At 41.9% G+C, this 72,089-nt stretch overlaps 1 protein-coding gene across 5 annotated transcripts; it reads left to right on the top strand.

Moving 5' to 3' along the window:
* The first annotated feature begins 14,722 nt into the window (after positions 1-14,722).
* Positions 14,723-70,335, top strand: TAMM41 (TAM41 mitochondrial translocator assembly and maintenance homolog). Of its 5 annotated transcripts, none has more exons than XM_063115012.1 (8): positions 14,723-15,084; positions 17,420-17,602; positions 22,298-22,390; positions 30,075-30,225; positions 41,170-41,315; positions 58,652-58,757; positions 60,243-60,305; positions 70,200-70,335. In XM_063115012.1, exons 1-8 carry the CDS (start codon positions 14,953-14,955, stop codon positions 70,274-70,276), a joined length of 951 nt encoding a protein of 316 aa, XP_062971082.1. In that variant the 5' UTR covers positions 14,723-14,952; the 3' UTR covers positions 70,277-70,335. The 5 variants fall into 5 exon arrangements, with proteins under 5 accessions (XP_062971082.1, XP_062971081.1, XP_062971084.1 ...); XM_063115011.1 differs by having other exon boundaries at positions 58,592-58,757; XM_063115014.1 differs by lacking the exon at positions 17,420-17,602 and having other exon boundaries at positions 58,592-58,757.
* Positions 70,336-72,089: the final 1,754 nt, after the last annotated feature.

Here is a 72,089-nt window from a genome sequence, read left to right as displayed (position 1 = left end):
TCTGGTATTTCCATTTTTTACTAACTCATTGATCTTAGGCAAAATACTTCACTCCTCTGAGCTTTAGTTTCCTCCTTTCTAAAGTTAGAGAAAGTAATGAATTCCGTTCAGAGCTGTGATGAGGAACCAATGAGAAAATACATGGGAAATTTTCTGAGGTCCCTCTCAGTATTAGTTTCCTTCTTTCTCGAAGATTCATGTTTTGATTCTGTTAGTTACTAACAGTGGGCTGGTTACTTAGCCCTTTTCAACCCAGTTTCCTCATCTGTTAAATGAGGATAATGCAGTCAGCCTTTCACATATCCATAGGTTTCATAACCATGAATTCTGCAACTGTGGATTCAGCCAATGGCAGATCAAAAATATTCAGGAAAGGGCCAGCCCGTGGCTCACTTGGGAGAGTGCGGTGCTGATAACACCAAGGCCATGGGTTCGGATCCTATATAGGGATGGCCGGTTAGCTCACTGGCTGAGCGTGGTGCTGACAACACCAAGTCAAGGGTTGAGATCCCCTTACCAGTCATCTTTTTTAAAAAAATTAAAAAAAAAAAAAATTCAGGAAAAAAAAATGGATGGTTGTGTCTGTACTGAAAACAGACTTTTTCTTGTCATTATTATTTAAACAATACAGTATAACAGCTATTACAAAGTATTTACGTTGTATTAGGTATCATAAGTAATCTAGAGGCGGGGTAGCTCAGTTAGTTAGAGGTGATGCTGACACCAAGGTGCAGGGTTTGGTTCCTGTTCTAGCCAGCCGCCAAAAAAAAAAAGTATATGGAAGGTTGTATGCAAATACTGTGCCATTTTATATCAGGGACTTGAGCATCTTCAGATTTTGGTATCCATAGGGGGTCCTAGAACCAACCCCCTGCAAATACCAAGCGACCACTGTACTTCTTTTCATGTTCATACTGATGTCGTGAACACAGAGATGAGCTGCCCAGATGCCATTTCGAGAAGGGACTTGTTGCCCCAGCTGTCAGCTCCTGCAAGCTCTGCTTCAGGGCATGCCCTCACCCAAATGCTGATTACAGTGGGGATGGATCTGAGGACTCCCCGTTTTAGCCCACTGCAGTGCAGCTCTCATGGGGTTGGCCAAGGCTTTGCCATGTCTGCATCACGATTCATTCTCTCCTTCTGCCCAGTCCGTCTTCTTCCCTCTCTCTTCCACAGCCACCGATTCCTGATAAATATTCTACACGCCAAACTCCATCTCAGCAACTGCTTATGGAGAACCCAATCTGTGACAGCTGGCGTCAGGAGGAGTCTGAGAAAACAAGCAATAGATGAGGGTTTGGAGCTAGTCACTTACCAATGGAGACTATTGCTAATGATAGCTGGAGCACAGACAGCCCCTGGCACAAGGTCATCACGGTCCAATTGTGACAACATTTGCCTGAGGGAAACTGGGATGGTGAATACTGGTGGAGGAGAAGCAGGTGCTGATATGAGGTAGCGGGACTTTGAGAAGACCAGGCAAGCACTAACTATAAGGACAATGGGTTGGATGGAGTATATTTCCTAAGGCTGCCAGAACAAATTACCACAAACTTGGCAGCTTAAAACTGAAATCTATTCTTTCACAGTTCTGGAGCCCAGAAATCTAAAATCAAGATGTCAACAGGGTTGGTTCCTTCTGGAGGTTCTGAAGAGAATCTATTCCAGGCCTCTCTCCTCATGGCTGCTGGCAACGCTTGAGGCTTCAAACCACACCTCTGCCTCTGTCTTCACGTGGTTTTCTTCTCTCTGTGCCTGTGTCTCAAATCTCCTTCCCTTGCTTTTATAAGGACACCAGTTTTTGTATTTAGGGCACATCCTAAGCCCAAATCTCATCTCAAGATCCTGAAATATATCTGCAAAGATCCTATTTCCAACTGAGGGGTTTTTTTGTTTGTTTGTTTTGTTTTTATTGTCATCATTTTGGTGGCTGGTCGAAATGAGGATCTGAACCCTTGATCTTGGCCAAGTGAGGTTTTGAGTAGACATATCTTTTGAGGGCCACAATTCAACCCATACTGATGGTGATTGCATAATGCCATTGATGCTGTAGAGAAATTATGAAAAGCTGCTGAATCAATAGGCAATTGAAAGCCATGTGTGGAAGCCAGAGGACCTTCTGATAACTTGCAAAGAGGCTCTCATCTCTTGTGACAGGAGAGCAGGGAGCCGAGGACCAGGCCTAGGACCTATTAGTCAGTGTCCAAGCTCCAGAGAAGATTAAGTGCTCAATCAAGCCAGATCTGTATGCCAATATTAGGGCCTGGCTGGGTAAAAAATGGGCCCTGACACTTGTGTTGGGGACATCTGGTCCAAAACTCTTGAAGAAACTCTGAGCCACCCCTCCCTATGAGCACATCCCTCCCTATTAAGAGCCAGAACTACCCTCTGTGCCTGAAAACAATGGAGAGACTTCTCCCTAACACGATGACAGGTGCACCCCTCAGGATCTGCCTCCCACCCACCTTTCTGGCCACTAGGTCTATAACTAGGTGACATGTTGGGCCTGGTAAGAAAGGGAAGGGATTACAACCCCCAAAAGCTGTGAGACCTGGAACGCATGTTTCTGCAGGAGCCAGGGGGACACATGAAGAACTGGATTCTGAGGAGGCTTGATAAAGGGGGCTTTTATGATCAAGAACATAAGAGTGGATTCAGAAGAGTTTATTGATTTCTGAGCATATTCCCAAGATACAGGAATTAATACCCTGGCAAAGAACACCAGGAGGTGGTGCAAACTCTACCACAGGATGGTTTCTGAAAGCACAGGGTAAGCAATGACCCATGCTAAGTGATGTTGCTATTGTCACGGAAGACCATGGAATAAGGGATTAAAATGCTCAAAGAAGTGGATCTGTGTTAGGGTTCTCCAGAGAAACAAAAGCAATAAGATATGTGTGTAGATAGATAGAATTATTATAAGGGATTGGCTCATGTAATTATGGAAGCTGGCAAGTCCTAAAATTTGAGGTCAGCAAGCTAGAGACCCAGAAGAGCTGTAGTGCCCATCCAAAAGTCAGCAGCTCAAGACCCAGGAAGAGCTGATATTTCAGTTTAAGTCTGAAGACAGGACAAAAAGACCAACCAGAGGGAAGGTCTGGAGAATATAGCATATACCAAGGCCATGAAGGATGGGCTGGTGAGAGGGACACTAGCATCACTAAAAATCCAGCGATAGCTCTCCTCTGTAGCCAGGACTGACAGGGAGAGAGGGTGGTAAGAACTAGGCTCACCAAAAGCAGTGGAGATGATAGGACCCCAAAACAATAGAGGCCAGCTGGTGACACTTAACTGCTAGAAGCCAGGTGGATGCAATTAGCATAATAAACAACAAGGTTGGAGTGGTAGCCAAGGGGGCCTGACCCACAGAGCTGGTTAATAGTGCACAACGTCCTAGGGCAAAATAGATGGGCAGCTTGTACCATCAGAGGAAATTAAAGAAGTATGATCTCAAGGCTGTCCAAAAAAAAAAAAAAAAAGCACTATCCCTTGCCCAATTTCAGACCTGAGCCAGTTTTTGGACCTAGAATTCACCAACTAAAAAGGAGGCTAGGTCCCCAGAAGAAAGGACTGTTGCAACTGCAGCCAGCATACACACTAATGTTTCCCCTTGGTCTCTCCCTAAAGGGACTTGCGGCCATTTACTCCAGTAACTGTTCTCTGGGGAAAGGTGAATAGACAAATATTTTGAGGACTGCTGGACACAGGGTCTGAGCTGATATTGTTAACTGGAGACCGGAAGTATCAACACCCCTTCCCCCATTAGAGTGGGGAGATATGGGGACAAGGGAATAAATGGAGTCCTGACTCCAGAGACCAGGAAAATGACTTAGTCTGCTTTCAGAAGTCCTTCAGGATCCAATTTCTGCTTCATCTCACCACTTGTTCCACAGAACTGAGCTATTTGCACTTCCTTAATGCTTCAAGTGAGGAAAATGGAGACAAATATTCGGTTGAGCATGGCTCAGCCTGTCTGTTGTAAAAATGTTAATTGCGCATACGCGCCCAGGTGTTCCTTGGTTATCTGACTCGCGCCCATGTGTTCCTTGGTTAATCTCACTCTAGGATAAAGTATAACTGCGCTGATCCACTAGGCTGGGGGCTCAGCTCGCATCTGAATAAAGCATGTCAACCTTGCCAACAGCTCCCAGGATCTTTTTCCAATTACCTAGCTCGTGACCTGCATATAAGAGGTCGGCGACCCAGTCTGCAGAGAATGGGTTTGAAGAGTCTGTGGCCCAGCCCGACACTTCATCTCCATTCTCATGCACTCTTTCTCTCTCATCTCTTTTCTCTCTCCCATTTCACCATCCTCTCTTCTTCTTTCCCATCACACCTTAAATCCCTCCCTCCCTGAACTCTCTCGCTGTTTCCCATCTCTCCTGTCCCCAGGCTGTCTCTGTTCTTCCCCTCTTTCTATGTCCCTCATCCCTCAGTCTCACTCTGCGTCTCACACACACCCTCACCCATCCCAGGCTCTGTCCAAGCTTATTCACTAGTCTTGAATATTCCCTCTCTGCCTCCTTCTCCTAACTAGCTTCTATTTGTGCTTCAAACTCCCTCAGGAGTCACCTGTGAGAATCAGGGAAGCCTTCCTCTTCCTCTCTGAGCTTGTCTCAACCACAACGTAAACTAGACTCTATTAAATAATCAAGACCCCCCCCCAAACTGATCTACATATTCAATGCAATCTCTATCAAAATTCAAGCTGGCTTCTTAGCAGATATTGAAAGGTTGATCTGAAAATTCACGTAGAAATTCAAGTGACCCAGAATCGACAAAGCTATAGTAATAAAGACAGTGCGGTACTGGCATGAGGATGGACATATAGATCGACGGGATAGAATTGGCAGTCTAGAAATAAACCCTCACTTCTAAGGCCAATTGATCTTTGACATGGTGCCAGGATAAAGAACAAACAGGGCCAGCTGGTTAGCTCAGCTGGCTAGAGTGTGGTGCTGGTAACACCAAGGTCAAGGGTTCAGATCCTCATGCTGGCCAGCTGCTTAAAAAACAAAACAAAAATGAACGAATAGTCTTTTCAACAAATGGTGCTGGACAACTGGATATCCACATGTAGAGGAACAAAGATGGACTCTACCTCACAATATACAAAAATTAACACAAAATGGATCAAAGACCAAAATGTGAGAGCTAAAACTATAAAACTTTTAGTTGAAAATTTTGGGTTAAATTAAAAGCCCTTTCCCATCAGGGAAATGCAAATCAAAACCACAGTGAAATACCACTCCACACCCACTAAAATGTCGATCATCAAAAAGCAAGTATGGTGTTTCCTCAAAAAATTAAACATAGAATTACCATATGACCCAGAAACTCTACTTCTGGGTATATACTCAAAAGATTTGACAGCAGGAACTCAAAAAGATATTTGTACACCTATATTCATAACAGCATTAATTCACTATAGCCAAAGGATGGAAACAACCCAAATGTCCATTGACTAGTGAATGGATAAACAAAATGTGGTCTATCCATACAATGGAATATTATTCAGCCTTAACAAGGAAGGAAATTCTGATACATGCTACAGCATGGCTGAGTCTTGGGAAGATTATGCTAAATAAGCCAGCCACAAAAGGAAAAATACTGGATGATTCCACTTACATGTGTACCTAGAATACTCAAATTCATAGAGACAAAAAGTAGAATGGTGGCCACCAGGACCTAGGGAGAGATGGGATGGGGAGTTAGTGTTTAATGGATACAGAGTTTCAGTTTGGGAAGATAAAGTTCTGGAGATGGTTGGTGGTGACTGTTGCACAACCACGTGAACATACTTAATGCAACTGAACTGTACACTTAAAAATAGTTAAAATGGTAAATTTTATGTTATATTTTATAAGAATTGTATTGCTAGGGCTAGGGCTGATGGACCCTTCAAGTTCGTTGTACTGTCTGGGTCACAAACCCTTCACATGCAGGTCCACAAGCTAGGTAATAGGAAAAGATCCTGGGAGCCACAGGTAAAAAAATTAATAGGCTTTATTCAGAGCTAGGAGCAGCTGCCCTAGTGGCCTCCCAGAGCATCCCAAGAAGTGCCATGTATCAGAGCCACTAGTCCTTTATACTTAGGTCGATATCCCAGGACACCTGGGTGCCCATACACAATTACATTAGATAGTAACCAAGGAACACCTGGGTACACGTGGCTATTTACAGCAAAGGCTTGGCAAGATTCTGAACATCTGAGGGGCCCTGACCATTTTCCTATATTTTCCCTACAAAAGAATGTTTATAGTTATCTAAACTTATCAGGTCATAAAAAAAAGATAGCATGATGGTCATTAAAGGTCAAACACTTTGAAAGTCACTGGTACTAAATATGGAGGTGCTAGGGAGGCCCCCCACCCCCCTTACCTCAGTGGCTTCATCAGGAGGATGAAGATGGATAGGACTAGATTAAGTCCAACTCCCAGGTTGGAGTCTTGGAACCCCTGTGGATGCCAAATGTAATAAAAAATAAATTTAAAACAGGACCCTCTGATTACTTTCAATATTTCCAATTAAAATCTTATAAAATAATTCTCTTACCTTCCAAAAGCCTTCATCAGAACAATAAAAAAACAGCAGGCTTCTCTCCTGTTGATTGGAATTATAGGCTTGAGGGCAGACTCACAGATTATTAGTTATAATTTTTATAGAGGAGGGAAGGACGGGTTCCAGCCCCTTACATAATAGCTGCTTGTGCTGTCAGGGAGAAGACTATCACCACGTGGGCCAAGCGGAGGGGAGTGGTTGGAGCGTGCGCCACAGCCCCTGCAGCTGGAGAGGGAACAGACATCACATCTGGATGGGCACCGCTACCTGTGGCAGCCAAAAACACTATCACAGTTGAAGCAGTAGTGCCTTCAGGTTCTACAACAACCAGAGATGAGTTCTGCAGCTGGAAGAGGAGATTCGGAGGAATGTGATGCTCACCACACGACAACTGAGACCAGAGAGCTATTCCTGACCCTGGCAATTCACTACATTAGTGGTTCTCAAATTTTAGCAAGTATCAGAATCACCTGGAGGGCTTGTTAGAGCACAGGAACTAGAACAAAAACAATTTTGAAAAAGATGAATAAAATTCAATGAATCACACTACCCAGTTTTAAGATATAACCTCACAACTTATACAGAAATTAATTCAAAATGGATCATAGATCTGATGTAAAACCTAAAATTATAACTCTTTAAGAAGAACATATAGCAGAAAAATCTTTGTGATCTAGGGTTAGGCTAAGAGTTCTGAGACATGACACCAAAAGCAAGACTCTTAAAATAAAAATGTATCGCCTATTGATCAATTGGACCTAATGAAAATTAAAAACTTTTGCTCTGTGATGGACATTGTCAAGAGAATGAAAAGATAAGCTACTGAGTGGGAGAAAGTATTCACAGATCACATATCCAACAAAGAAGTTTATGTATCCAGAATATATAAAGAACTCTCAAAACTCAACAGCAAGAAAACAATCCAATGACAACAAAAAATGAGCTGAAGATTTGAACACTTCACCAAAGTGGATACACAGATGGCGAAAAAGCACATAAAAAGATGTTTGCCATAATTAAGAAAATGCAAATTAAAACCACAATGAAATACTCCTACACACCTATCAGAGTGGCTGAATAAAAGATGCTGACAAAGGCAAGTCCTGATGAGGCTGCACAGCAATAGAACTCCCATTTGCTGCTGGTGGAAATGCAAAATGGTAGAGCCATTCTGGAAGATGATGACGGTTTCTTCTAGAGTTAAACATGTACCATATGATCATGCAGTTCCACTCCAGGGATTTACTCTAGAAAAATGAAATCTTACGTTTACAAAAACACCTGCACCCAAATGTTTATAGAAGCTTTATTTGCAATTGCCAAAAATTGGAAACAACCCAGATGTCCTTCAAAGGGTGAATGGACAAAACAAGTGGCTCGGCAATGCAATGGAACATCACCAGGCAAAAAAGGGCAGAAACTGTCGGTGCACCCACTGACTCAGATGAATCTGAGGTGTGAAACTGGGTGAGAGAAGCCCGATTTGAAAGGTTACAGGTTACATTCCATATAACGTTCCACTGATACGATATTCTTGAAGAGGCACAGTTGTAGTGACAAGATCAGTGTTTGCCAGTGTAGGGGAGAGGGAGAGGCACATGACTACAAAAGGACAGCATGGGGGCCTAGGGGGTGAGGAACACCCTGATTGTAATGGTATTTACACAAAATCTATACTTGTGTTAAAGTTTACAGAACTATGCACCAACAAAAAGTCAATGTTACTGCATGATGATTTGAAAAATAAAATTAGAAAATATCATAATAACAGTACTTTCCTTATGTGGCTTTGGTGTTTCATAAATAGAAGCTACTAAAAAAGAAATGTTTGTGCCCGAGCTGTAGTATGCCTGTCAATCACTTCTACCCACAAAGAGGCTCAGGTGATGCTCAAAGTAGTGAGACCAGATGAAACGGTCACATACTCAGACCCTGGAGGTCTGGAGAGTGTCATTTTAAAATTCTAGGTATTGTCAGTTCTGGGTCTGAACAAAATGTCTATGCTTTTGATCCTCAGAACCAAAAGCTTCCCAATTTCTCACTTAAGTTGTGGGATCCTTTGGTGCCCTCAGGCAAAAGAGGTCTAGGTAAGTTAGTCTTGATTGGTTTGGGACGCTGAGATGATTCTGTGACAACAGGGAGTTCTTGGCACCAGTGTTTCCTTAATTGATGCCCCTAGAACATTAATCCCGGAAGATGTTGAGAGAGGAGCCGGGAGACAGAGAGGGACAGAAGGAGATAGGAGGAAACCTAGTCTGGGAAATTGGAAAATGCTCCATTGTTCTCATTTTCTCTTGGAGATTTGCAGTGCATATTAATATATTAATGCTCTGAGAAATCCCACAGCAAAGACATCTACTTGCCTCTATTTAATCCAAGATTTACCAAACTTAATTGACGATAGAATTTTTTTCTCAACACCAAATAATAATAGTTCAATAAAACCCACTTTGTGACACACTGCTTTACCTCGACCCCAGACTGCAGACTTTGGTGGCTGGAGAAAGACTTGGTATACAACAATTAATTCTTTGTCTCTAACTAGTTTCTTCACCAACTCTGTTTCTCCTAAAATTCAGGGCCAGTTTTACAAAGAGGTAAAGTAGGAAGCTAAGAATCTGCTTGAATTTCAGGGACAATAGATAATAATAGCAAACAGATACATAGTACTCACTACCTGTCAGGTGTTGTTCCAAGCACATTATGTATGTCAACCAGTTTAGTCATCATGACAACATTGTGAGGTAGGTACTATTATTATCCCCATTTTATACATATAGAAACTGAGGCCCGGAGCCACTTGCCCATGGTCACACAGATAATAAGTGGCCAAGTGAGAGTGGGATTCCTTCTCTGCTCCCTGAAATTATTTATTCACCATTATTCATTCATTTCTTTGGTACTACAAGATCCATGGTCCTTCAGAACTCCACTGGAAAACTTAACATCCTCCCAAAGAGAGAATTCTAAGACCCACTATAGAGGCTGTTTGTTTTACCTAGAAATTTTTCACCACTCTTTACTACCTTGTGAAGGTCTAGCCCAAATGTCACTCCCTCTGAAAAGCTTTTTCAGAAACGCTGAAAAGCAAATAATCCCTGCTGTGTTACCACAGCTGTGGTGTAGAGCTTGTCTATACTATTAATATTGGATTGTAATTACTTTGTATACATGTTAATTTATTTCACCAGACTATGAAATTCTCAAATGTAGAAACTGTTTCAGCCATTGTACTAGACTTTCAAGGATAGAAAAATGCATAAGATACGGTCCCTGACTTCAAAGAGCCCCTATGCCATTTATAACTGTTTTTGAGGAACACATGATATTTAAGACAAGGGCTAGAAAGCTATCAGCATAGGGTTAGGTAGGCACAGAGGAAAGAACAATTTGGTATTTGAGCTAGGACTAAAGGAGGAGAAAGATTTCAATGGGAGAATGAATGAGTGAATGAGTCCCTTGGTGAGATGAACAACTTGCATTACTTTTATGGTGTGAGAGGAAAAGGATTGGACTTAGAGACTGTATTGGCAGCAGCTGCCATTAGCCCTGTGACTTCAGGCAAGTCATTTCATTTTTCTGTTTCAGCTTATCCATCTGCAAAATTGGAATAGTAACCACTCATTTCCCAGGATTTGCTTTAAGAATGAAATAAAACCATGACTAGACAAGTGCTTTGTGTAGAATGCTAAATGCCATAGACATGCTAGGTATAATTATGGTTTTTAATTCCTTTTGTACATTGTTCTCTTAAGAATTCAATAAGATGGAGAACATTCATTGAGAGCTTATTCTATGGCAGGCATCATTCTACGCACTTTCTGGATACTATTTCATTTGCAGTCACAATCCTATGAAGCAGGTATTACTATGCTCACTTTACAAATGAGGAAAAGAGGGCACAGAGAAATTAAGTTGTCTTGTCCAAGGTCACACAGCTATTAAGTCCTGGGGCCTGGATTCAAAACCCAGATGGTACCTCAGAGCCCCTGATCAGAGACTTAGTGTATGAAGATGCTCTCAGTGTGGCCCAGTTATGACACATCAGTCAGCTGAGAATGGACAAATGTGACAGGGTGACCATCCTCTGATGAGACAGAGATCAACACCCCTCTCCTTCCCCTACATCAGCAGATAAATTGAACATGTGTTTAATTGTAAGAACCACAGAGCCTGGATTTTTTTCCCAAACATTTTTCTGTTCTTTACTGAAGCACTGATTAGAAGAAAAACCGTGGCATAAAAGTTATAGCCATTTTACAGGGCTTTTTATAAAAAGGACTAGGTGAACCTTCTAGTGAAACCTAGCCTGGCAGGGTTTCTGTTAAGGAATACAAAGACGACTGCTAGATAAATCAGAAGCATGAGGCCCACCGTTCACTCAGATCAAGTGGCATTTATCTATATTTTTAAATGGCTCTCTAACATTTTTATTTCATTGATATGAGCTTTCCAACAGAACCCTAAAGCAATTATATAGAACAGTAGGGCTTTTCAATAGCTTCTAACTTAGCAAGCCACAGTAATTCAATAAAGAGCAGATAAACGGCGAGATGCAGGGAAATTTCTGCTGAAGAATACAAATGTGTTCTCTGCTGTATTGCTTCTGCCTTTTTCTAGGGAAAGGCAAAATGCCACAGAAGAATGTGATGGAACTTTCCAGCTGGTGGTTTTGCAGTGTCAGGAGGGAAAGTGTTTGTGAAAATGAAAACTACTGATAATTAGGTGAGAAAGCCTGTAAAGGAGAAAAATAGAGAAACATTGCAGCATCTTTATTTACATCGAGCTGAATGCTGTAGGTGGGTGTGTGAATTGGTACAATCTTTTGGAGGAGAACTTAGCAATGTGCTGATGCTCTGACCCAGCAATTTCACTTCTAAGAATCTATCTTACAGCAATACCTGCACACGCACGAAAAGGTATATTTACAGGATGTTCACACTATAGCACTGTTTGCACATGTGGAAACTAGAAATCATCTATATTAGTCAATATGAAAATGTGTGAACAAATTATGGCATATCCATATTTTCCAATAATTTGCTGCTAATAAATAGAATGAGACAGATCTATATATTCTGACACAGAATGTTGTCCCTGATATAAGTGGGGAAAAAGCAAATTGCAAATTTGTATCTATCATATGATTCCATTTAAAAATGTTCTTCATGTTAATATATTCATAGAAAAATACCTGGGGGAATATGTACCAAAGACTACCAATCGCTATCTCTGGGGGATGATACTCGTATTTTGTAATGTTTACATTTTTATGAGCAGAGATTACTTTTGCAAATAGGAAAAAAAAAGAACCCAAAACAAAAAACCAATGGAATTGAACTATTTTCTTCAGGGAAGAAAGAAAATTTGAAAAGGCTGGTAATGGGGCTTATTCACTGTCTTTGGGTGAAAGGTTTCAGTGTAATTCCGTAATTCCGTAAGTGCTCTTCAGATTCCTGCAATCTGGGCAAGGGTGATATTTAGTCAGAAGGAACCAAAATGCCTGTGCTCACCAGGGAGACTGAAATGTGCAGTGTCTCCCTCTGGCCTCCCTTATTCTGGTCTCCTGGTTGTCCATTGGCTATTTCTGCTGCTCCTGAACCTTGTCTGATGGCTTAGAGCCGGTTTATTTCCTATTTCTTTCCCTCACCTCACAAGCCATCTTAGAAGGTATTTAAATACAGTGGTAAGACCTTGGCCTTTGGAATTAGGTAGCCCTGGATTCAAATCCCGGCGTCACCACTCTCTTAACTGTGTGATTTTAGGGAATTTGCTTCTTCTTTTAGGGCCTCTGTTTCCTCATGCGAGAAATACGATCATCTTAGAGAACCTGGCTTATAAGGTCTTTGGAGTGATGAGAAGAGATAAGTATAAAAGGTAGAGCATGGTGCTAATAACACTAAGGTCTAGGATTCAATCCCTGTACTGGCCAACAAACCCAAAAAAAAAAAAAAAAAAAAGTGCTTGGGCATAATAAGTGCTTAGAAAATGACACCTACTATTATCATCACCAAGTCCTATCAATTCTTGGTAGAATCTCCCCATGTATCTTTTGCCTGATGAATTCCTGTCTGTCCTTCAAGGCCTGGCTAAATTGCCATCGCTGTGAAACCTCCTCTGGTCTCTCCCCATACACCTATAACTGATTTTATAAAGTTCCCTTACTGGAGGGACATGATATTCCCTCACAGCGCTGGATATCCAGCTTCATGACCGCACATTACGTTCTGATTTACTTGTGTGTCTCCTCCATAGACTCTGAGCTCCTGCAAGGCAGAAGCTCTGATTTATTCATCCCCAAATCCTCAGCACCTACCTCAGCGTCCGGCCTGGAGTGTGAACTTAAATAATCATTTTTTCCAATTGAATTAATCCCATCTCTGCCTCTAACACCCAGGCCTGCCCGTTTTTAGTTCATGGTGGAAATATGGTAACAGCTTCGTAATTGGCCTCCCCATCTCTTCTCTCCCCACTCTAGTCCAGGCTAACATTTGATCCTGATAGGTCTTTTCTCAAAACCTTTCAACAACAGAGAAGAATTGTAGAAAGAACCCCAGAGATGGAGTCATCAGACCTGGGTTTTAGTTCCAGTTTGGCCACAGGCTGATACGATGCTAAGCACATTGCTTTACTTCTCTCAGCCTGTGCGTCTTTAAAATGGAGGCAATAGCCTCCTCCCACAGGGCACTAGAAGGAACTGAATGAGAAATGCATGTGAAAACGTGTCAATGTTACCTAAATGTTAGATATTACTACTTCTATCATTTTTGAGAGGCAGTGTAACTCAGGGAGGAAGGAAAGAGTAGCTGAAATGTCTCTGTCCTGGAAGTCAAACGCCATCCTGAATGGCCACGTGATCTTGAGCAAGTTTCTCCCGAAAAGAACTCCAAGATCCTTTCTGTCCTGAGGTCCTGTTTCCTCCAGAAACAGCATTAAAAGTGTCCTTTGTGAGACCAATCCCCAAGGCAAAGGGGCAAAGGCTCCTCCACCCTTAATATTAAATACAAATATTAGAGGACGTTTGTGCTGTCCTTAACCATTTATGGAGCACTGTGACAAGGTAAATTGACTTAACTTACACCATTAGCCCCCAACATTTCACAACAGATACTTAGCTTATCAAAGTTCTCCTTCTGTTACCCTGGCGTGCCCCCAACACCCTTAGCAGAAGTTCTCATTAGATAAACAAGACACCCTGTACCTGGATATAAAAAGATGGAAAAATTAAAATTTCCCACCTATGCTGTTTGTGGCCGATAGAAAAAAAACAAACAAAACCCCAACTATATCAAGATATAAACAGGTGACGTAGGGAAGGGACTACCATGGGGAAGTTCTTGCTGTTTCTGACTGATTAATTTGCTTACCTTGGCTTCTGTAACCAGCTTGCTTTGGGCCTTGTGAAACCCCTCTCACCCCCTCATGCCAGGGGGCGTGTAACTTTTGCTGTGTGACTGTGTGACATTTTGCCTTTAAAAACCCCTCAAACTTAGGCTCGGGGCTGCTCTCTCACCAGAATATCTGGGGAAGCAGTCGCCGGCCGGCTAATAAAGACCCTTAAAAATTCTCAATTGAGTGTTCTGGTTCCTTTCCGAGCAGCAGCCTCACAACAGCACTTTCATATTCCTCATTGGATTTGGAAAGGGCTTTAACAGGAGGAAGTCAGCCAAATTTTAACAGCAGTCGGGTAGTGGAATTGGCATGGTTTTAATTTTATTTGTTTTTCTAAACCTTTAATATCTTCTGCCGTTTTAGAGCTCCATAGAGATGATGGTTGCATACCATTGTGAATGTGCTAAAAGCCACTGAATTGTACATTTTGGAATGGTTGATTCTATACTATGTGCTTCACCTCATTAAAAAAAAATCTCTTGTAATACACATGCATGATTTTATAGTCATTTCTTAAAATGTGATTTGAGGACAGAGTTTCAAAGAAGGATCTCCTAAGGCTCAAAAGCAGTTTAATTAGCCACATCCTACCCCGCCCATTTGTCCAAGTCGCAGTCCCAGGCTGCCAGCCTGCAGCGCCCTCCTCCGACCACCAGGGGTCTCTGTGAAGCCCTCGCGTCTCTACACACTGGCGAGAGACGTCTCTTACGCTTTGAAGCGCTAGTGCGTACGAGAGGCGTGGCCAGGGGCGGACGCTCGGCGGCGGGACACTTGCGCGGCTGACCGTAGCCGTGCTCCGTCTCCCGGCCTGGTCTCGAACTGGCCTACCTCCCCAAGTCCTTGCTGGCCCTCGGAGACCCACCCCACAGTCAAGACCTCCCGATCGGGCCGGTCCCCGACTTCCATTTCCCCACCCTTAACCCCCTGCCGGGAGTCCGTTAATCACCCCGTGCTCTGCCCTGTTCCGCCAAGGGTCCCCTGTCTCTGAGCCTCGGCCCCATGGCGCTGCAGGCGCTGCAGAGCTCGGGGGTGGCCTTACGCAGGATCCTGTCTCATTTCCCCGAGGAGCTGAGCCTGGCTTTCGCCTACGGCTCCGGGGTGTACCGCCAGGCGGGGCCCAATTCAGACAAGGTGAGACCGGACCCTCCCCAAGCAGTCCCCCAGTCAGCCCCACGCCTGGAAGCTGCCGGTTCTCACGAGTCCCTTTTTGCCTTCGATCCCTTCAGAGCCCTGAGCGGCCTTTCCTCTGTGCACACTGCGCGGGTCAACTAGAGTGCGAAAGTGTTGTTAGTTTAACGACAGCGTAAGCTAAGTTTTGAAGGATAAGTAGGAGTCCTCTTAGGTCTAGAGCAGGAGATGCAATTAGGTGGAGGAAAAAGCTGATGTAAAGGCAAGGTGGAAGAATGGAAAATAAAGAGTTGTTAGATTCTAGTTCTGTGTTTTCAGCCTTGGTGAACATTGGAATTTTATGGGGAGCGTTAAAAAAAGTACCGATGCCTGGGTTTCACCTACGGAGATTCTGACTTAATTGTTCTGGGATGAGGCCTGGGCCTCAGGAATTTTTAAAAAACGTCCCAGATTATTCTAAAGCGTAGCCAGGTTTGAAAGTCACGTCAATAGCCATAGAAAATACAAAATGCTGTTCTGACTTCAGGAAGTTGACGGACTGGCTTTTAAGGCCAGGGCACGTGCAGTGAGGATAACTAACAGCAGAAGTTAGTGGGTGACCAGTATACGAGAGTACTTCAAAAAGTTTGTGGAAAAATAGAATTAAAGGATGATACAAATTTTTCCATGAACGTTTTGAGGTACCCTCAGCACGTTCAACAAGAGCCTTTTTGGAACTAGGCACTATTACTCTTCAGAGCTGGCTGAGCGCAAAAGCAGTGAGGGTAGTTTTCCTTCTGATTTACAGAATCCAGTGTGCAGATTGCAATAGGGCCTCCCGGATCTGGATACCTGTCTTCCTGTTAAAGTTTGCCTGTTCACGTCCTGGTGAGGACATCTATTCTGTTGCTTGGATTTCTTCTGTTTCCCAAGTGTACTGCTATTTAATATTTTTCCTTAAATTGGCAGTATATGAGAAAACTATATCATAGGCTAGTTATTTTTTTCTAACACACATTAACATAATTATAAAATTGAAAAAAAAAAACATGTTTATGTTGTCCTCAAATCTTAAGTATCTCCAGTGTTTTGTGGATCATACTGTGGGAAACTCAGAGCAGGCTTAACCTCCTGGTAGCCACCTCTTCATTTTTCCATGAAGGTTTTCTTTTCAGCAGACCTGGAATTCCCTCCAAGAAAAGGTCCTTCCCTTTCCCTCACTCTTATTCCTAACACTGAAGTTAGGAAGTCTTGTAGATTCTAACACCTAAATTTCTCAAATTAGTCCCTAACTTCAGTGCCTTAGCTAATACCTTTTCATTTCTCACCTGGAATCTTGCAGTGGCTTCCTATCAGATTTCCCCCACCCTTAGTCTCTCCTCCCTCCAATTAGCTCTTCTGCAGGAAAATTTCTAGCATGGAAGACAGCCTCCCTCTGTGGTCTCATCTCACACCACATGAGTATGTTCTATTCCAGCCATATCAAAGTGCAGCTTACAGAACATGCCTGGCCCTCATATCCACAGGAACAGCTTCCTCTTAACATGCTGCCCTTCCCTTCCCCATGTTTCTAGTGCTTCCATAAAGCTACTTAACTCTCACATGTCCTTCAAAACTCACATTTGACATCTCTAGGGAAATTTCTCCTTCCTGTCCTGACCCAGCTCCCATTCTGAGTGAAGTTAGTACATTTAACATTCCTATATCAAGTCAATTTAGTGATGATTTGTCTGTTCTCACCAGTAGACTCTGAGCTCTTCTACCCTGAGAACTATCGGAGCTCATTATAGGTACTCAGTGAGTGGCTGGTGAACGGGTGAGAGTTAAGATAACTTATTTCCCTTTATGTAATACTTCATAGAGTTTATTATCCTCATGGTGTTAATTTGATCTGGAAGAAAAGTGGAGCACATTTAGCTACATTTAGCTGAAAGGCAGTGTAGCCTCGTGGCTCGGCACATAGAAATTGGATCCAGACTACTTAGGTCTGCCAGTCACTAGCTCTGTGTCCTTGGGCAAAGAGCTTACCCTGTGCCTTGGTCTCCTTTCTTCTAAAATTGGGATAATAGCAGTACCAACCTTGTAGGATCGTTCTGAGGATAAAATGAGTTACTGTATGTATTATATATAAAGTGTTTAAAAGTGCTGGCACAACAATATACGTCAAGTAATTGTTTGCTGTTTGTGTTGATGAAAACAAAGCTCAAATTGTTTCCAGAGACTTGGTTAAGTTTCTGATGACAAACCTTGGTCTTCTGACTATTAATCATAATAACGTAGTATTTTAGAGCTTTTTACTCTACTTAGGTATCTTTTTTGGAATTAATACTGAAATCATTCTCTTTTCTTCACCTCATAGAATGCCATGCTGGACTTTGTGTTCACAGTAGATGACCCTGTTGCATGGCATTCAAAGAACCTGAAGAAAAACCGGAGCCACTACTCTTTTCTAAAAATTTTGGGGCCCAAGATTATCACATCCCTCCAGAATAACTATGGTGCTGGAGTTTACTACAATCCATTGATCATGTGTGATGGTAGGGTAAGTGACTTTGATCTTAACTTGGGTGGTTGTTCATCTTTGTTATTCAAATGCCAGCTACATATGTATGTTCTTACAGTCAGGCAACGTTCACACTGCTGCTGGATGTCTTAAACCCAGGAACAGAGCAGGTACTGGAGTCCTCATCTCCCCTTGGTTGTTACTGCAGTGTGAGAAGATGGTTGGGTGTTACTGCCTTTATTCTTTGCCTTTGGTCAAGAGGTTCTCAAGTTTTAGTGCGCATTGATGTCCCCTGGATGCTATGTGTGGGTACCCACACATGGCTCTTGGACACACAGATTGCTGGGCCCCACCCCCAGAGTTTCTGATTCAGTGGGTCTAGGATGGGACTTGGGAATTTGCATTTCTAATAGACTTCCAAATGATGCTAAAGCAGCTCTTCTGGGAACCACACTTTGAGAACCAGTGGTTTGGTTAACGGGAGAAATAGGCAGTCCCTTTTAGGATTGGGTGGAGATTAATCTCATCTAGAAGGAGGAGCAGACATCGCCAGGAAGAAGTTGGAATTGAAGAGGGTATCAGGTGGTTGGGAGCATGTGATGCCAAGTGATGAACAGGAACCTCCTGGTGCCAGCAGGTGGGTGGTATTTGGCAGAGGGGTGATGGAGAGCAGATGAGATGACCTGCTGAACTGTCTTTCAGAAGAATCACCCCAGTCTCTTAAGAGGGCTGCCAAGAGCTGGGCAGGACCCCAGCCTACCAGGACTAATGAGGGTCTAAATCAGATGCCTCCTAGAAATTAGTGGACCTAGGGAAGACATACACGTTTCACCTGCTGTGCCAACTCTGCTGCCGATTGCTTAGAGAGGCCAGACTTTGACAGGCATTTGAATCATCTGGGATCTTTCTGAAAAGTAGATTCTGATTCAGTTGACCTGGGATGGAACCTGAGATTCTGCAGTTTTTGCAAGCTTCCAGGTGATGCTGATGCTACTGGTTAAAGGACCACACTTTAAAAGGCAGGAGGTTGGAGGACTGACTTGAGAAGGACTTGAAGACCTATCTGAACTTGGTTGAAGAATGAGTGCTGTGATTGACTGGTAATGTTTGCATACCCTTTGGGCCATATACTTGCTTTTCTGGTTGAGGTCCAGTCTCGCTCCACGTGCATTTTGCAAATGAAGAAACCAAGGTTCAGAGAGAGAAAATGACTTCCATAAGGTCATGCAGCTAGTTAGTGATAGGTCCCCCAAATTCCAGGCCAGTGGTGTTCTCGTTATCTCCCAGTTGGTACTTGCCTGCAGCAAAAAGCGCTTTCTGCGGAACTGTGACCAGAGTGGAGAGAAGAAGGTAGTTACTCAGCACAGCCTTCCACTTCTACTTCCATCATGCAAAACACATAGCTTTGCTCTTTCTCCATAATTAATATTATGCTGAGCCTATCTCTAATTAGTAGTTTTTAAACAATATTACAAGCTCCAGTAACCAAATGTTTGGACATAATTATATGCCAAAGGGACTGTACTTTTTAATTGAAATTCTTTAGCTACTTTTTAGATATTTGCAGCCTGTTTGGATACTGAAGTTCAGCAAAGTGGGTCTGAAGATATTGTTGATGCAAATAGGACTTTGTAACCAGGGAAATCTGTGTTCAGGGATTATACAAATTATTATTGAAATGGGCTTGACCATAATTCCATGTGTTTAGCATTGATAAAAAGATGTTATTTTTGGATGTTACTTTGTAATTCTTAAAGTGTTTGAAATAGTTGATAGCAAAAGAGAAATTCACTATGTAAAGGATGTCAGTGAAAACTTTTAATTAAAGAATTAAAATTTCTTGTACTTTGTAATTAGAAGAACATTGGAAGATCAGACTTAAGTTCTGGTATGTAGTTTTGATTCTGCTACTACTGGTGCCACTTTGGGCATGTCATTCTCTCCAGACCTCAGGTTTTTTATTTCTCAGATAAGGAGCATGAATTAAATCATTGCTTCTCAAACAATCTATGGGGAAGAATGAGGTTTTTATTTCCACTCCATTGAGGACCAATACTAGATAGCATCTGAGAGCCATTCTGCCTTTACCATCACATGGACCTAAGTTAAAACAGTGTTACCTCACCTCATGTACCTTAGGGGCTGATAGATTTTGGATGTGTTGTCCCTGCCAAAACTCATGTGGAAATCGGATCCCCAGTGTGGCAGTGCTGGAAGCTGTTTGAGTCATGGGGATGGATCCCTCTTGAATGAATTAATGCTCTCCCTGGGGGAGGAGGGGTAGTGAGTGAGTTCTTGCTCTGTTAGTTCCCACGAGAGCTGGTTGTTTAAAAGACCCTGGCACCTCTTCTCTCTCTCTTGCTTCCTCTTGCCATGTGATCTGCTTGTCCCTGCCAGCTGCCTACCTCTTTCTGCAATGAGTAGAAGCAGCCTGAGGCCTGTGCCAGATGCAGCTGTCCCAGAATTGTGAGCCAAATAAACCTCTGTTCTTTATAAGTTACTCAGTCTCAGGCGTTCTGTTATAGCAACACAAAATGGACTAATACAGAAAATTGGTACCAGAAGTGGGATGTTCCTTATAACAAATATTTGAAAATATGAAAGTGGCTTTGGAACTGGGTGTTAGGCAAAGGCTGGAGGAGTTTGGAGGACTCAGAAGAAGACAAAAAGACAAAGGAAAGTTTGGAATGTCTTAGAGACTGGTTATATGGTAGCAAGCAGAATGCTGATAGAAATATGGACTGTAAAGACCACTCTAAGGAGGTCTCAGAAATCAGAAGGAGTTTATTGGAAACTGGAGCAAAGATCACTCTTGCTGTAAACTGGCAAGGAACTTGGCTGCATTGTTTCTATGCCCTAGGACTTTATGGAAGTTGGAACTTAGGAATTGTGAACCACAGCATTTGGCTGAAGAAATTTCTAAGCAGCAAAGCATTAGGGAAGCTGCATGGCTATGTAATAGCTCTCAGCCTATTCTTTTAAACCAGAATTTAAAAGGGAAGCAGAGTGTAAAAATTTAGGAAATTTGCAGCCTGGCCATGTGGTAGAGAAGCAGAGAGCATTCAATGGGGAAGCCCAGCAACCATTAACTAAGAAGATTAGTACAAAGAAAAGGGATTATCAAGAGAAAGAGAAAAGGGCCCCGAGGGCATTGCAGAAGCCTCTGGGGCCAAACCTTCCATTTCAGGCCCAAAGGCCTAGAAGACAAAATGGTCTTGGGAAACAGGACTGAGGCATTCTCTGCAGGCTTACTGCTCAGGTCCACCTCTGGAAGCTGCTTCCAGTACAAGCATCCCAGGTGCTTTGGCTGCTCCAGCTGTGGCTAAATTGGCCTCAGGTGTGGCCGGATGTGTAGCTCTGGAACACACAAGCTGGAAGCCTTGGTGGTGTCCATGTGGTGTTAGTTCTGCAGGCTTACAGAATGCCAGAGCTGTGAAGGCTTGGGAGCCTCCACTGTGATTTCAAAGGATCTGTGAAAAAGTCTGGGGACCCAGGAAGAGATCTGTCACAGGGGCGGAGTCACCGCAGACAGCCTTCACTAGAGCAATGCTGAGTGGAAATGTGGGATCAGAGTTGCAGCAGAGAAACCCCATCAGTGCCATGTCTAGTGGAGCCTTGAGACCCCATCAGTGCCATGTCTAGTGGAGACCCCAGACCCGTGCAACTACCAGCGTGCAATGTCAGCCTGCGAGAGCTAAAGCATCACCTGAGACCAGGAAAGCCATAGGAGCAGAGCTGCCAGAGGATGTGGGGACCCAACCCCCACACCAGCATGCAGAGAACATCGAACATGGAGTCAAGGCACATGATTTGCCAGCTTTGAGATTTAATGCCTGCCCCCCTGGGTTTCGGACTTGTTTGGGACCTGTTTCTCCTTTCTTTTGGCCTATTTCTCCCTTTTGGAATGGTCATGTATTCCACCATTGCATCTTGGAAGTAGATAAATTTGGTTTTGATTTTTACAGGTTCACAACTGGAAGGACTTTTGCTTTTTGTCTCACATGAGACTTTGGACTTTGGTCTTTGGACTTTTAAGTTGGTGCTGGAACAAGCTAAGACTTTTTGGACTGCTGGGATGGAATGACTGTATTTTGTATGTGAGAGAGATATGAGTTGTGGGGGTCCAGGAGCAAAATGATAGAGTGTGGATGTGTTGTCCCCACCAAAACTCATGTGGAAATCTGATTCCCAATGTGGCAGTGCTGGAAGCTGAGTCATGGGGGTGGATCCCTTATGAATGGATTAATGGTCTCCCTGGTGGAGGAGGGGTAGTGAGTGAGTTCTCTCTCTATTAGTTCCTGTGAGAGCTGGTTGTTTAAAAGACCCTGGCACCTCTTCTCTCTCTTGCTACCTTTTGCCATGTGATCTCCTTGTCCCTGCTGGCTGCCTGCCACTTTCTGCCATGAATAGAAGTAGCCCGAGGCCCGTGTCAGATGCAACTCTCCCAGAATCATGAGCCAAATAAACCTCTGTTCTTTATAAGTTACCCAGCCTCAGGTGTTCTGTTATAGCAACACAAAACAGACTCATACAGGGGCCAAATCCATCTTGGACACTAAATCTCTAAAAGGTTTTGGTGGAGATGTGTTTTCAAAAGGTAGGCATTTTGTGTGGCTTTGGAAATTAGGGTGCTACTATAGTCAAGAATTTGATCTATTTTCTTATATTTTGTACTTGCATAAGCTGCAACTTGATATTTTGCTCTTTTTCTTGCCCATTTCCTTTCTTTTATAGCTTATCAAATACGGAGTTATTAGCACGAGTATTCTGATTGAAGATCTCCTGAACTGGAATAACTTATATATTGCTGGACGACTCCAAAAACCGGTGAGTGTTTCGTAGGCTGCCACAATTAGGGTTTCCTCTCTGAACCTGGCCTTACTTTGATCATGTGATTGTAATGAGATGGAACTCCACGAAATGGAAGTGAGTTTCAGACTCCTCTTACTCCCTATAAAATTCATTGCCAGACAATATCCAGATATCCCTATGATTGTGATATAATAAGAAATGTATATTTGGTCTTTGTCCCTGTTTCCTGGCTCTGAGCTCCTAAAACCTTTGGAATTTCTGAGTGATAAGGGTAGGAACCATGTCTGCTGTTATTCATAACAAGTTCTCTTCAATCATACCTGAATTTATGCTAATGCAATAACTCTTGATGGGCCCCTATTTTTTTTTTTTTTTTTTTTTTTTGGCAGCTGGCTGGTGTGGGAATCAGAACCTTTGATCTTGGTGTTAAAACTCCTGGCTCTAACCAACTGAGCTAACCAGCCAGCCCATGATGGACGCCTAGGTAGCTTCAGAATGGGGGCTAGTTGCCAGGGGAACCAACCGTGATTACACGGTTGGAACTTTCTATCCCCTCTCACCTCTCGGAAAGGAAGAAGGGGTAAAGAGTGAGTTAATTATCAATGACCAATGACTTAATCACTCATGCCTAGGTAGTAGGACCTTCATCAAAACCCCTAAACAGTAGAAGAGAATGAAATATGACCATTTGCAGCAACATGAATGAACTAAGAGAAAATTATGTTAAGTGAAATAAGCCAGGCACAGAAAGGGAAATACCACATGTTCTCATATGTGGGAGCTAATAAAAATAAACAAATAAATATTAGAAAAAAAAAAACCCTAAAAAAGAGGTTCAGGTTGATGAACACATGGAGGTGCGGCGCGGTGGGGTGCTGAAGGCTCATGGAAGCTCCTTACCCTCCCCCATACCTTGCCCTGTGCATCTCTTCCATTTGGCTGTTCCTGAGTTGTATTCTTTAAAATAACTGGTAAATGTAAGTGAAGTGCATTCCTGAGTAAATTAATCTGACCAGAGGAGGGGGTCATGAGAACTCACCAATTTATAGCTGGTGTGTACAAGACACCTGGACTTGTGATTGGCATCTGAAGTGGGGGCAGTATTGTGGAACTGAGTCACTAACCTGTGGGATCTGACTCTAACTCCAGGTAGATAGTGTCAGAGTTGAATGTGTCTGGAGAGTTGGAGAATTGGTTGGTGTGAGGGAAAAAAACCCACACACTTGGTGTCAGAAGTGCCGGTAGTAAAAGACAGATCATAGAATACCCACACTACTGCTGCCCTCTCTCTAAAGATTCTTCAGCTGTCTGACTGAGTCAGGCTCAGAATCAGTCTGTTTAGGATGGCAGAGGAGGTGCACAGTGGAGCCGCTGTCAGTACCATCCAGATCTCCTCTTCTAGAACATGAGTGCCATGCAGGCACTGTTTGTCCACTGATGTCTCCTGAGAGTTCCTAGGACAATGCCTGGTGCATAGTAAGCATTCAGTAATTATTTGTTGGATAAATGAATGAACCAGGCAGTCATTCCAAGGCAGGGTGTCATTCTGATCCCTTTTATTATCCTCCTCAGGCCAGTGGTGATGTCCTGTTATTACTTTCTTACCTCATTTGGGACACTGGAGGAGGCTGTAGGGAGTAGGCTTCTCCCTGAGCTTCAATACAAACAGAAGAAACACAGAAAATAGGGGGAAAAAAAAAAAGTGGGAGGGGATTTGTACTTTTAACAAGTATTTGCAAATATTACATTTCTTCTTTTTTTTTCAGATACATGGTCTGTTTTCTGAGAAAGGGTCTTTTCCTAGTTTAAGAACTATTTTAGACAGTCACAGTTTTCACTACGCTGTCAGAGGGTCTTGGGCCCCAAAAGAGGGTACATGTTTTGTTCTCAAGTATATCCCACAACAGTGACTGTGTTGCTTCTACTTTTATGGTCAGCAACGGTAAAAAAAAAATTAGAGATCTATACAATCTTAGCGCACTTGGTTTATGTCATAAAAATCTGTTTATAAATATTGATGTACATGGGCTGTCAGGATTCACTTGCCTTGAACCTGGGCTTAAAATTTAATAGTGTACCTCATTAAAATGTCCAGAAACACTTGATTTGAGCAGTGGTTACAGGGGTATATACATATGTAAAAATTTATTAAGCTGTATACCCTTAAGATGTGGGCACTTCACTGCATGTAATTTTTACTTCAGTAAAAACAGTTTTTCAAAGTCCAGAAACAATAGGCTTACTGAAATAATTCATGTCTGTATAAATGAATTTCTCATTTCTAGGCTGATTAACTAGGAAAGCTCATAATTGAACAAATAAATGCAATTGAAAATTTGTTAGTATTCATTTTATTTCCTGTTTTTTGAGGGGAGGACGAGTTGGTTTTTTTTGTTTATTTGGGGTTTTTTTGGCAGCTGGCATGTATGGCCAGGTTTTTTCTAATTTACAAAATATGTAGCTTGATGGGAAGAACAATGAACATGTAATTAGAAGCCTTATCATATTCATTCCTGCCACTTATTAGCTGTTTATAAGAACTTGGGCAAGTTGTTTTATGTTCCTGAACCTCAGTAATTCATCTGTAGAATGGGGATAAAAGTACCTGTCCTGCCGACATCACAAAGGTTTTGAAAATTGGAAGCAGAGTGGAAATGCTGGAAAGAACACCAGTGTTCAGAATCCAAAAGATCTAGAGTTAGGATCCCAGCTCTGATGCTTCCTAACTGTGTGAATTGCACCTCTGACTGAAACTCCCTGAGCCTAGGGTATTCTCATCTGTGTATGAGTCTGATAAAATGCCTGGCACTTAATAGACACTCAGAAAATGATCTTTGCCTTCTCTCTGAACTTGCCTATCTCAGTTATTTTGAGACACAGTGAGATTGAATGTGAAAATGTATTATTCTCTGTACTATGCTTTATGCTTGGAATATTTCAAAATTTCTTAAAAATAGGCTTTAGAAACCTAAAATGCCATGAAATCTCAGAATGTAAGTACTGTAAATGAACTTAGATTTCATCTAAATGTTACATATCCTTATAAAACAAACACAGCAATTCAAGACAAGAAGTAACAGCTGTACTCATATCATGCAAAGCTGTGCATTTCTCAGCTAACTTGGAGAAGTAAACATTGGTAACAGTGACTATCCCTCAGGCTTTTTAAGCTTCCAGCACAAGAAAATTAGGCTATTTTAAAAATCATTTGAAAGTATTGAATGTATAAATGGCAAAAAGGAAAAAAAAAAAGAAAATGATAAATGGGCACATTAATTCTCCCACCCACCCTTGCCTCCATTTCCCACTCTGGTGGAAATAACTGTTAATCAGAGCCTTTCCAGTGATAACTATCTTTCAACAAACTATTTTTACCTCTAGGTGGCAGCAAATATTAATCGAACTTGAACAAATCTGATGAAAAGAAAGGGTGGTAGCATTTTGAACAAGAAAAATGATTGCATATCATGGGAAAGAATTATGAGAATATGAGAATGAATTCTTTGTTTTTATGTGTTTTTAAAGGAGTTACATTAAATTATATTGTTTAAAGCTCCAGAATTGTCTTCCATCTTGCAAACTGAATTTCTCAATCACTAGCAATTTAAGTCTTTTTAAAAAAGATGTGTAAATGAGTATCTTGATTAAAAAGATGGACATTTCTGGAAAAAGTTGATTGTAAATTAAATTTTTATCATACTTTACCATTAACTCACTTCATAATTGAGATACCCTGTTTTTATTTCTAGCACAGCCTTCAGTTTCTGAGTCAGTTACTAATATTTTTCCAAGTAAAGAACCATGGAATTTAAAGTTATTTAATAGAACATTGTGGCCAGTATTTTTAAGTCAAAAAAACTCTAAAGTAATAGTAATAGTAATTTCCCTAATTAATTTAACATAATTTTGGATTTTTGTGCATCACCTTGTTTTTAGTGTAGATAATTCTGCTTGAATTTTTAAAGCATTTATATTTTTGCCACCTTGTTAAGAGGATTTTAATTTATTTTAATGTATTCATTGTAATATATTTTCTCTTTTATTTGCTAGTAATGTAGGGGTTTTGTGGGGGGAGGGTTTGTTTGTTTTGGAGGCTGGCCAACATAGCAATCTATCAAACCCAGGACCTTGGTGTTATTAGCACCATGCTCTAACCAGTTAAGCAACCTGCCAGCCCCTGTAGGTTTATTTTTTAATAACAGCTTTATCGAGATACAATTCACACATCATACAATTCAACCATTTAAAGTAAATAATTCATTGGTGTTAGTATATTTACGGAGTTGTGCATCCATCATCATATTGTAGCTTTCTTGATTTACTTTTTGTGGATAGAAAAATCCCAGTGGTATAAAGATCCTTGAACTAGGAATTGGAAAACTGGCTTACTAGTTTTGGCTCTGCCCTGCTGTAAGCAAATGTATGGGCCCCTAGCCTTTGAAATGCAAAGATAGAACCTTTCATTTAGTTATTCAAAAGACAACTAAGTTTCTTCTCTGTGTATGCCAAAGGAATAATAAAAAAAAAAAGGACACCGCATTGCTTATCCTCAAAGAGCCCACAGTCTAGCTGGTAGATACTAATAAGATCTCATCCAGCTCTAATGTTCATTGTTTCTTCATCCTCAAGCAATGACAATTGATACTGAAGGAGTGTTAGAACAGCTAAACCTCCTGGTCATTTGGAACAGAAAAGTTCTGGTGAGTGGTTGAGTATCTGAACACTAGGTAGGACTGTGTTCTTTGTGACTAAAATTTCATTCTTTCCAATTCAAGTAGACTGTTAATGGAGGAGACCACATGTGACTTTTTCTTTTTTCTGTCTTGAAAGGTACTCACAAATCAGTCCTTTGAAAGTCCCTTCCAGCATTGCCCTTTCCTCTCTCCACTAAAGATTTTGTCCCTGGCAGTAGTGATGATGTTATCTATGCAGTTCAGGTCAGAGCATTCCCAGTAAGATACAAACAGCTATTCACAAATTTGAGGACTTTCTTTTTTTCCCAGGCCTCTCTGGCAGTGTCCCAAGAGTTCACTGGCTTTTCTCTCTGAACAACAAATAACAGTGCTGCTGAGACAAGTTCCTAGTTCACCTTTCGTTGAAGAACCAGATCAGCACAGTAGCAGAGTCTTCCGAACTGACATTTTTCCTTTGAGTAAGGATGCTTTTATTTTCACTCTCTTAACCTTAAATAGCAAACAGACTGCTTTCTTACAGCCTAAGTAGAACAACTTTCTTGGAGAACAAGTGGTATTTTGTTAACTAGGGAAATTTCCCCAACTTATTCTTTTCTTTGTATCTTTGAATTAGCATCTCAAAATAGCTTCTCATTTCACTGAGTTTCTGTAAAAGCCACCAAAAAAAGGGAGGGCAAAGAATTATTGAGAAGGAGCTGGTGAGTGAGGATGAAGAAAGGGAGTGTGGAAGTACAGAGCATCACAGGGTTGTGGAAGGAGCACTGGGCGAGTCAGGGGACAGGGTCCTGGTGTGGTATACCAAGACTTCTCTTGGAGAAATCCTTCAACCCCTCTGGGTCTCAGTTTCCTCATCAGTAAGATGAAGAGGTTGCCCTCCTATGTCTGTGATTGGATATGGAATACAAGGTTTGGGAAAGTTATTGCAGGAATATCAACATAGGAGTTATTGTAGGACTGCAAAATTTGTTTCAGTCATCTTTCAAGATAAGAACTTAACCAGAACAGATCCCTGACTATGCGAATAATTCAAAATATTTAAAGTTGAATTTGCCGAGTGTGAGGGTGTTACCCTGATTTTTTGCCATTGACTCATTATGCAACCTTAAGCAAGTTATGTTCCTAGGCTGTTCCTTGGTTTTAATCTCTGCAGATGATTGCAGTAATACTAAACTCACCCAAGTGCTGAAAGGCTTAATTAAGGTCTATTAAATCCTCATAATTATAAGGGTGGAGAAGGTGGTGTTGAATCAAGTGACTTACCTTCCATCTGTGAGGTTTGTATGTTATGAATATTACTTTAGAAATAAGTAGGGGAAAAAAGGTAAAAGATAAAATTTAGCTTCTTAACCCTGATTTATAAAATAGTTATATGTTTTAAATACTGCTTTTTATAAGGAATAAAAAAGAGAGAGAGAAACTATATCTTGGGATACACATCATTCTCCTCTTTGTTTTCTGATAAAATTTTATTTTGGAGTTTCTCATGGTATCTTTTATGTTGCCATCTTCATTTTGTCTGAAAAGATCTGTATTTGACAAATGTAAGGCAACTTATGCCCTGTTCTCTGGAGTAGGAAGAAAATTCATTGACAGCACCAAATGGTTTAGAGATGGATACATTTCAGATATATGGGAATCTTTATTAGGGACTTCTAGCCCTTTCCTTGGTATAGAAAATCAGTCAGAAGCAGCATAATATTTTTAAAAGATTATAGTGGGAGTATAAATTGATATTACCACTCTGAAGAGCAATCTAAGGTATATACTTCTACTTCTAAGTATATATCTTAGAGCAGTACTCAAAATGTGCTCCGTGGATGCAGCAGCATTAGCATGACTTGGGAACTTCGTAGAAATGTACATTTTGAGGCCTCACAAGGTCTACTGAAGCAGAAACTCTGGTGGTTGTACCCCAAAATAAGTGTTTTAAAGCCCTCCAGGTGATGCTGTTAGCAAAAGGCAAGAACCCCTGGCCCCAAGAAACTCTTGCACTGTGTACCAAGAAACACACAAGGAAGCTCACTTCAGCTAAGGGTTTGTGTGCAGTATCTCATATCATCTTCCCAGCAACCTTAGCTTGCTTCTCTTAACCCCATTCTGTTGATAAGGATTTATGCCCATAGAAAGAGAGCTAATAAGATGTGGAGCTGGACTTGAGCACATTTTCTTAATTACACTGTGATCTTTAAAACCAAGAATCTCAGAACAGACTGGAGCTCTTTGTATTTTAATAGATTTAGGGAAAGTCAGAGACAACAGCTTCTGCTGTGTATTTAGGAGAAAAACCCTTTTTATTGAGAAGCAGTCACTAATATTCTGGGCCCATTACATTTATTATCAGATTCAGTCTTTGTTGCAACTCTGATGCAAATCTGTTATCCTCTTTTTATAGATGAGGACTTAAGTTACGAGAATTTAAGTGATTTGGCCAAACTCACAGCTGGTAATTACTTGGACTTGAGCCTTAAGTACCTGGACTTGGGCTCTGACCTGTCTCCAAAACCCATGCTTTTTATACTGTAGCTAATATTTTTTCCTTTTCCTTTATTCAAGTTCAAATCAGTGTATCTTGAGATCACGAGATAGAGCATAGAGCATGAACTGCCCAGGTTATATATGGGCAAGAACAGAGGTGAGTACTAAAGAAGTAAAATGCCTTAGTCCACTAGAAAATTAAGTGAAGAACAAGATGATGATAAAACTAAAAAATAATAAAGTTCCCAAAGGGCATTTATTCTTTTTCAAAATCCATAGTGAGTTTTCTCATTTAAGAGGAATATTTTGTTTTCTTTGGCATTTTCATCCTTTCCTGTGTCATAATTTCTCTGTGGCATAAAACAGAAGATTCTGGGATTACTTATTAGAATAATTTTGTGACAACTGTACTAATATTCCAAGTTCTTCAGTGGTGAGAGTTTGGAATATTTCCAGTGCCTATTTAAACCCATGGCTTGAGTAATGCTCCACTTCTGGAATTTCTCTTCTGAATGTTCTGCTTTTTTCAGGTGAAAATTTTAGCAATGGATGAGAATGTCATTCTTAGATCAGCTCTTGATAAAAATCTGAAGAGTGCTGTGACTACTGCTTTCCTCATGCTCCCTGAAAGCTTTTCTGAAGAAGACCTCTTTATAGAGATTGCTGGACTCTCCTATTCAGGTTAGTATTGTTGATGCCCACATTTTCTTCAAGAAGGAGATTCGTTATTTAAGAGCTAATATCTGCTCCTCACTCTGCATTGGCATTACAACAATCTTAGTTCTAAATTCCATCACTTCATGTGTAGTTCACTGCAGTAACCTTGCGATTTGTTTGCCTGTCTCTAAGGTCTTCTCTCCGCATCTCTACCTACGAGGGTACTTTTAAAAGTTCATGGAAAGATTTGCATTATCTTTTAATTTTATTTTTCCACAGACTTTTTGAGGTGCCCTCGTTTATTGTCCTAGGATAATTTTTTTGTTCTTATTGTTAATTTTTATTTTGAAACAATTTCAAAGTTACAGAAAAGTTTCTAGAATAATATAGAATACTCCCATATATGCTTTTCCCAGATTGACCAGTTTTAATATTTGTTTTCTCATTCTCTCCATATCAGTGGTTTTCAAACTTTAGCATGCATCTGAACGACCTGGAGAGCTTATTAAAACAAATGGCTGGGCCCCACCCCCAGACAGCTGATTTAGTAGGTTTGGGGTGAGGCCCAAGAATTTGTATTTCTCGTAAGTTCCCTTGTGATGCTGATGCTCCTTCAGGGATCCCACTTTGAGAACTACTGCTCTCTCTGTATATGTAAATACACTGTATTTATTTTCTTCTGAACTGCTTGAGAGTAGGTACCACATATCATGTCCCCTTTAGGCCATATACTTCAGTTTGTTTCTCTTACATAACCACAGTACAGTTATCAAATTCAGGAAGTTTAACACTGATGCAACGCCTATATCAAGTTGGCAATCCCTATTCCAAATGTCAGTTGTCTCAATAATGTCCTTTATGTCCTTTATGGCATTTTTTTCCTCAAGGACATAATCCAGTCAAGGATCATATACAGATGTTGCTTGACTTATGATGGTGTTACTTCCCAATAAATCCATCGTAAGTTGAAAATATTGTAAGTCAAAAATGCAGTTAAACACCTAACCTACCAAACATTATAGGTTAGCCTAGCCTACCTTCAGTGTACTCAGAACACTTACATTAGCCTACAGTTGGGCAGAATCATCTAACACAAAGCCTATTTTATAATAAAGCATTGAATAGCTCATGTTGTTTATTGACTACTATACTGAAAGTGAAAAACAGATGGTTGTGTGGGTCTTGAAGTACGGTTTCTACTGAATGCACATCACTTTCGCAGCATTGTAAAGTCAAAAAACCGTGAATCAAACCATCATTAATTCGGTCTATATTGTTTTTAGTTGCTGTGTCTCTTTTATCTTTTAATCTGGAGCACTTCCTCAGTCTTCCCTTGCCTTACATGACATCACATTTTTCAGCACTGTGCTTTAACCAACTGAGCCAACTAGCCAGCCCAGCATTCACATTTTTTTAAGTTTACAGGCTAGTAATGTTTGCCCCATTATAAGCAGTGTTTTCTCCCTTATTTGTGTAAAGATCATGCAAATATCTTCTTGCTGCTTATCACACTTTCCCTCCTAGATTTAGCAACCATTGATGATTCTTGCTCGAACCAGTCTTTACTAGGAGGGTTTCAACGTGGTGATTTTCCAACTCCACTTTCTTCCTCCACATTAAGGAAAAGGTTTCTTTTCTTACCCATTCATTTATTTATCTAAATGTTAACTTCCTTTCTCTTTCCCTTTAATTCATTTGTGTTCCTTGGAGATGTCAGAGTTTCCTTTAAAGGGCAAGCTGAGAGGATAGAGTCCCTGGCCCCTCACTTAGCTGCAACCAGAGGAGCACCACATTCATCTGTTTAGTATAGTAGGATTCCACATAAGATTTTATTTACAAAATAAGTGGTTTGCTACTTAAAAAAGAGTTTGAAAACCACTCTCTTAAATAAATACCCTCTTTCTCCATTTTTAAGTGTGAGTCAAAGAACCCTGTGCTCACACATTGCAAAAGCATTTACTTATTCTCTGAATCCAAGAACAGATAAGATTTCATGGAAATTTAATGCTGGAAAGAGACCTTAGAGGTCTTGTTCTTCAGTCTTCTTCCCAAAATGCATCTAGCACAGCTACAGCTGTCACTGCAACACTCAAGGGAAAGGAAGTGAAATGACCTTGGTCTTTGGTTGCCTCCAGCTTCACCTGGCAGCATCCCTGCCTTTTAACAAAAAGGGAGGCAGGGGGCATGGCTGTGTACCAGAATGATTGGGCTTATGTGCAACGTGTGGGAAAAGAGGGTCTCTTTATTAGGGTCATTCCTTCCTCATAATCGCCTGTGTGGAAAAAAAGATGGAACAGAAACCTTTTGTGAAGTGTTGACCTTGTGGGAGAAGATGCAGGACTGTTCTCTGCTTTGCCCACACCACTAGCAGTCATCTTTTTTTCCTGTGTAATCAACATCAGCATAGTGTTGGGTGGATTCTGGGAGTTCTCTATAAATTCTGAACATTGACTAAAGTTTATTGAATGACATAACTGCTTTCACCTATTTGCAGACCTTCTTAATTTAGCATTCAAGCTACTACCAATCTTTAGCAGGTTTTTGCCAGAACTAGGCCAGAGTAGTGAGGGTAGAAATAAATCCAGGCCTTGCAGGTAGATCTCTTGTATAGGTATGAGACTTGCCCCAGGCAATATGATGAAAGGCATGTTTTCTTCCTGCCTTTCCTAGACTTCTGAGAACCCAGTATCCTTGATTTGATTGGATTTCTGTCCCTGCAGCAAACCACCAAACTCTCTGAAGCCCTCAGAATATTTCAAAATTCACATTACTCACCAATCTCTTTTTTTAACTTTGACATTTTCCATCTTTTTCCCGTTGAGAGATTATATGCCCCTAATCTGTGAAGTTCAACATTTCTCCCGGAGGGGAGATAGGAAGGGGAAGGAACCCAGAAAACAATGTCTTTCCATGTTATTATACGAGTTCTGGCAGAGGCAAGATGTATCAGCATTACTAGTAACAATAATAACCCCTTACATTTTATATAGTATTTAAAGATTACTTTGACTGCCCTGGGGTCAGTATTTATGGCAGTGTTATTGTAAATGATGGGTGGGAAAGGAGTAGGTGGAGAATGAGAGCCTGCAAAACTGAGGAGGAGAAAGCTTTCTAATCCTTCAGTTGTTCTTAGAAGTCAGCATTAAAGTAGACAGAAGAGGAACACGAAATAAATTTTAGAGGGTCACCTTGAACTTTCTAATGTAAGTACAGACTATTAAAATGACTAATTTTAGGTAATGATCCTGGCTTAACATATATCAAGTGAATCAGTATCCCATACCCTATAAAGAACTGAAGAAAGAATTTCTGCTCTGAGCAACTTTACGTTAATAAATATATGCAGTCACAGTGAGTCAGTGGTAGACTCAAAAACAACACGTGTGAAAATGGCAAGCAGCATGTGAAAGAACATGCACTAGATTGATGTGAGTGAAGTCCACTGCTTATAGCAGAAGAAAATAGCATTTATTATTGGCTGCTGGGAACTACTGTCAGTACTTTTGATTGATAACTAGCTTAATTCTCACATTTGGGTGCTGTATCCTCACCCCATTTTACAGTTGAGGAGACTGAAGCCCAGAGATATTACCTAAGGTCACTTATCTAGTAGGTTGTGGACCTACTATCACCTCCTAGTTTACCAGCTTGAGTACCAGCATCCTGGATGTGTTTGAACCTTTCCAAGCCCCAGTTTTCTTACTTGTAAAACTGAAATAACTTATAAAGAAGTTTTCAGTGAAAAAATATATATAAATAATCCCCCCAGCATCTTATTTCATTCATAGTCCATACTTAGAAAATGATTGCCATTATTTTTTTTTTATTTTTTTTATTTTTTATTTTTTTTTATTTATTTATTTTTTTTTTTATTTTTTATTTTTTTAAATTTTATTTTGTCGATATACATTGTAGCTGATTATTGCTTCCCATCACCAAAACCTCCCTCCCTTCTCCCTCCCCCCCTCCCCCCCGACAATGTCCTTTCTGTTTGCTTGTTGTATCAACTTCAAATAATTGTGGTTGTTATATCTTCTTCCCCCCCCCCCGGTTTGTGTGTGTGTGTGTATGTGTGTGTGTGAATTTATATATTAATTTTTAGCTCCCTCCAATAAGTGAGAACATGTGGTATTTCTCTTTCTGTGCCTGACTTGTTTCACTTAATATAATTCTCTCAAGGTCCATCCATGTTGTTGCAAATGGCAGTATTTCATTCGTTTTTATAGCTGAGTAGTATTCCATTGTGTAGATGTACCACATTTTCCGTATCCACTCATCTGATGATGGACATTTGGGCTGGTTCCAACTCTTGGCTATTGTAAAGAGTGCTGCGATGAACATTGGGGAACAGGTATACCTTCGACTTGATGATTTCCATTCCTCTGGGTATATTCCCAACAGTGGGATGGCTGGGTCGTATGGTAGATCTATTTGCAATTGTTTAAGGAACCTCCATACCATTTTCCATAGAGGCTGCACCATTTTGCAGTCCCACCAACAATGTATGAGAGTTCCTTTTTCTCCGCAGCCTCGCCAGCATTTATCGTTCACAGTCTTTTGGATTTTAGCCATCCTAATTGGGGTTAGATGGTATCTCAATGTGGTTTTGATTTGCATTTCCCGGATGCTGAGTGATGTTGAGCATTTTTTCATATGTCTGTTGGCCATTTGTATATCTTCCTTAGAGAAATGCCTACTTAGCTCTTTTGCCCATTTTTTAATTGGGTTGCTTGTTTTCTTCTTGTAAAGTTGTTTGAGTTCCTTATATATTCTGGATATTAATCCTTTGTCAGATGTATATTTTGCAAATATTTTCTCCCACTCTGTTGGTTGTCTTTTAACTCTTTTAATTGTTTCTTTTGCTGTGCAGAAGCTTTTTAGTTTGATATAATCCCATTTGTTTATTTTTCCTTTGGTTGCCCGTGCTTTTGGGGTCGTATTCATGAAGTCTGTGCCCAGTCCTATTTCCTGAAGTGTTTCTCCTACGTTTTCTTTAAGAAGTTTTATTGTCTCAGGGTGTATATTTAAATCCTTAATCCATTTTGAGTTGATTTTAGTATACGGTGAGAGGTATGGATCTAGTTTCATTCTCCTGCATATCGATATCCAGTTATCCCAGCACCACTTGCTGAAGAGGCAGTCCCTTCGCCACTGAATAGGCTTGGTGCCTTTGTCAAAGATCAGATGGCAGTAAGTGTGTGGGTTGATTTCTGGATTCTCTATTCTATTCCATTGGTCATTGTGTCTGTTTTTATGCCAGTACCATACTGTTTTGGTTATTATAGCTTTGTAGTATAGCTTAAAGTCAGGTAGTGTTATGCCTCCAGCTTTATTTTTTTTTGCTGAGCATTGCTTTGGCTATTCGTGGTCTTTTATTGTTCCATATAAATGTCTGAATAGTTTTTTCCATTTCTGAGAAAAATGTCTTTGGAATTTTGATGGGGATTGCATTGAATTTGTATATCACTTTGGGTAGTATCGACATTTTCACTATGTTGATTCTTCCAATCCAAGAGCATGGAATATCTTTCCATCTTCTTGTATCCTCTCTAATTTCTCTCAGCAGTGGTTTGTAGTTCTCATTATAGAGATTTTTCACATCCTTGGTTAACTCAATTCCTAAGTATTTTATTTTTTTGGTGGCTATTGTAAATGGGCAGGCTTTCTTGATTTCTCCTTCTGCATGTTCACTATTGGAGAAAAGAAATGCTACTGATTTTTGTGTGTTGATTTTGTATCCTGCTACTGTGCTGAAATCATTTATCAATTCCAACAGTTTTTTTGTAGAGGTTTTAGGCTGTCCGATATATAGGATCATGTCATCTGCAAACAGGGACAGTTTGACTTCATCTTTTCCAATCTGGATGCCCTTTATTTCCTTCTCTTCTCTGATTGCTCTGGCTAGTACTTCCAACACTATGTTGAATAGAAGTGGTGAGAGTGGGCATCCTTGTCTAGTGCCTGTTCTTAAAGGAAAAGCTTTCAGCTTTTCCCCATTCAGGATGATATTGGCAGTGGGTTTGTCATATATGGCTTTAATTATGTTGAGATACTTTCCCTCTATACCTAACTTATAGAGGGTCTTTGTCATAAATGAGTGCTGAATGATTGCCATTATTATTTATTATTTTTATATATTATTCTTGGTTCCATAGGTTTTTCTCAGGTTGAGACATTGCAATTTGCTCATTCAGTGATTAGTGGACACTTAGGTTAGCTTTTTTTTTTAACCACTTTTTATTAATGGCGCTGCTGTGAATCACTCTGTATGAATTACTTTGGTAGGGGAAGGGGCAAAGGGGGGCACTAACTACCTTAGATATGTTCTCCAGAGTGGAATTATGTTGTCAGTTAACAGTAAGAATTATAAAACTTGTTACAGGTTGACAAAGAATGCCTATCAAAATAGCAGAATACTAAAATCAGGTGGATTGAAACTTGACAGCCCCAATTCATCTGGCCTTTTAAGGTCCTTAAGGAATGAAAAACACCTTTAAGCAATCTGGTGTAAGAGAAAGAATTGGTTTCTTTCAATGCCAGATTGTCTGAACACAGGCTCAACTACTTCTAGGAATTAGACAAAGCAGTTGCCAGTTGAGTGTTTCATGGGGGGAAGAAACCAGCAATGGGTGCCAGCACTCTAAAGTGTGAGCACACATCCCCATTTCTGGATTCTGGTAAAAGCCAGTAAAGAAACTTTTTCTCTGGAGTGAAAACTGTTAAGATTTATCAGTGATGGTCATACCATCTGAAACCTTCTAGCAGTGCCATTGGATGATCTGCATATTGGGGGTGACTATTTCAGGAATTTGGAAGTCTGTTTTTCTGTGCTTGGCATGCTGGAGCTTTTGCTGAAGCCTTGGCTGGAACTCTGTGTACTCAGTCACTTGCTAGTTTCTGAGAATGCAGCACTCTTGAAGGGATATTAATAACTAATAATATCTAACATCTATGGATTATTTACTGTGTGTAAGATAGTACTCTAAGTGTTTTAAAATAGTACCTGACATATACAAGGTTGCTCAGTAAATATTTGATGAGTGGATGAATGGTTGTGATATTCGTTTCTTCCTGAACCAATATAGTGAACCTGATTCCTCCCTCCCCCTCCCTAGGCCTAGAGAACACAGTGTTCTCTAAAGTGCAGAAAAGAAAAAGTGGTTCAAATTTATGTCAGCAAGTACATCAGCAATTTATCCTTATCTCATTCTCTTCCACATGTGAGTTAGTGCAGTATAGTGTCTTTTCTGGAGATATTTTTGAGAATGCATTCTGAATGGTACATTAGACTGTCTCCTTGAAATTCTGCCTTGGTCATTTTCATTAAAGTAAATATTATTTGGTCCCTTTGCAAAAGAATGAAGTTGGACCCCAAATGCACACCATGCACAAATTAACTCAAAACGGATCATGGATGTAAGAGTTCAGTGTAAGAGCTAAAACAATAAAACTCTTGGAAGAGTGACTTTGGGTTGGAAAATGGTTTCTTAGATAAAAGCACAAGCAACAAAAGGATAAATAGATAAAGGGAACTACATAAAAATTAAAAACTTTTGTGCTGCAAACAATACCATCAAGAAAGCACAAATATAACTAAAAAATGGGAGAAAATATTTACAAATCATATGTCTGAAAGGGGCTAGTATCCAAAATATGTAAAGAATTCTTAGCGTAAAATAAAGACAACCTATTAAAAATGGGCAAAGGATTTTAATAGACATTTCTTCAAAGAAGGTCTGCAAATGACCAATGAACACATGAAAAAGTGCTCAATATCATTAGTATTAGGGAAATGCTAATCAAAACTACAGACACCTACAGTTCATACCTACTACAGTGGCTATAATCAAAAAGACAGACAATAACAACCCCTGACGCTCCCGCCACGGGTTCGGATCCTATATGGGAATGGCCGGTGCACTCACTGGCTGAGTGCCGGTCACGAAAAAAAAGACAAAAAAAAAAAAAAAAACCATCAGTAGAAGTATAAAATAAAAGTCAGCAGTTTTTATCAATCCCTGTGTTCTGTTGCAAATGGATCTCTGATGGTAAGAAAAATTGATTCTTAGGATCAGAGGCTGGTTTGTGCTGTGCCCATGATTTTATTCATTCTGTTCTGGAGAAATGAGTAATAAGCCCATTTGCTTACTCTCCCTGAGGCTGTGCTAGTTCTGCCGCACCACAGTTGGAGAAATTCAATTCAGCAGACCTTTATGGATGTGCCGTCCACTTGCCTGACGGTATACAAGGAGCTGGGGATCCAGAGAGGAATAAGCCCCAGTCCTTGTTCCATGCAGTTGTCCTTGTAGCGGGAGGATTTGGATGAGTTTGCTTTTACATTTTGGTAAAGTACGATCCTTCTCAGAAAGTTACTATCTGAAATGTAAGAGCTTTCTGTTTGTGGAACGTACAGAAAGAGAAGGAATGACACAAATATTTAGAGCTCAACAGGGATACAAACTGATCTTTCACGTCAGGCCAGCCTTGTTAGATTCAGAGTTTGATGACATTTCATCCCTTTGGAGATTAGTAGAATCCATTTATAGGCTCTCAATACAAGCATGTGGATTTGCACTAGTGAAAGTTAACTCAGCTGCCACACTCTTGTCAGATCATCTTGTCCATGCATCCCGTGAATTTATTTACAAATGCTAAAAGTAATATATCAACATTATAAAAGTGCAGGAAATGGAGGACAATTACAGTGGGAGTAAAATAGTCACCTGAAATGACACTACCTTGATACTGAGAGACAATTGGACGTTGGACAGATTATCTTTGCACCTCAGTCCCCTCATCTGTAAAACTGGGAATAGTAATAGTACTGTACCTCTTCATGGGGCTTTGCCAGGACTAAATGAGATAGCAAGTGTAAAGCACACCCAAAAACCCAGAATAAATGTGTATTGTATTAGAGCAAAAATAAACATTTTTGTATAGCCCCTTTGTCTTATTTTTCCGTTTTTTTTTGGGTTTTTTTTGGTTTTTTTTTTTACAGAGTTGTTTTTTCTGTTGTACTTTTGTGCCCTGGTTTTTTTCTGCACATTATTATATGATCATTTTCCATCTTGCTGTGTGTGCGATTACTGTAATTTTTAGTGGTTGCATGCTGCTCCATGGCAGGGTGGGCATGCACCATTGTAGCTTATCCGTTCCTCTGTTGTTGGACGTTTAGGTTGCTTCCAATATTTTAATACTGTAAATAGTGCTTCAGCAAACAGTTTTATATATGTAGTGTATTCACTTACTTCCTGGAAAATCTTAGGCAGGTTACTTAATCTCTGTGTCTTTGTTGCCTTGTATGCTAAATGAGGACAGAATAGTATCTGCCTGAAAGGATAGCCATGTGGATTCACTGAGGCAGTCCAACAAAGCACATGGAACGGTGCCTGGCACTTACCAAGTACTCAGTAAACATTACATCTTCATCTCTGTTTTGTTTATTTCTTTAGGCTTGCTCTCCAGAGATGGGATTTTTTGATTCTGTGCTTTCCAGAAGGATTTTTAGCACTTTATGAAGTCAGCAGCAGTATGTGAAAGGACCAGTTTCGTGACACCCTGATTAGTAACTCTCTTTCCCTTTAAAATAATAGTGAAAAAAAACAAGTTCATCCATATTCGTGCAGCTTGTTATGACTGGGACTCACTTCTGCTCACTCACCTGAACAGTCAGACCTCTCCTACACCAAGGTCAGGTGCCAGAGGCTGTTTGGAAGTCTGCTTTTCTGAAGTTTTCAGTCCCCAGCGGTATTCCACCAAATGGTACTGCAAGTTGGTGCCATGAAGTTTAAAAAACCAGTATATTTTATTCCTCACATACTGTTAGGCGTTTTTCTATTTTTATTTTTTACAAAACGAGCCAACAGTTTGCTGTAGGAAAATCTGTATTGCAGGTAATGACCTTGATAATCTCTCCAGAAGAATGAAATTGGCAAGGGTGACCATATGTCCTGGGTTGCCCAGTTTATACTTGTTGTCCCGGTGTAATTGTTCATAGCATTTTATTCACCCTCAAAAGTGACCTAGTTTGGATGATAAATTATATTGTCATCCTATCCCCAGGGGATTCCTCAGCAGCTGGGGTAACTGCCTACACTTGCCACCTCTGTTCTCTCCTGGAGGACTTGCTTTCCAACAAAGAGGTTTCAGCCATACTGCTTTCACCACACCTGACCTGGGAGGTTCTCCTGCACATGTCCAGCCTCTTTGGAATTCACATTAGCCCAACAGGCATCCACTGAAGTGTTCTCATTTTATCGTTGTTTTTTTCTCCATGTCTTGCTGATGATTGTCAGTGGCATGGGCAGGGCACTTTTCATTTGTTTCAAACATTGCCCTCTGTCCTTCACAATTATTTGTTTTGCAGCTCATCCCATAGGCAAATGTAACATTTGCCATTTCTCACCACTTGTAATTTTAAAAATTATGTCTGCTTTCAATGTCGTCTTAAATGTAAACCTCTTCTTACTAGGACTTTCAATACTCACTGCTCTTGCCCTTACCCAACAAAATAAGTTTAATTATATTCATAAAGCACCTCGAAAGCCCTCATGCAAACGGAAGCAGGTCAATGATAAGTAATCAACAAGGATGAATCCAAAGAGAAAGTGCAAAACTCCTGTCTCCGTGATTGGCACAGGCAGAGTTTTGTTCCTAGAATGGAAGTTTATAAGTACAGAAGCCTCTGCATTGGAGAAAACAAAAACAAATTAGCTTCTCTCTGATGATTACCTTGTGTACTTTGGTAACTGTGTCTGAACTGACATAAAGGGCTTTATGATTTGAGAGGTTCTCTTTTCCTCAAACAAGTGGCTGCATTCCTTGGGTACCATGTTCATGTTTTAAGGGTTTGGGAAAGCTAGTGTTTTGCTGAGGGGTCGTGCCAGTTTGAACCAGTGTGGGGGCTGCAGTTCACAAGTCAGGGTGTGGATTCTCAACAGAAGATTTGTTTTCTGTTTATTTAACTAGGCGACTTTCGGATGGTGGTTGGAGAGGAAAAGTCAAAAGTGTTGAATATTGTGAAGCCCAACGTAGCCCACTTCCGTGAGCTCTATGGCAGCATATTGCAGGAGAATCCTCAAGTGGTGTATAAAACCCAGCAAGGCAGACTGGAGGTAAACTGTGTGTGGAAAGTAACTGATGTTGTTTCTGAGGCAAGAGCTGTTTGAAGGAAAAAGTAAGGGGTAGAACTGTATGACTAGTGTGATGTTTATATTTTAAAAAGTGAGTATTGTATGTAAACACATGCTTCTGTGTATTTGGAATAAGGCTGAAGGTAACACAGAGACCAGGGGCTGCCTTTGGAGAAAGGAACTAGGGACAGAAGTGGGAGAAAAACTTGTTTTCACCGTGTATATCTTTTCTGCCATTTGAAATACTTAGCATGTGTATTATTAGTCAAAATGAGTGAAAATATAAACTGTCAGATTACTCTATTTCCATCCCCAATCCCATTTGCCTCCCCAGAGATAACCGTACTGACAGTTTGGTGTGTATTTTTCCAGCTCTTTTTGCCTGCATTTTTGTGTGTATTTGTACATATGCACATGTATGAAAAGATTTAGTCTTTTTGTTTGGTTTTATTTTACATAGATGGGCTCATACTTACACAAATTATTCTGAAGCTTGCTTTTTCCCCCACTTCGTATGTTTATTATGTCTTGGAACTTTTCTTTTTGATATATCAAGCAAGGCATTTTTTTAAAGTAATGTTATTAAGTGTTTGAAAATAAAAATCAAAGAACTTTCCCTTGGAGAAGAGTAATCCAGGTTTAAGATTTTTTTAAACTATAGAAACCACAGTTTTGTTTTTTTCTTTTATGCTCTTCCTCATTCATGTAACAGGGCAACTAACACTGTACTGAATAACAAATTAACGAAATTTCTAGAACTGAAAAGGGAACTTTAAAAAATAGGCATTATTTTTAAGATAAGAAAAGAATAGAGAGTGAGATATGAAATGTAAGAATACCACTGCTCAGTTTAACAGATTTTGCCATGTTTGGTTCAGATCGAAGTTTTTTTGTTTTTAATTTTTACTTTTGTTGAAGTAATGCATGTACATGGTTTAGATGCCAAGTGGTACTTCAAAGTTTATAACAAAAATAGCAGCTCCCTGCTATATACCTTTTTACTTTCTCAGTCCTGCTACTCAGAGGCAACCGCTCTTATCTCTTTAGCTGATTCTTCTGATATTTACCTCCATATTCTGAATAATATGATTAGACTGTTATCTCTTGATTTTTTTCAATTTTAAACTTTATTTTTGGTATCTTTCTATGGAAGATGAGGATTTTTTTTTACTCTCACAGACACACACACACACACACAAACACACACACACACACACACACACACTTCCTCTCCTACCTTGCCCCCTCAAACTCTACAAATTTTTGGTTTGGTTAATATTCAATATTTACTTTATTATGACAACTTTTCTTTATTGCAGAGATATAGTATTATGAAATTTCCTTTCAACTTTATTTTTCAACTTTCAACTTTATTTTATTTTATCTGTACAACTTTATTTTTCCTGAAGTTAACAACTATCTCATTTTTTTCACTTGCCTACTTTTCTATTTACCTGTTAGTAATTCATCCTCAAATGTTCTGACAGATTTATAAAACTCTTCCCATTATAGACAGTACAACAGGTGTTTTCTGTTTCTTGTTTTTCTTGGGGACGTTCTTCCCAGAGCCCCTGTCCGTTCCTTTCTGGGCCGGTGGTTTTCTAGGCTTGCCGCACAGCTGTGCTCCTTGGCCTGCCTTTCGTTATCGCCCTGAGAATTTCCTTTGCCTCTCTTCTTTACCAGCTCTTGGTTTTCTGGATCTTATATCTTCCTCTTTCATGGTTTACACGTAAATTTGGTAAAATATGTCTTTTAGTTCCTTCTTAACATAGGTTGTGAGGGAGGTAAAATTTTTGAGACAAAGTACCTTTGAAAATTCTACCTTCTCATTTGATTGATAGTTTTGGCTAGACATAAAATTCTAGGGTGGAAGTAATTTTCTCTCCAAATTTTTAGTCATAACTTTATTTCTCCTGGTTTCCAATGTTGCATTAGAATGTCCAGTTACATTCACATTCCATATCCTTTGGGCATGACATTTTTATCTCTGACGTTGTTTAGAATCTTTTCCTTTTTTCCAGTATTCTTAAATTTTATGATGATTTGCCTTTGTCTTTGTATATGTCTGTTTTTAATTTATTTTTCTGGCATTTGGTGGGCCTTTTCCGTCTGGAAATTTATGAACTTCAATTCTAAGAAATTTTCTTTTATTATTTCTGTAATAATTTCTTCATACCCATTTTCTTAGTTTGTCCTGTTTGGATTTTCTTTTAGTTGGTTGTTGGCTATCCTGGTTTGCTCTTTACCCACCCCCCACGCCCCTTTCCTGTTTCTTTGTTGTTATTTTTTATTCAACTTTCTGGAAGAATTTTTCAGATTGATCTTTTAACCCTACCGAATTTTGAATTTCCTTGAATGTTCTTTTTTATAGCATTCTATTCTTGTTTTATGGATGCATTATTTTTTCCTCATCTATTTAATGATCTTTATTATAATTTTCCTTGCTTTCCACGTTTTCTCTTTTTCTCTTAGTTCCCTTTCTCTGTTGATTCATTATTGTCTGTTAGGTTAGAGGCTTTCCTTAAATATCTGGATGTCCTTCCTGGCCTGTTTTTAAAGCGCAAGGCACTAAAACACAGACTGGAAGTTGTTTGTGGTAGATAGGGTTTATCAACTGTAGGCTTCACTGTAGGATTATGGCTGCTTTATTGGAGGACCCCAAATGTCAGTATCTATAGTATTTCTTCAGAAAGACATCTTCTATTCTCTGGCTAGAGGACAGGGAAGGATGATATCCCAGTTACCAACTTTCCAGAAACTGAGTGAGGGAAAAGGAGTAGAAATGTCCTTTAACTTTGAAGATAAACTTATCTAAACTCCTCCCTGTGGCCTACAGAGGCCTGCATGATCTAGTTTCTAACTGGTTTCTTTTCCTGGGGAAACTTACAAGAATAAGGTTAGGGGTAGAGCTACAGCACCCAGTGCTGCATCTGGTCTTGAGGCTGCAACTGATACTCATCTTCTCCCTCCTCTACTACCCATTCTAGATCCCCCTCACCCTTATCTAGCACTTCTACTCAACTAGACAAGGTGGCCCAGACCCTCATTTCTGAGGAGTCTGAGACCTTGTCACCATACCCATCTCAGACTGGCACCACACTTGTCCGTTTACCATCAAAATTGGGCAAGGTGTACAATGAGATGGGTGTCAGCAGCCCTACCTCCTGCTGATCAGGGTCAGTTGCCGCTGCCAGTACGGTGACTTTAGGCATTCTAAAGTGATGGAGTGACAGTCATAGCTCAAATTTAATGGGATGCTTACTGTGTGCTTTGGTAGAAGTATTCCTCCTCTGGGACTAGGAACTCTAGACCTACAGACCTAGAGTTGTGGAGATGGGAAGCACCAAGTTCCCAGGTGGGTCACCGGGATTGATGGTAATCAAGGCCACTTCTCCTGCCACCACTTGGTTCCAGACCATATCTTCTACCAGTCGGGAACACAGTACTGTATAAAGGTCATTAATCTAGGATGTGTACTACACCCCATTCTCACAGGGTGTCATCTCCATGCTGGTTTCAATTGTTTCTTGATTTTCTTTCCTGAAGTTTTTCAACAGTGGCACATTAACATTTTCGGCCAGATAATTCTGTGTTGGGGGGGCAAAAATTCCCCCCTTTGAGAACCACTGCTTTATCAGGCTGGCAGCTTTGGTACAGTATGTGGTAGGAACAGTGGAGCCATGTTCATGTGCCCATTGCTGCACTAGGCACATTGTTTGCTCTAAAGTGGGTTTCATAAGTGATATGAGTTGTATACCATGTTGGCGAATCAGACATTCCGTAAGCCCTGTGCAGTGGTACTGGCTAGACTCTGCCAACAAGACAGGCAAACTCACGTTCAGGGTATATATCACTTCCAGTCAAAATGAATTGCTGCTCCTTAACCAGGTGGTAGGGGTCTCATGTGGTCACCTTACCACCAAGTGGTTGGTTAGTCTCAAGAAATGATCCTGTATCAGATCTCAGTGTTGGCCTCTGTTGCTGTCAGGATGGACTTTAAACAGCAGCAGTAGCTAAGTCAGCCTTGGTGAGTAGAAGCCCATGATAATTGGGTACAGGCATAGCCTCTATCTCTGCCACCATGATACTCCCTTTATGAGCCCATTGTGCCAGCACTAGGATAACAGAGGCTATTGAGTCAGCTGGCTGAATTGTCTTGGTTGTTGCTACCTCCTATTTCGGGATGCTTGCTGGTAGGCATTAACATAAAATACAAAGCTCTTTACACTCTGTGTCTATTCCCATAAGTTCATCTACATACCTCTTACCCCATGTTCCTTGTTCCCAGTCTCTAATAGTATTAGTCCTTTTTGTGTTGCAGTAACAGAATACCTGAGACTGGGCGATTTATAAAGAAGAGCAAAATTTATTGCTTGCAGTTTCTGAGGCTAGAAAGTCCAAAGTCCATCGGGTGGTGGTGACAGTGACCCAGGGGTCTCACATTGCAATATGGTGGAAGCAGAAAGAACAGAGAAAGAGAAAGACAGACTCTCCTCTTCTTTTAAAGCCCTCAGGACCATGCCCCTGACCACTGTCTTTAATCCGTTCACACTTCAACAGTCCTACAGTCCAACCTCTTCAAGGCCCCACCTTTCAATTACCATAATAGGATTTCCCACCCTCTTAACAGTCACAGTGGTGGCTAAGTTTCTAATACATAAAACTTGGGGGACACAATTCAATCTTCAGGGAACTTGGGGGGGACATAATCCAATCCACTACATTCCACCCCTGGCCCCCCAAAACTCATGTCCATTTCACATACAAATACATTCATTTGATCCCCAAAGTCTTAACTTGTTTCAACTCAAAAGTCGAAAGTTCAAAGTCCCATTTGTGAAATTCAAAACAAGTTATCTACTTCCAAGATACAATGGTGGGACAAACATAGGGTACATATTCCTATTCCAAAGGGGAGAAATAGGCCAAAAGAAAGGAGAAACAGGTCCTAAGCAAGTCCAAAACCCAGCAGGACAGGCATTAAATCTCAAAGCTGGCAAATCATGTACCTTGACTCCATGTTTGATGTCCTTTGCATGCTGGTGTGGGGGTTGGTCCCCAAGTGCTCGGGCAGCTCTGCTCCTATGGCTTTCCTGGTCTCAGGGGATGCTTCAGCTCCCACAGGCTGGTGTTGCACACTGTACTTTCACAGGTCTGGGGTTGCCATGGCGGTCCTGTTCCCACAGCTCCACTAGGCATGGCGCTAATGGGGTTTTACTTCTGCAACTCTGACCTCACATTTCCACTCAGCACTGCTCTAGTGAAGTCTCTATGTGGTGAATCTGTCCTTGCCACAGATCTCTTCCTGGGTCCCCAGGCTTTTCCATACATCTGTTGAAATCAGGGTGGAGGCTCCCAAGCCTTCACAGCTCTGGCATTCTGCAAGCCTGCAAACCTAATACCATGTGGATGCCACCAAGACTTCTGGTTTGTGTTTTCCAAAGCTGTGGGTCCAGCCACACCTGGGGCCACTTTAGCCGTGGCTGGAGCAGCCAAAGCAGCTGGGGTGCTGGTGCTAGAAGCTCCTTCCTGAGGTGGCCATGAGCAATGAGCTGCAGAGGGTGCCTCAAGCCTGTTCCCCAAGACCATTCTGACTCCTTAGGACTTTGGGTCTGAAATGGAAGGATTGGTCCCAAAGGCTTCTGCAATGCCTTCAGGGCCTTTTCCCTCTTCTCTTGATAATCCTGTACTTTTGTGTTAATCTTCTTAACCACTGAATTTTCCTTCTGAAAATGCTCTCTACTTCTCTACCACATGGCCAGGCTGCAAATTTTCCAAATCTTTACACTCTGCTTCCCTTTTAAATTCTGGCTTTACATCATGCCTTTGCCACCATAACTCAGAGTAGGCTGTTAAAAGTAACCATGCAGCTTTGCTGCTTAGAAATTTCTTCCACCAAACATTCTGGTTCACAACTCAAGTCCTACCTTCCACAAAGTCCAGGGACATGGACACAATCCAGCCAAGTTCCTTGCTGTGGTGTAGCAAGGGTGATCTTTTGTCCAATTCCCAATAAGTTCCTCATTTCTATGTAAGACCTCATCATCCACATGGCCTTTACTGTCCACATTTCTATCAGCATTCTGGTCACAACCATTTAACCAATCTTTAAAATGTTCCAAACATTCTCTCATCTTTTTGTCTTCTAACCCCTCCAAACTCCTCCAACCTTTGCCTAACACCCAGTTCCAGAGCTGCATCCACATTTTTAGGTATCTGTATAGCAACAGCCCACTCCTTGGTACAATTTTCTGTATTAGTCCTTTTGTGTTGTTATAACAGAAATACCTGAGACTGGGTAATTTATAAAGAACAGAGGTTTATTTGGCTTATGATTCTGGGACAGCTGCATCTGACACGGGCCTCAGGCTGCTACTCATAACAGAAAGTAGCAGGCAGCTGGCAGGGACAAGCAGATCACATGGCAAGAGGAAGCAAGAGAGAGAGAGATGAGGTACCAGGGTCTTTTAAACAACCAGCTCTCATGGGAACTAATAGAGCAAGATCTCACTGAGGTCTCCTGCCCCCAGGGAGAGCATTAATCCATTCATGAGGGATCCGCCCCCATGACTCAAACAGCTTCCAACACTGCCACATTGGGGATCAGATTTCCACATGAGGTTTTGGTGGGGACAACACATCCAAACTCTATCACTAATCTTTTTCCTTTCAGGCCCATAGCCAACCAGTGAACCATTTCCAGTCCCCATGAATCTTTGTATATTTTTACTTTGGGCCACTTCTTTTTCCATATGAAGTGGACAGCCAGGTGCACCACCCAAAGCATGCCCATTGGAAGGATTTCCCCTCATCAGTGTCTTCCAGGGTTATCCCTAAGTGAGGCTGTAATATAGATGCCATCCATTTTCAGTTTCTACATACCAAGAGAAATTACCCATAAAGCAAGTTTGTTCTTTATCCTCCTCCAAAAGCCAGTCACAGGGGAGCCTCCATGTAGCCATATGCATGAGCCAACACAGAAGCATGCTGCATAGTAGTGGATACATAAGGTCTAGACTTCCTGCTTATGCCCTGTGGCCATGCTCATGTCCAGTGCTGGTGTACCTCTTCTATCTTGCAATAGATTGTTGTTGAGCATGTCTGACCTCGTGACTTGGTAGATCTGACAACCAGCTCACGATGGGCTAGTGTTGATGCATGGTCATTTGATATGGCCTGGCCTGAAGCAGCATCTCTATCGGGGCCCAGTATCCAGGGGCTGATTTCAAGTCATTTATGGTTCTTCACTGAAGATGGCATGGCCTTGCCCCAGAAACCTAGCAGTCTACACTGTGATTCTCCTACTGGGGCTTACCATAAGGTTCACATGGCTTCTTTTTACATTGCACATACAGGTTGAGCATCCCTAATCTGAAAATTTGAAATGCTGCATAATCCAAAACTTTCTGAGCACCAATATGACACTCAAAGGAAATGCTCATTGGAGCTTTTCAGATTTCAGATTTTCAGATTAGGGATGCTCAACAGGTAAGTATTATGCAAATATCCCCAAATTCAAAAACATTTGAAATCTGAAACACTTCTGATCTCAAGCATTTTGGATAAGGGACACTCAACCTATCCCTTAGAGTCTACAGGGTTGTGGAATATGCTGCCTGCAGAACCTGAAGAGGCCCACCATTGTGCTTCTTAGTGGTGAGGTGCAGTAAGTTGACCTTTACTTTGGAGGGGACGTCCCAGCATGCTCCAGACCATTTGAATCCTAAAAACTTAACTGATATGGTAGGCTCTTGAAACTTTATAGGATTTCTCATAAGTATCTCCTACCCTCTTGAATGCATTTATCTACCAGCCTCCAGTGTACTTGTCCCTTATTGCTCACCAGGTGACAGTAAAATTATATCATTGATATAGTAGAACAACATGCTATTATCAGAATATCCAAATAGTCAGGTTTCCTTTGACTGTCTTATGGCAGGATGGGAGAGTTAATATAGCCCTATGTCAAGCCATAGGTATACTGTTATCTGTCCCATGTGAATGTGAGCTGCATCTGATCCTCCTTCCTAATAGACACAGAAAAGAACATATCCTCCAGGCCTGTGGCTCCATCCCTGTACCTGTAGTTCTATTGATCTGCTCTGGCAGTTTTACCACATCTGGCACAGCAGATGCAATTGGGGTTTCTACTTGCTTGAGTTCGTGGTAGTCTACTGTAATCCACCAGGATCCATTTGGTTTTCATAAGGGCCAGATTTAATGGGGATATAATGGGGCCTGTAAACCCTTGTATTTGTCAGGGCTCTCCAGAGAAAGAGAACCAACAGAGTGTGGGTATGGAGGTGTGTGTAGAGAGAGAGAGAGACTATTTTAAGGAACTGACTCATACAATTGTGGGGGCCAGCAAGTTAGAAACATGTAGGGCAGGCCAGCAGGCTGGAGACCCAGGGAAGAGCTGATGTGCTGTGCTGAGTCTGAAAGTTTAGAAGCAGAATTCCTTCTTCTTTGGTGGACCTTAGTGTTTTCTATTAAGGCATTCGACTGATTGGATGGGGCCCTCTTATGGAGGGCAATCAGCTTTACTCAAAGTCTATTGATTTAACTGTTAATTACATCTGAAAAGTACCTTCACAGCAACATCTAGACTGGTGTTTGATCAAGCAACTGAGCACTATTATAACCTAGCCAAGTTGTCACATAAAGTTAGCTTTAGGTCTATAGGTGGTACTAATCTCTGCCATTCCTCCCAGGATGTGGTTTTATTTTTTCTTTACTCTCTTGGATAGGAGAGAGTGGCAGCTTCAGAGACTTAACACTTGGTTTTCTACAGTGATAGCTCCAAAATGCCATATTAGAATTTGCTTTCTAGGGCCACTTCTGGTACCAATTATGGAAGATCAGGATTGGGCAGATTTGAAACAAAGGCCTCATCTGATCTTTTGGTGGTGCTGTGAGCTAGATGCCCTTCAGAGTGGTCCCAACTCAGGGCAAAGAGGCCAGGCCTTTGTACTCCTGTGTTTTCAGTTGTTGGATACAGGCAGCTCCCTTCGGCTGAGGACAATTCTGGGAGGGACTCTGGGACAGAGACTCAGCCAACTTTCCCAGCAGCTAGTAGAATGAATCCTTTGGTTCTGAAGCCTGGATCTGGGTGGTGGCACTGCAGCATCTATGATATGACCATATCTGCTTTTTAAAAATATTGGCTTTGTTAATGTATAATTCACATACCATAAAATTCAGTGGTTTTGGGCTGGCCTGTGGCTCACTTGGGAGAGAGTGTGTTGCTGGTGGCACCGAGGCCGCGGGTTCGGATCCCTGTATAGGGATGGCTGGTTAGCTCACTTGGGAGAGTGTGGTGCTGACACCAACAAGTCAAGGGTTAAGATCCCCTTACTGGTCATCTTTAAAAAAAAAAAATTTTTTTTTCAGTGGTTCTTAGTATCTTCACAGAGTTGTGCAGCCATCACCACAATCTAATTTTAGAACATTTCCATCACTCTGAAAAGAAACCCTGTACCCCAGCTTTTCCTCCCCCCAGGTAACCACTAATCTATGTTCTGTTTCTGTGGATTTGCCTATTCTGGACACTTCATATAAATAGAATTATACAATATGTGGTCTTTGACATATCTGCTTTTAAAATGCAGTTTGACTTTCAAAATTTAACTGAATGCTTTCACTTTGATGTTTTAATGAGAATTAAAGAGTAAGGAAACAGGCCAAATTTAGCAATTTATTTGAATATGTCATCTAATACTTTGTCTTTAAACACATGCTTTCAAGTAAAAGTTTCAGTGCTTTTTTTCCTCAAGAGAAAGCAGCAGCAAATACTATTTTCTAAGTCCTCCTGTTATCCAAGCCACTTTGGCATCACTGAAATTCCTGGAAGTTTCACAGGTAAAGCATAACTTAAATATAAAATCCTTTTCACTAATCTCAATATGTGGCCCCAAAATATGAGTTCATAAATGTCATTTCTAGGATATTTTACAGAAATATTCACATTTTTTGTCATTCGTGTAGTCAAAGCTAAGTAGAGGATGTTGCCTGTGACTTTAGGACCATACTAGTGATAAATATCAAATATTTAGGTAAAAACACCCCTCTACCTTTATTGGAGCCACTAAATAATAGTATTTTCTCCTTTACATAGATTTTTATAGACAAAACTAGAAAATCCAGGGATTGGTATGTACTTAAATATTTGTTGAATGTAAAAAAGTGAATAAAAAAAAGGCTGGCCAATTAGCTCTGTTGGTTAGAGCACAGCCTTGTAATACCAAGTTACCGGGTTTGGATCCCCGAACCAGCCAGCCACCAAAAAAAAAGAAAAAAGAAAAGAAAAGAAAAAAATGGTAGAATAAGTAAATTCTAATTTTAAGAAAGTTGGTCATATCTGGAAAATCCGTATCTAAAATTTCATACATTCATTTGTGTAATTTTTTCTTAGTGTTCTCTTAGTTGAAGTTAAAACCTAAACATTTGTTAAAAGAATACAAGATAGATTCTTACTTGGAAAGTAATGTGATGAGCTGTTGAGGGCAGTATTACTAGTTGTGTACTCGGCAGGCAGGCAATGTTTAGATGATTTTTTAAAAATTTGATTCAAATTATATTAGACTGGGAATTAGGGAAGCTAGGTCCAGTCTCAGGTCTGTGGCTAACTGAAAGGAAGAGTCGACACCAGTTGACGATCCACCACAGGAGAGAGCCCGTTTATTAGGCAGCACACACACACATATATAGGGCTTTAAGGGGAAAGCTGATTGTCTTAAAATACAATCCCTACTTAGCATACCGCATGGGGTTTGTGGGGAGCTGATTGGTGTGTAATTCGCGCCGGCGGGAAGGAGAGTATGGAAGAGAAGGGCAACCAGCGCCATGATGGGGTGTGGCCGAGAAGGGCTTATGTGATCGGGGTGTGATCCCTTGGGGCATTTGGGTCCCTACATTCCTCCCTTTTTCTTGTTTTAGGAAAAGGGACGTTGACTTAATTCGGTGCGAAGGTGGGAGAGCAAAGGTAAAGCCATGGTGGGTGGTATGGGTCCTTCAGTTGCTGTGATCCCCGGGGGTAGGAGGGGCCTACCATACATGACTTCAAAAGGGGAAAGATTGGAGGGCCTCTTTGGGAGAGCTCTGGCCTTGAGTAGAGCGAGAGGTAGAAGACGGACCCAATCAAGGTGTAATTCCAGAGACAATTTAGTTAGTATGTCCTTTAAGGTTCTGTTGGTTCTCTCTACCTTTCCAGATGCCTGAGGTCGGTAAGGGCAATGTAGGTGCCAGGGGAGAGAGAGTGACTGGGAGAGTTTTTGTACTATCTGGGCGGTAAATTCAGGTCCATTGTCAGATTGAATGGAAGTAGGCATCCCAAATCGTGGGATGATTTGGGAAAGGAGAGTCTGGGCTACGGTGGAGGCCTTTTTATTGGATGTTGGGAATGCCTCCACCCATCCTAAAAAGGTATCAACAAACACCAAGAGGTATTTGAGGCGCCGGACAGAAGGCATGTGCGTAAAATCGACATGCCAGTCGGCTGCGGGTGTGAGACCTCTGGCCTGGTGGGAGGGGTATGGACCAGGTTTGAGAGGGGTGTTAGGATTGGTACGCTGGCAGATTGTGCATGAAGAGGAGATTTTTCGTAAGAGGGCTTTGTCAGATGGGGTGATTGAGAAGAAGGCCTGTAAAAACTGGGATAAAGCTTGGGGGCTAGAGTGAAATAGGTCATGGAGCAAGCGAAAGAGAGAGGACTTATCATCATTAGGCGGTTGGGGCTGAGAGGGTGTCTGTGAACCCTGGGAGCTGTAAGGAAGAATGGGAAGTTGGTTTTGTGTCTGTGGGTGCCGTGCCGCAGTGCATGCGGCGAGGTCAGCCTTACAATTCCCGCGAGTGATTGGGGAATTGTCCCTCTGGTGGGATCTGCAATGAATGACTCCTAATTTACAAGGTAAATGGCATGCCTTGATTAATGTGGAGATTAAAGCTGAGTTGGTGATTGTGTTACCCTTGGTGTTAAGCAGACCGCGTTCTTTCCATATGGCGGCATGAGAGAGAAGTATATGAAAGAGTCAGTGTATAAGTTAAGAGTTTTTCAGCATGAGACGGGGCCCCTCACTGATGGAAGAGCGGTAAGGTATGAAATTCTGAAGGCTTTCTACGCAGCTGTGCAAAGGCATGTTGGGGGAATCTGGTATAGGCAGTAGAGTAGCCGGGTTTAGGGGTGGGCAGGTATTGAAGGATAGGGCAGGATTTTCCAGAAACGAGGATAGGAGGGTTAGAATTCTGGAAGGTGGGAGGGAGTGGAGAGCCTTATAGGTAAGGAGGTCTTTAAGGTGATGTGGTGAGAGAATGGTAAGAGGTGCCCCAAATGTTAATTTGGATGCCTCCTTATGCAGCAACTGCCCCGCTGCTAGGGCTCTTAGACAGGGTGCCCAGCCTTGTACAATGGGGTCTAACTGTTTTGATAGGTATGCTACAGGGGCAAAGGAGGGGCCATAATTCTGTCCTAGGACGCCTAGCGCTTGTCCCACATTTTCATGAACATAGAGGAAAAAAGGTTTAGTTAGATCAGGGAGATGAAGTGCAGGGGCCGTTAGAATGGCCTGCTGAAGCTTGAGAAAAGGGCGCTGAGGTGAGGAGAGTAAAGGTTCTTCAGGAGGACCCTTACTTATATTATAGAGGTCGGGCTAGCAAAGAGAAATTGGGGATCCATGCTCTGAAATATCCGGCTAGACCCAGGAAAGATAGGATTTCTGTTTTGGTTTTGGGGATGGGCAGGTCAGTAAGAAGCTGTTTCCTGTCCAGGGTGATTTCCTTCTTTCCCGGGGAGAGGAGAAAACCAAGGTAGGTTACAGATGGCAAGGAGATTTGGGCTTTGGCGGGGGACACTCGATATCCCTTACCCGCTAGGAAGTTAAGCAAATGGGCAGTGTCAGCTTGGGATTGTTCCCATGAAGGACCGCATAGAAGGAGATCGTCCACATATTGTAATAAGGTGGACTCTGGATAGTTTAAGTGAAAAGATTTGAGGTCCTGTGCTAGGGTCTGCCCGAAAATATGAGGGCTATCCCGAAATCCCTGTGGCAGGACCATCCAAGTGAGTTGTTCGGAGTGGCAGGAATGGGGGTCGGTCCATGTGAAGGCAAAAATGTCCTGAGTGCCGGTTTCCAGGGGTGTGGAAAAGAAGGCATCCTTTAAGTCCAAAACCGAGAAATGAGTAGAGGTCACTGGAACCTTGGAAAGAAGAGTGTATGGATTTGATACAAGGGGATGAATAGGAATGACAGCGGCATTAACAAGACGGAGATCTTGGATGAGACGAAAGGCGCCATTAGGTTTTTTTACAGCGAGTATGGGAGTATTGAAAGGGGAGCGAGTGGGACGGAGATACCCCTTTTTTAATAGGTTCTGAATGATGGGGCTTAACCCAAGGAGGGCTGTTGTGGTTAATGGATACTGAGCCTGGCAAATATATTTGGAGGGGTCTTTTAGTTTTATGTGTACAGGGGAACACTGGGCCAGAGCAGGGCTGGCAGTGTCCCAAACTGTGGGGTTAACAGGGTGCGTCAGGATGGGTAAGGACCTTTTTGGAGGGGTGGAATTAGTAGGATCGTGGGCTTGAACTAGTGCTAGGAGGAAGGAAACAGGGGAAGAGGAAGAGGACAGGGGCAAGGTAATGGAGACTTGAAGCCGTGATAGAATGTCCCGACCCAACAAGGGGACGGGGCATTGTGGCATGACTAGAAAGGAATGGGAGAAAACGGATTGAGTGCCTTGAAGGCAGCAGGTTAAAAGAGGGGTTTTTTGGGGAAAGATTTGTTTACCTCCTACCCCGACTATAGGAGAGCTGCTGGAGGTGGTGGGGCCTTTATATTCCCTTAAGACCGAAAAGGTGGCTCCAGTGTCCAGGAGGAAAGATATTGGGTGGCCGTCCACAACCATGGATACCCTGGGCTCTTGCTTTGTTATAGAGATGGTCGGGAAGGGCCCAAGGCTCCGTCGATCCTCCTCAGCGAGGCCCACCATAGGTGGAGTCCACGGTTCGGGGGACTGTGGGGCAGTTGGTCCCTCACCCCTTCAGGCGAGGGGGCAATCAGATCCCCAATGTCCCTTCTTTTTGCATTTTGGACAAGGAGTGGTGGGTGGCCTGGGGGTGGGGCAAGCCTTGGCCCAATGCCCTTCCTTTCCACATTTAAAGCAGGCTCCAGGTGGAGGCTTAGAGGTGGAGGCTGTGGGAGAGCGCCCAGGGGGTTTGATAAGCTGGGCCAACATCTGGAATTTGGCATGGTCGGCCTTTTGTTTTCGATGTTCCTTTTCCTCCTCCCGATTATGAAAAACCTTGAAGGCCACTGACAGGATTTTGGTCTGAGGGGTTGCAGGACCCTGCTCTAATTTTTTAAGTTTAGTTTTAATGTCGGGGTAGGATTGGGCCAGGAAATCGGTCATAAGGACATGCCGGCCGTCTTCTGAGTTGGGGTCTAAGTTAGTGTATTGTTGAAAGGCCTGAGTTAATCTACTGAGGAACTTGGAGGGAGTCTCCTCCTTTTTTTGGACAATTTCTTGAATTTTCTGGAAATTGACAACCTTGCGAGCCGATTTTTTGAGGCCAATTATTAAGCAAGAGGCAAAACGGTCTCGAGCCTGGATTCCCTGGGCTGTGTTATAATCCCAATTAGGTTCCTGTTCTGGGACTGCTTGGGGGCCTGGCGGGTGATCCGGATTGGTACGATGGGTGTCAGTGGCATGGGTTTGGGCTGTATCCCAGACCCTGCGGCGTTCCTCAGGGAGGAGGGTATTGGCTAGGAGCATGAAGATGTCATGATGTGTGAGGCTGTAGGCCTGCAGGATCCATTGGAATTCTTTAATGTAGGTGGTAGGGTCGGTAGAGAAAGAGCCTAGTCTTTTTTCTAATTCTGTAAGGTCAGCTAGGGGAAAGGGAACATGGACCCTAACTACTCCTTCAGCCCCAGCTACCTCACGTAGTGGGGCGATTGTTGAAGGGGCGGGGGGAGGTCCTCGGGAACGGGTGAAAGGGGGGCTTAGTGGGTCAGGGGTAGGTGAGGGTAAAGATGGGGGAGTGGATGGTGCTGGAGGTGCAGAAGGTGACGCGGATGACGGGGGAAGAGGAACGGATGCTGGAGGCACTGGGGGAGGAGGAGGTCGGTAGGGTGGGGGTTCATCAGCAGGGTCGAAGGTGGAAGGATCGAGGGGTGACTGTGAAGAGGGTTTACAGGCTAAAAGGACTTGAGAGGGAGCACAGGAGGAGCAGAGGGTGGGGTTCTGAGCCAAGAGGCGAAAAGCCTCGATGTAGGGGATCTCCTTCCATTTTTTTAGGCACTGGCAGTAGTTAAAGAGGTCTCGTAGAATGTTAGGATCTAGTGTGCCCTCAGGGGGCCATGTGTTTTGATTATCTAAAGGATAATAAGGCCAATCTTGTGTACAGAATTTGGTGAGGAGTTTGGGCTCAATAGTCCCCTAGGGAGGAGGAGGAAGCGCCCATCCTGGTCTCTTAATGGGGACAGAAATCGGACAGAGATTTAATGATAGGACAGATCCTTCGGCCAGTTGGGAAAGGCGGGATCCTAGAGGGCGTCCCCAGTAGGTCACGTCAGTCCCAGCAGGTTCAGGTATGAACCAGGAGGAGAGAAGGGAGGTGTGGGTCATCACCCAGACCTTCACTTCTCTAGGGCAAAAGCCTGGTGCCTGAAGGAACCTAGCGCCAGGATTTTCTGGTCGGTCCTGGACCTGGGAAGTGGAGAGAGACGGAAATCGGACAGAGATTAGAAGAGAGTGGTGGACAAGAGGGTGAAAGAGAGAAGGAGAGAACAGAATGGGGCTTTTAACCTCCAAAAATGAAAGTAAAAGTTTACCGGGGCTTTGGAACCTGTTATAGTTTGGGAATTTATGGTGGTCGTGAAGACTGTGGTGGGGTGGGGTATGGGCGTTAGGGGCTACCGGACAATCTAGACTCCCTGTGGTAGCCTGAAAAGGGCCAGTGCCCTTTAGAAAAGGGGGCTTACCTAATGATTAGCCGGTGGTGAGTGGAAGAAGCCAGCGCCGAAAACAATGGACGAGGGTGGACCGTCAATGGTGAGCAGTGGCAGGGAGGCCAGTCCTGGCGGGACGGAGTTCCCGAGGGGCGACTGAGAGGTGCTGCCGCTGCGATTTGAAAAGTGTTACAGCTCGAGGGAGCCCCAAGGGGCGGCTCACTTTCGATCCGAAAAGTGTCGCCGCTTGAGAGAGACTCCGTCCTGGGTTTTGGCACCAAATGAAAGGAAGAGTCGACACCAGTTGACGATCCACCACCGGAGAGAGCCCGTTTATTAGGCGGCACACACACACACATATATAGGGCTTTAAGGGGAAAGCTGATTGTCTTAAAATACAATCCCTACTTAGCATACCGCATGGGGTTTGGGGGGAGCTGATTGGTGTGTAATTCGTGCGCCGGCGGGAAGGAGAATACGGAAGAGAAGGGCAACCAGCGCCATGATGGGGTGTGGCCGAGAAGGGCTTATGTGATCGGGGTGTGATCCCTTGGGGCATTTGGGTCCCTACACTAACTTCTGACTCAGTGTTTTGTATCCGTTATTTATCTTTCAATAACTTAATATATTTTGGAATATATTGGGAACAGAAGCCACTGGTATGGCTTATTCCTATTTAATAAATAATGATAGCCAAGTTGTATTGAATAAGTTATTCATTTCCTTATTCAGCCAATGTTTTTGACTACATACGGGTGCCAGGGGATTAAAAGTGAATGAGATGAGTGTTTGTCATCAGTGGATTTCTACAGTTTGTGACATACAACATGATATGTAAAAGGCCTAAGGGAAGGAGACACACGTTCAGATCCTGGTCTCCTGTTGGCTGTGTGCTCCTGGGTATGTTGGTCAGTCTCCCTGAGTTTGGAGTGGGAGGGTTCGTCTGAGTGCCAGATGTGACAGGGCTTTGAAGAACGTAGTGTGGACTATGGCCCCACTTCCTTTCACTATCAGGTTTAAGACAGATGGAAATTTTAAAACTGAAAGTCAGAAATTGATCCTTGAAAGAGGCTTCTGTTCCTTTCTCAGGTAGAAATGTATATTATAGGAACAGAATTATCCTCTTTGAAGGGGCTGAGAATCCCGAGCCTTTATACATTCAGTGAGAAAGGAGAGTAAGGCTCCTTAGCACACTGCTCAGCCTACGGTGTAGGTACGCACATGTTTGTGTGATTTGAATAGAAGCCATGTGTCTTTGAATATTTATAGAATTCAAAGCACTTCCATAGACGTCATCTTTTCTTCTTTTCTCAGATAGATAAAAGCCCAGAAGGGCAATTCACTCAGCTAATGACGTTGCCCAAAACCTTACAGCAACAAATAAATCATATTATGGACCCTCCTGGAAAAAACAGAGATGTGGAAGAAACTTTATTCCAACTTGCTCATGATCCTGACTGTGGAGATGTGGTGCGACTAGGTATGTTTATGAATGTGACATTGGGGGAGTGCTGGCTGTGGGCAAAAGGAGACGTTGTTTGTGATTGAGACATGTTATTTCTTCTTTCTTGCCTAGTGAGATTGAGAGATAGATTGCCTTCAGCAAGATTAAAGCACAGCCTGTTTGGGGTCTTTCCGCATCTAAATTTTCACTTGTTTGAAGTGAGGTTGGGGAAGTACTTCTATTTTCAGATTCCTGGATCCTAAATCACTGTCAAAAGGAGAAACAATGTTTCTTTTGGTTCCAAGAGCATAACTTCTAGAAGTTATTTAAAAGATGTGTCTGTGTTCTTCATGGTGGTCTGAGAAGGAAGGAGGCTTGTGACATTTTGAATGCTTTTATAACATCAAGAACACAGCTGCTGGCTAGCCGGTTAGCTCAGTTGGTTAGAGCATGGTGCTGATAGACCAAGGTTCAGGGCTCAATCCCTGTAGCAGCCAGCTGCCTCCACCTGCCACCACCAAAAAAGGCAAAACTCTTGGAAGAAAGAAAAAAAAAAAACAAAACATAGCTCTCACAGGCCAGCTCCCATCCAATGTGTCTCATGCTGTGTTGAGCAGGTTCCCTCTACTGTGGCCCATTTCCCCAGGGCCTCTTTAATGTTTATCAAAAAATCCAAACCTTATCTTCAGAGACCTACTTCCCTTTGAGGCGTTAAAGGTAATTTACGAGGTTAGTCAGTAAAGAAATTATTATGAGATTGGAAATGACTCTCTCCCTCAAATGAGCACATTCCCCTGTTTTCATTCAGTAAATATTTCCTGAGCTCCTCCAGGGTGCCAGCCTCTGTGCTAGCTGCAATTGACAGTAACGATTTTGGACATTCAACCACGGTTGACCATTAGACCTCAGGCTGACTCCATTCTCTCTTGTGGACCTGTGCCAGCTTTTCGTAGCATGTGTTTAGGTCACCACCTTCCTATTCTGAAGATAGAACTACATAAGACATATTGTTTATTGTCTTTTCTTTTAACGTGATCCTGCTGTGTGATCTCTGCTGTCTTTTCTGTAGGAATGAAAGACTTGTACTGTTACTCCTTACTGGGGAACCCTGTGCATGTGTTTTCAGAATGAAAGTTTTTCTCCTAGATAAAAACATTTGGTTTTGTATCTTTTCACATCTTAGAATTGAGAACCAGAAGCCTTAAGCAGACTTAAAATCCTTAATGACCATTGAGGGTCGCCTAACCCCCAGACCCCCTTGTTTGAAGGCAAGGAGTCCCAGGCATGCAGTGGTCCAGTCACTTGCTGGTGCTCACACAGCCAGGCGCTACCATGGCCGGCCACTACCACGGCTGGCCACTCTGAGCCTTTCACTGGCACTCTGTGACACCAGGACAGAGATAGATTTGCTGGTTTTATTGGATAACTAGAAAGAATATTTGGTTTTAGGTTTTAGAACTATTAAGGTGACTAACATCTGTTTGGGGTTTTATTGGTATCCTTTTTGATTTTTTCTCACAGGGCTTTCAGCAATCGTGAGAACTTCTAGTATAAGACAGAGCACCAAAGGCATTTTTACTGCTGGTAAGAACTTTAGAAAACACATGCGTAAGGTACCTGCTGGATTGAGTGGCTTCAACACTCCTGGTTAAACTGTAAAGCTTTGTCTGTTTCTTTTAAGCACTTGTGAAATGCTGAATTTTGATGGTTATGAGCTCTAGAATATTGCAATAATGTACAAATAGGCATAACAGCAGTGCAGCGTGGTAGTCAGACTGTTTGAGGTACTGCTGCAAGGCTTTACTGTGCCTCTATTTTCTGAATGACTCCTGTGTGCAGGGATTTTCCCTCGTATTTTTATGTTTGTCAGAGTCATACATGCATCATGTAGCAAAAGCAGCACTACCTGCCCTTTCTCCCTTCTTCAGAGACACTGCCTCCAGCTTTCTTAGTGGGTTATTTTTGTTTTTACTGCCATTTCTCTAAATTATAAGTTTATATTTCTCCTTCTCTACTTTTCTGGCTTAGCCACCATCTGTGGACTTCTCACTGTGGGAGATTAAAACTGAACTCCTGCGTCCGCTCTCACCGCACAAACTCACCCTCCCATCCCTCCATCCTCCTACCGCAGTTGTCCTGTAGTTTTGGCTAATCGGTATCAAGTTTAACATTGTCTTGAGCCATATAATATAAGTTTGCTTCCCTGCACAACGTTCTTCTCCCAGGGAGACTGTGCTCACCTGCCCCTGTGGGGGATCCTCTACTCCTGCATCTCACGTTTTTCACCTTCTTGGTGCACACTCTCATTTTGGTGACGCATGTTAGCCAGTAGTTTCCTGAGAAAGGGTGCACGGGAGGCAAATATGGAGACCATGTATGTCTGAGAATCCCTTACACTCACGCATAATTAGGCTGAGTGTAGATTAGAAGTCATTTTCCTTAATAGGACTGGACACAGACTTCATGAATATGACCCCAAAAGCACGGGCAACCAAAGGAAAAATAAACAAATGGGATTATATCAAACTAAAAAGCTTCTGCACAGCAAAAGAAACAATTAACAGAGTTAAAAGACAACCAAAAGAGTGGGAGAAAATATTTGCAGAATATACATCTGACAAAGGATTAATATCCAGAATATATAAGGAACTCAAACAACTTTACAAGAAAAAAACAAGCAACCCAATTAAAAAATGGGCAAAAGGGCTAAGTAGGCATTTCTCTAAGGAAGATATACAAATGGCCAACAGACATATGAAAAAATGCTCAACATCACTCAGCATCCGGGAAATGCAAATCAGAACCACATTGAGATACCATCTAACCCCAGTTAGGATGGCTAAAATCCAAAAGACTCTGAACGATAAATGCTGGTGAGGTTGCGGAGAAAAAGGAACTCTCATACATTGTTGGTGGGACTGCAAAATGGTGCAGCCTCTATGGAAAATGGTATGGAGGTTCCTCAAACAATTGCAGATAGATCTACCATACGACCCTGCTATCCCACTGTTGGGAATATACCCAGAGGAATGGAAATCATCAAGTCGAAGGTATACCTGTTCCCCAATGTTCATCACAGCACTCTTTACAATAGCCAAGAGTTGGAACCAGCCCAAATGTCCATCATCAGATGAGTGGATACGGAAAATGTGGTACATCTACACAATGGAATACTACTCAGCTATAAAAACGAATGAAATACTGCCATTTGCAACAACATGGATGGACCTTGAGAGAATTATATTAAGTGAAACGAGTCAGGCACAGAAAGAGAAATACCACATGTTCTCACTTATTGGTGGGAGCTAAAAATTAATATATAAATTCACACACACACACACAAAAAAAAAACGGGGGGGGGAGAAGATATAACAACTACAATTACTTGAAGTTGATACGACAAGCAAACAGAAAGGACATTGTTGGGGGGGGAGGGAGGAGCGGGAGGAGAGAGGGAGGTTTTGGTAAGGGGCAACAATAATCAACCACAATGTATATCGACAAAATAAAATTTAAAAAAAAAAGTCATTTTCCTTCAGAGTTTTTAAATCATTGCTGCAATTATCTTCTGACTTCCAGGACTGCTGTTGAAGTCAAAAGTCATTCTGATTCTTAATCTGTTGTATATGTTCTTTCTGGAAGCTTGTTAGGACTTCATTTTTCCCCAGAGCTCTGAAAAACCTTTCAGTAATGTACTTGTATATAAGTCTGTTTTTATCTATTTTATTGAGTACCCATTGCCCTTCCAGTTTGGAAACTCAGAATATACAAATATAAGAAAATTTTCTTTTACTTTTTCTTTGATTTTCTCCCACTGTTTTCTCTGTTCTCTTTATGGAACTCCTTTTATCCAAATATTGGACCTCCAAGACTAGTCCTTTGGGTTTTTTTCTTTGGTTTTCTATTTTTTAATCTCTGTCCTTTTGCTCTGCTTTCTGGGAGATTTTCTCAACTTTAGCTTCCAACCCTTCTGTTGATTTTTTTATTAGTGCTATTATACTTTTAATTTCTAGGAGCTCTTTATTGTCATCATTGTTTGCTGAATGTTTTTTGTTTTACATCCTTTTTTTGTTTTATGGGTTAAGCATTTGAACATATCTTTGGATACTGCCAAATTCCCCTCCAAAGTGGCTAGTAATGATTCATAGTCCCACTAGCAATGTATGAGAATTCTCTTTTCTACCCATTCTTTCCAACACTTGTGTCGTCAAGTGATTGACTTTTCTAGTTCAAGCTTTCTTCATGTAACCATCTATTGAGCATCTCATGTGCTAGCCACGTAGGATACAAAAGTGAACACAATGCTGTTCTGTCTTCCAGAGGCTCATAGTCTAGAAAGGGAGACAGACGTGTTAATAGAAATTTGCAGTACAGGGGAGAAATGGCATAGAGATAGCCCCCAAAAGGGAGTGATCTTTCAGTCTGCTTCTGATCCCCGGATTTGTGATTGCCAGGGCGCTGGTGTGGTCACTCCTCTTAATGCCCCACAGTCCAGCTGCTTGTTTATCCGTCTGAGCATTCGACCCAAGGACACAGTGTTGCCCTCCTGGATCTTTGGAAAGATTCAACAGTTCAGTAGCACTTGTGTCAAATCTAAACTAAAGATTTTCCTGCCACTCAGGGATGTGTTGCTTTGCATTTCCAATTAAGATAATCATTTAATCTATGTTCCTGCTGGTTTATGCTGGCAAGACTGCAGATGAGGTGCTTTTGTTTGCTTGGGTGATTCAGGCTATTAACTGTGTTTTGCATGATTGCCACTTTCTTGCCATGATCCTTTCTGGGTGAGGCTTGATAATTTGTGGGGGGGGGTTGTTTGTTTGTTTGTTTGTTTGTGTTTTTGGCTTCCCATGCTATAAGGAATACTTAGAATTATTGTTAATTTTTTTACTTGTGATAATGGTGGTATTATGGGGTTTTTAAAATCTCTTTTCTTTTAAAGATTTATACTAAAATATTTACAGATGAAATGATATGATGCCTGGAATTTGCTTCAAAATAAAACATGGTGGCGGGAAGTGGGTAAGGGGTAGATGACACAAGACTGGCCATGACTTAATACGTTGTTGAAGCTGGGTGAGTATGCAGAGTCTGTCTTTTTAAAAATTTGACTTTTTCTCTAATAAAAGGTTTTAAAAGCTCCATTATCACCTGAAATGAGCCTTGGTCCTCTTTCCACTTGTTCTTTCCACTAGCCAGCAGAGGGCAGTGGGTCACAGAGCCCACAGCCCAGATTTCCTTGTGGGCCTGGAGATGCTGGTTCCCTTGGTTTACTACTCACGTCCCTTTCACTTCTGACCTGGCCACATTGGATTGTGGAAGTCCAGAGTGACAGAACACATGTGACTGAGATGACAGAGTCTGTGGAAAGTGATGAGCACCCCTTCAGATTCTGTGGGTTTACTTACCTTATGCTCTGGCTTATCTGGTTTTTATTTTATTTTATTTTATTTTATTTTTATTTATCAATATACAATATAGTTGATTTTCGTGCCCCTTTACCAATTCCTCCTGTTCTTCCCTCCCTCTCCCCCCTCCCCCCATCAGCATCATATCTGTTCACTTGTCCTAACAAAATCAAGGAATTGTTGTGATTGTTGTGTCTTCTGCCTCCCGCCCCACCTCCATTCATTTATTTATTTACTTATTTATTTTTATTAGCTCTCACAAGTAAGTGAGAACATACGGTATTTCTCTTTCTGTGCCTGGCTTGTTTCACTTAATATAATTTTCTGGCTTCTCTGTTGATGATAGTCGTGGGCTGTGATGAAGGCTGCCTGGCATGGTACCAAGGGTGGGGTTTGTGAGCCCCGAGACTAGAGTTCAAATTACAACTTAACCACCGTGACTTGGGCAAGTTACCTAATTTTTCTGGTTTTAATTTTATAGGAATAATTATGCCTGCCTCACCAAGCTGTGGAAATAATCTTATGACATGTAAAAGCATCTTTCCCTTCTGTCCTCACAGCAAGCTTCAGAACCCCTATCCTGCACCATGTTCTTTACAGGTCCTTCTGTCGTAGTCATAGCTGCTGCTGTTCTGCCTTGCTTTTGCTAGGTTCTTCTCCCCAACATCTCCAAAGTTCTGCCTCTGTTCAGTTTTTCATCCAACAGTTATATCATCTCTAGGGTGAGAAAATCCCAATGTATTTGGTTTAGTTTTTTTCTTTTGTAGCCATTATCGCTCTTCCCCCGTGTCGGGGAATACATTTTATATTGAAATGCAGTTAGATTCAGGGAGATAGCTAACCAAAGGAGCTAAGGCTGGGATCAGGAGGTATGAGTTTGAAGTTCTAATAGTTATTCATTTCTTCACTCTAATCTTGGTGTATTAATTAACTTCCCTTCTTTGAAATAGTGGGAATATTAATACCTACCTCACAAGGTGTTCTGAGGCTTAAACGAGAGTGTCAAGTATGTTACCTGGTACCTAGTGGGTACTTTATATCTTAGAGAAGATAGAAGCCAGGCATCTATAACCAGCTCAGAGGACTGCCCATCCTAGGAAACTGTGATGGATAACATAGCAGTGCTTCTTGTGCGGCTTGACACTCTGTGTTTATTAGGTCTCTTGAAATTCCCTGACCATCACATATACCCATGTCAAATGAGAGTACAGAAATGCATCCAAAGCCAAACACTTATGTTTCTTTTCCTTTAGCCTGGGAGTATCTTATTTAGAAAATGATATTGACTTCTCTTAGACTGTGCTATTAGTAAAACAGCATTGTTTTCATGAGGGGAACAGATCCACAACTGAAGCCAGCCAGCTCAGGATGAACAAAAGCAAGTAGCCTCTAGTACTTGCCTGCTCCTCCTCTCATGGTGGCAGCAGATGGCAACAGAAGACCGGCTAAGCAGACTGTCCTGTTCTGAGCAGCAGCCTTTTGTACAGTGTCTAACCTGATTGGAGAGAAGTGGAATTGTTTGAGTATTCTGGTGTGGGAATTTAGTGTTCAGACTGAGAGATAAGCAGGAGCCAGATCGGGGAAGCCTTTTTAAATGCCATGCTAAGGAACTCAGAGTTTCTTCTGAGGGCAGAGGGAAGCCACTGAAGGGTTGTAGAAAGACTGCAGTAGCTAGAGAGTAAAGAACAGACAGAAGGAAGGTAAAGTGATGGCTAGGGAGACCGATTAGCTATGGTAGCAGCCAGCCAGGTGAGGAATCATGGCAGTCTGAACTCAGGCCATTTGTAGTACAGACAGAAGAGATCTCAGCAGTATCAGGAAGGAATGGAAGGTGAAGGAGAGGGGGACATCAAAGCAAACTCCCTGGTTTCTGGCTTGGGAAGCAAAGGCACCTTTCCTTGAGGTGAGGGTGGTTGGGGGAGCGTGATGAGTTTAATTTTTGAAATCTTGCTTTATTTTTTCCCCACCTGAATTTCTGGTTAATCAGAATGAATTCTGGGAGCAGATACCTGTTTACCTCCCTAAAAAGATTCAGCTGAGTTAACAAGACAGGTTCAGTCATGTTTCTAAGAAGATTCTAGCATGCCCTAGTTGATCCTTACCAGGCATTGCCTAGAACACAATAGAATGGATCATTCATTATCCTGTTTCTGATTTCTTAGAACTAAAGTGTTTCTTCCATTTTTTGGTACCTACATATTTAAATAAGAACACATAATAATATTAAAGATTTTTCTGGTGATATGCTTATCCCTTAAGCCTGAAAGTTCTTAAAATAAGTTGTACTTCTGCCTCAGAAGAGATTTTCTTTGTAGATATGTCTAACTGTGGTTGGAAATTAATTAGAAGAATGTTTGGGGGCTTACTAATTTTCTCTCCCAAAGATCTGAAATATAGAATTATGGGAAGGTAGAGGCTTCCCACAACCTATCCATACCTCTGCCCACACTGTGTCCTGGAGAATTTTGTCTGTCAGTAGACCTGTCCATTTGAGGTCACACAGGGAGTGCATAGTCTTAGATATGTGTGAAGGTCATGTGGAACAAACTGGAAATCAGCAGAAAAAAAACTTAGGAGCCAAAGATAAAGTAGATTTCTGTATGCATCTAAAACAAATCCTGGCTTTAAATACTAATCAGAAGTCATGACGACTAGCTTTAGGTAAATCAGGACCTCTCTAAAAGAGGATGCATCTAAAGGTGTTCATCTTTGTGCAGTGGGGAAGGAGCATGGTGAGAGGTGGTCAGGGTAGTTTCTCTCTCAGCGGGCCATCTTCCCTGAAAGATACATTCTAAATGGATTTCAGGGTGTGCAGAATTCCTAAATCACCATCCTTTTCTTTAGAAATAAAGCAGAAATCAAAGAGTAAGCTTAATGTAGGCCAAATAGAATTCTATGGATTGTAAACTCTGAGGGCAGGGACTACAACTGTTGTCATACCAGTGTCCCCAACAGCTATATATGTCCTACATATATAGGTGCTCAATAAATACTTGTTCAGATTGTGACTAAATGAGTGAAAGATTCTAACTCTGGTAATAGGAAATATCTCCATATATACAGAAAAGTGCACAAATCACAAATATGGTGAATTTTCACAAAACGAGTACGTTGTGAGCCTGGTGCCCACATAAAAAGCTAGGGCAGCACTATCTCCCAGGACCGCCCTGTAGTCACAGGCAATGCCCCTCCAATAGTGAGTACTATCCTGACTTCTAATGCCATGGTTCTGTTGGCACGTTTTTGAACTTTGTATCCTTCACTCCTCATAACATCATGAGATTCATCCTATTGTTGGGAGTAGCGATAGTGTGTTTTCGTTGCAGTATTCTGTTGTACGAATACACCATAGTTTAGCCATTCTACTCTTGAGGAATGCTGGGTTTGTTTCCACTTTGCGACTATTACAAGTAGTGCTGCTGTGAATATTTTTGCACCTGCCTTTTGGTAAGCATATGTATGCATTTCTGTCAGGTACATGGTTAGGGGTAGAATTCCTGGATCGTAAAGATGTGAATGTTCAGCCTTAGTAAATACTACCAAACAAGTGTCCAAATTTATACTTACACTGGCAGGGCTTCTGTTGCAGCACCTCTTTGGCCATTACTCGATATGTACTATACATTTTTCTCATTTTAGGAACTATGGTAGGTAAGTAGTGGTATCATGTTGGGGTTTAATTTATATTTTCCTGATGACTAAGGAAGTTGAACATTTTTTCATACATTTATTTGGATATCCTCTTTTGTGAAGTGTCTGTTCTAGCCTTTGCTCAATTTTCTATCGAGTTGTCTGCTTTTTTCATACTGAATTCTCTGTGTAGTCTGGGTGCAAGTCCTTTGTTAGTTATATGTAGGGCAAAAATCTCCCTCTTTGGGGTTTGTCTTTTGGTGAAAAGAAGTTCTTAATTTTATGTAATCCAATTTATCCATTTTTGTTCTTTATGGTTATCAGTTTTTTGTGTCCTGTTTAGGATATTTTTGCCTGTTCCAAATTCATGAAGTTTAAGTCCTTTGTTAAAATTAGAATATTAGGACAGAAAGGACCCTTCATTCCTAACCTTTTGCAAATCTAGGATCCTTCTGAAAACCTAACCAAAACTCCAATGCTCAGCACAGAAGTACACATACGCACATACGCAGTAGATGCTTTTGTTTCAGGGAGTTCACACGCTGGCATCCAGGTCTACTACGGGCCCCTTGTTAGAGAACCCCTAATCTAGTTCAACCTAGTCATTTTGCAGGTGAGGAAATTGAGGCCCAGAGAGGGGGAGTCACACTGTCAGTTGTGGTCCACCTGGGACTAGAATCCAGGTCTCTTGACTCCTGCTCGTGTTCTTTCTGACAAAATTCCCTGCTGCAGGCTTCCTGAGAATATCTTGCTAGCAGAGCCATCAAAGGGTGAAAGTTTAGTCAAGGGAGGTTTCCGTACACTCGCAGCAAAAAATGGCTACATGGTAACGCTCATCTACTTTACATGTTTACCTTAAATGTTTAAGCTCCAAGGAGTCTGTGAGTAAGTTTTTTTGAAGTTGAGCTGGGAATTATCATGGTCCATGTGTCTTCCTCTAGTTGTGACTCAGTGCCCTGGGGTTGCTGTATTGAACCTTAGCATACGCAACTACCTGCTTGGTCTCTTGGTTGGATCTGGCTGGAGTTTTAAAAAGCATCTTACATAATAAGTTTCCAGTTTCAATGCTCAAGTGGGTGAGGTTTACCAGAGTGGTTGCTCCAGGGAGAAAATTAAAAGGGGTGGAGGCAGGGAAAGGCGTTCTGAGTTTCTTGGCTAGGCTATGTCAATTTGCAGGTAGTCAGCCGGTAGACAAACCATGCCAGAGCATCCAGAAGTATTCATTAATGATTTTACTGCTGCCTGCCTTTTTACCTGCCACTGCCTGCGGTAACCTCTTCAAAGGCTCCAAGTGGACTAGGCAATTTACAGGAAACAGGGCCAGATATTTTCAAGAGATCACTCAAAACCCAGTGCTAGGCATCTATGGAATGAATCTTGTTACCTTGTCAGCATTCTTACCAAAGTGCACTGCCAGGGGTGTGCCTTTCAGACTGCAGCACAGACCACGGTGTGCACCTCATCATGAAAATGACTGTTAGGGTCTTTGAGCCACACCATGAAACACAAACCAGATGATCTCACCCTTAACACAAAGGAAGTAGTCCACAAATAGGGTCCTGCTAGATCCGACAGACAAGTAACATCTCACTTATTTTATCCCATTGTACTTCTCTCCCATAGGCCCCCAGAGAGCCTGTCCTCAGGTTTCATCAGGTACTTGTGATTAAGTAGATGGGGATGCTGGAGGGTCAGCTATCTGAATGAGGCGCATTTGTTCGCTCATTGCGGAATCGTTTACTGAATACCTGCTGTGTGCTGGGTACTGTACTCGGTGATGAGGATACAGAGATGAATCAGACAAGGTCCCTGTCCTCAAGAAGCTCCCAGTCTAGGCAGAGGAATGGGCGAGTCAGGTGACAAGTACTATACAGTGTGTCAAGGGAGCACAGGTGCTGTGGGACCAACCTGGGAGTCTAGGAAGGTACTTCCTAGAGAAGAAATCTTAAATGGGGTTCCGAGTCTAGTAGGTGGAAAGTGGTGGGAACAGCATTCATTGTAGGCCAGCAGGTGGCATACGCAGTGACACAGAAGCAGTGAGGTGGGGGTGCTTGCAGTTCTGGCACTGGGAGAGAGATAGGGGGCCAAGGATGCCCAACTATGTGCAGAGTCTTTGTCCCACCTCTTGCATCCTTTCTTAAAGCACTGATAAGTTCAAAGGCTGCCAATATGCTTGAAACTCAAAAGATTGACATATCCCAGTAACTCAGATACCACTGGCATTCATATCACTGTTTCAGCAGATGCCTAAATCAGTCTTTTCCCCCCATTGATCACAATGACCTTTAATAACCTTCAGCCCCCTCGTCTCCTAGATGCCACCCGGCAGCCCATCACTGCCCTGCTGCCAAGGCAAGTCTCTGGTCACAGTATCACTGGAACTCTGAGCATTCACTTGATGAGTCTCTACTTTCTCACCCTCTCTTCTTTTCTCTTTTAGGCATGAAGAAATCCATGATTTATAGTTCACTAAAACTGCACAAAATGTGGAAAGGATGGCTGAGGAAAACATCCTGATTTTGCCCACTTTCATGTATGTTATGTGTAGATGAATAAAGTGTTTGTTTTTGACAGGACGGTGTTTGTTACTTTGACTGATTGCTTGAATTTGAAGATACCCTGGTTTGTTGTATAATACTTGATTTTTGAAATGTATACATCAGACATTTACCCAGGTGGGACCCAAATATATTGGCAGGCTTAGCATCAGAGGAAAAGAAACCTGTCTATGCACAAAACCGTGTGGGACCTGCGTGATAGCTTTTCCTATGGCCTGCATGTTGTAGGTACGTGAGAGTCAGGGACGTGACAAACCGTGTGGATGCCTGTTCACCTGCAGCCCAGGAGGGTCTTGGGCTGGAGAGGCCTGGCTCTCGCTGCCTGCCTTTCATATCCCTCATCTCCATCCTGCTCACTTGCTTTTTTTTCCAGCGAGGGCTCACCAGAGTCACATCAACGTTTTCCTGGATCTAGGCTCTTTATGTTTCTCTTTGTTCTCCACAAAGGTGTGTGGCAGAGTGACTTTTGAGTGAGCAGCCTGGGATAGACACCTTGCAGAGCCTTCCCTGTTGTAACAGTGAAGATATGTTCAAGCAACAGGAAACCCACTACAAAGCACCTTGAACAACAAAGGATGAACTCATTCACCCCAGTTTCTCTGCGCTTTGCAGTGGTGGCATCATACTAAGGCTGGCTCCCCTCATAAATATGAGACCCCCAGCAACAACTTCAAGGGCTATATACACTTCCCCATCCTCATTTGGGGAGACAGAAGATTCCTTTCAGAAGCCCTATTAGAAAAGCAAGAAAACTTTCCAACAGCCCCTAGCAAGCCTCTGTCTGGTCTCATGGGCATTAATTGGGTGACATGCCCATCCCTGAGCCAGTGAGTGGCTGAAGAACAGGACTAGGCTGATTAGCTCAGGCCTGAGACACTTGCCACAGGTGGAGGCAGCCTCTCCTCGGGCGCACGGGCTGCAGGAACAGAGTGGACACTGGAGTGGAAGCTGAGGAGGAGGGGCTGTCGGGAAGCCACCGCCTGTCCACCTCACACATCACACCAGTCTATTCTGTCAGCCCTCAGGTTCTTTTTTTGTTTTTTAATGCTCTCTGTTTACCTTATACTCTGTATTTTCATTGCCCTGCAATCAGCACAGATGCACAGCATCGCTTGTACCTTTGAACAATATCTTTCTACTTATTTTTTTCTACTTTTGGGCTCAGCTCATTCCAACCCCAATTACAAGCCTTGTGATGTAGTGAAATGAGCACAGACTTAGGATATGACCAAATGGTCGAATCTCAGCTCCACCACAGACCAGCTGTGCGACTTTGGACCAGTCACTTAGCCTCTTTGAGCAGTTTTCTCCATCTGTGAAATGGAGATGTCAAAATGTCAGATGTCCTGGAGTTGTAACGGTCCTGTGAGCCAGCGTTTTTAAAGCCTAGTACACAGCATTCAGTACATGACTCTCGCTGCTAGCATTCTTTTGTATAATTGTTTTTGTTATTAGTTTCTTCCTTAAGAAGCTAAAATGATTCCCCACTGCTTATAGGATAAAATAAGAATTTCTTATCAACCTGTGCAAGACCTTTTATAGTCAGGCTTTATTTTAGCTTATTTTATTTTAATTTCTCTACCCCATATCTGATATAGCTTTTTATATCCCCAAAGAAGATACTTTACAAAGTACTCAGTAGTGCACAGAACATCAGATTCATTGTCCAGATGTGGAATTGGAGGCCTCTGGAGAAGAAGTGACTGCCTGGGGTCTTCACATGAGTAGCATAGCTGGGAGTTGAACCCAGGCCTCCAAACTCCTGTCTAGCG

Source organism: Cynocephalus volans, chromosome 11 (assembly GCF_027409185.1).
Source record: "Cynocephalus volans isolate mCynVol1 chromosome 11, mCynVol1.pri, whole genome shotgun sequence".
In the NCBI taxonomy this organism is placed as follows: domain Eukaryota; kingdom Metazoa; phylum Chordata; class Mammalia; order Dermoptera; family Cynocephalidae; genus Cynocephalus; species Cynocephalus volans.
The sequence above is the reverse complement of the archived record's forward strand: the minus strand, read 5'-3'. Positions and strand labels throughout refer to the sequence as shown.

Coding starts and splice junctions, on each gene's coding strand:
- TAMM41 (XM_063115011.1), top strand. CDS start 14,953: ATGGCGCTGCAGGCGCTGCAGAGCTCGGGGGTGGCCTTACGCAGGATC. Junction 30,226..41,169: donor TGCTGGACTCTCCTATTCAG/GTTAGTATTGTT, acceptor TTATTTAACTAG/GCGACTTTCGGATGGTGGTT. Junction 58,758..60,242: donor TGGAGATGTGGTGCGACTAG/GTATGTTTATGA, acceptor TTTTTCTCACAG/GGCTTTCAGCAATCGTGAGA.